General features: G+C 41.3%; 2 protein-coding genes across 2 annotated transcripts; one reads left to right on the top strand and one right to left on the bottom strand.

The window, feature by feature from the left end:
* Positions 1-5,829: 5,829 nt before the first annotated feature.
* LOC123773817 (cadherin-like and PC-esterase domain-containing protein 1) lies at positions 5,830-58,589 on the top strand. Its single transcript, XM_069318698.1, has 20 exons — positions 5,830-6,448; positions 9,315-9,445; positions 15,218-15,477; positions 27,894-28,068; positions 28,474-28,655; positions 32,000-32,241; positions 32,563-32,921; positions 33,881-33,954; positions 34,912-35,013; positions 37,255-37,334; positions 38,755-38,944; positions 39,794-39,971; positions 40,882-41,008; positions 45,460-45,596; positions 46,845-47,065; positions 47,913-48,014; positions 51,574-51,661; positions 54,145-54,291; positions 56,594-56,719; positions 57,670-58,589. The coding sequence occupies exons 1-19, from the start codon at positions 6,427-6,429 to the stop codon at positions 56,711-56,713; spliced, it is 2,937 nt and encodes a 978-aa protein (XP_069174799.1). The 5' UTR covers positions 5,830-6,426; the 3' UTR covers positions 56,714-56,719; positions 57,670-58,589.
* Positions 58,590-60,672: 2,083 nt separating this feature from the next.
* dUTPase (Deoxyuridine triphosphatase) lies at positions 60,673-65,150 on the bottom strand. The gene is made up of 4 exons (XM_045767990.2): positions 64,923-65,150; positions 63,133-63,269; positions 61,945-62,090; positions 60,673-61,135 (listed from the first exon to the last, which is right to left on the bottom strand). Exons 1-4 carry the CDS (start codon positions 65,024-65,026, stop codon positions 61,067-61,069), a joined length of 456 nt encoding a protein of 151 aa, XP_045623946.1. The 5' UTR covers positions 65,027-65,150; the 3' UTR covers positions 60,673-61,066.
* Between the last annotated feature and the right edge of the window lie 1,075 nt (positions 65,151-66,225).

Below are 66,225 nucleotides of genomic sequence, written 5' to 3'. Positions count from 1 at the left end.
ATATATATATATATATATATATATATATATATATATATATATATATATGCGAAAAAGTCAAATATCTTGGTGATAAATCTTGAGGATTTTATGCATAATTTACATGAAATCGCAGGGATTATTGGGAAAGAAAATGGGATTTTTGTACGTAAATCAACGGGGATTTTTATTTTTAATACAAAACTGGCAGTAAGGTTAATGGATGGGGGGGGGGGTAGAAGCAGCGCCTAGTCCATCTTCAGTCAATTCTCAACTTAAATGAGCTATTTAAAATAAATTAGTCTTAATTCCAAAGGATTTATTGTCAACTATTTTTTCATGGGTGGACTGATATATTTTGTAATGGGTCCTTTTATCTCTTTCCCCATTCCTTCCTCCTCTCTGATACTACTCACCCACACACTGCCCGCCCACAGCCGCCCACAAACTGCCCGCCCACAGCTAAAGCACATCATACACACACCAGTTGATTGACAGTTGAGAGGTGGGACCAAAGAGCCAGAGCTCAACCCCCGCAAGCACAACTAGGTGAACATACACACACACACACAGTGCCCACCCACTCTTACCTGCTCCCCGCCCACCGCCGCCCACAAGATGGAGTGAAGGATTTATGCAGGCGATGTCGGGTCAAGAATCCTTAGGAGTGGTGACCATCATCCATCACCCGGTGTGTGTGTGTGTGTGTGTGTGTGTGTGTGTGTGTGTGTGAGAGAGAGTGTGTGTGTCTGTGTGTGTGTGTGTGTGTGTGTACTCACGTAGTTGTACCCACCTAGTTGTGCTTGCGGGGGTTGAGCTCTGGCTCTTTGGTCCCGCCTCTCATCAGCTGTCAGTTACCTACTACACCTAGTGCGTTTTAGCACATGTTGGTCCCCCCTCCCCCCCCCCCCACCACCACCCTCTCGCAGCTCAGTAAGGCTGGCATCTGCTTCATATTTCTCCCCCCCCCCACCCTCTCCCCTAGCCACCCCCCCCCCACCCTCCCCCCCAGCCTCCCCCCCTCCCTCCCCCCCCAACCGACGGGACCACCGGGTGAACTCCAGTCATTTATTAGGATTTTCTGAGAGGATCGTCTATACATTTTTCATTTGATTCTCCCGCGGTGGGGAGAAAAAGGCAAGTACGGTGGAGGGAGATTTTTGGAGGTGTATGTGTGTGGGGGGGGGTCCGTGTGTGTGTGGGGGGGGGTCCGTGTGTGGGGCCGACTTCACTTTTGTGGAGGTGTGAGGAGAGTCGCTTTTGTGGTTTTATTTTGTGCGTGCGTGTGTGTGTGTGTGTGTGTGTGTGTGTGTGTGTGTGTGTGTGTGTGTGTGTGTGTGTGTGTGTGTGTGTGTTTATTGGGGTCCCCGTAGTGACGTGATGCTGTTTTATTTTGTGTACACACACACACCAACCTGTCCCCCCGAAGCACATATCAAGAGGATAACATCAGCGGCATATGCCAGGCTGGCCAACATACGAACGGCATTCAGAAACTTGTTTAAAGAATCATTCAGAACTTTGTATACCACATATGTCAGGCCAATCCTGGAATATGCAGCCCCAGCATGGAGTCCATATCTAGTCAAGGATAAGACTAAACTGGAAAAGGTTCAAAGGTTTGCCACCAGACTAGTACCCGAGCTGAGAGGTATGAGCTACGAGGAGAGACTACGGGAATTAAACCTCACGTCGCTTGAAGACAGAAGAGTTAGGGAGGATATGATCACCACGTACGAGATTCTCAGAGGAATTGATAGGGTAGATAAAGACAGTCTATTTAACACAAAGGGCACACGCACTAGGGGACACAGGTGGAAACTGAGTGCCCAAATGAGCCACAGAGATATTTGAAAGAACTTTTTTAGTGTCAGAGTGGTTGACAAATGGAATGCATTAGGCAGTGATGTGGTGGAGGCTGACTCCATACACAGTTTCAAGTGTAGATATGATAGAGCCCAATAGGCTCAGGAACCTGTACACCTGTTGATTGACAGTTGAGAGGCGGGACCAAAGAGCCAGAGCTCAACCCCCGCAAGCACTACTAGGTAAATACACACACACACGCCTCGTAGGTGAGTGGACAGCGCTCTGGGGTCGTAGTCCTAAGGCCCCGGGTTCGATTCCCGGCTGAGGAGGAAACAAATGGGCAAAGTTTTTCCACCCTGATGCACCTGTTCACCTAGCAGTAAATAGGTATCTGGGAGTTAGACAGCTGCTACGGGCTGCTTCCTGGGGATGCGAGTGTGCCTGTCTTAGAGAGATTAATATATGTAGTAGATATAACAGAGGAAAAATACATTGGTTAGAAAGGCGGGGTCCAAGAGCTAATAGCTCGATTCTGCAGATATTAAAGACACACACACTAGAATAAATGTTATATATCCGTGTTACGGCCATTTAGGGCCAGTAACCGGGTTCTTGCTGTTATGACCTATTTACATTAGTATGTCACATATGCACTTATTAAATAAGCCAATATTGACTGTAAGCAAGTGCGAGAACGGGTTGCTTACTATATACAACCCCAAGTCTGTAGTACGCTTTCAAGAACTGGCCGAGTCAAGCAGTAATGCATAAATGAGCGGGGTAGAATAAGCCATACACAATTCCCTTCAATATATTCACCTTCACCACTATTTATATTATATTACACTTATTATACGCACATACAAAGTGTCTTTCTCACAGGACACATAACATTTACACTGTTCATCAATTCGGGCGACTCCACTTGCCAGGTACGCGTCGTACACACCCATTGGCAAACACTGGCGAGTTCACCTTCCTCGTGGGCCAGTCCACAACACACACCGTATCTTCATACACTATGTGCCAATACCCAACTTCCGCTCTCCGGGTACACACACTGGCAGAGAGTTCAACAACACGCTGATGGGGGTGTTACGGACCCAAGTCCAGCGTCGGAGCACGGAGCGGTGACGACAACGCCATCTGTGAGTCCGCTCCCGAAACCCACTCCAAATGGACGACGCCATCTAGTGGTGACAGGATAGGCCAGCAATAAGTGTTTGATTCCTGTCTTAGTTGACTCGCGACATAGCCGCTGCTGACCTCTGGTGAGGTGGCGCTTGGACAGTGAACGCCATCTATGGAGCGAAGAGGTGGACGTTTCTGTCTAAGCTTGTAAGTGAGGTTCCCTAGAGCGTCCCAGTATTAATGACGTATCTGATTGCAGAGTCGACCTGGGACTGCTGTATTGGACGATGGACCAGTCTACCCAAGGCAGCCAAGGTCTCTTCACCAGTCTGCTTTGAGGAAGCTGTGAGTCACCCCCGGACGAACTCTGTTGAGAGTATTAGCCTGCCTGTGGCATGGCAGTGTTGGGAATCGCCTTATCCGGGGCTGGCTGGTGGAAGAGACTAGCCACTGTGGTGCTTAAGTGAGGAGAGCGATCAGCGGGATCACACGAGGCTCCTGCCTAGGGCTCGCAACCCTAGTATCGGTCGTGGAGTAGCCTACACAGCGGAGCTGATCGGTACCTGCCAGCTACAGGCTGGATTGTGGTTGAAGGCCTCCGCGACAAAGCACCCAGTGGGACTGTGATTTGGCTGGCCTGTGGCCAGGGTAGATTCGAGATAGTCATAGTGGATTCATCGTGGGCCACGGAAGAAGGAACCAGGGCTACCCAGAGTGAGCACTGTCGAGCATCCAGTGTCTTCGGAGGAAGACGAACCTGTACATAATTGTGTAGTTATAATCCCTGCGTGTGACTGGTATTTATTTATACATGGTGGTGGAGAAATATATATATATATAGATTGGAACTTTTGTATCCCTCCCCCTTTAATTTAACTTGCGTTACGGAACACACCCCTTGAAAGCCTCTACTAACTTGGGGCCGGATACCCAAACTCTAATACCATCAGAGAAGAACCCGGTTGTGTCCCAGTAGGGCTGTAACAGGGGGTCTCAAGCAATCATATACAGGGGTTGCTAACACCCTGGCAGAAGTCTCTAGTTTCTTGCTAGCAACACTTCGACAGATGCACCACTGTTATCGTATAACTCTTCCTGTCTAATCTGGGGTACGTCGGTTCAAATAACATTGCATACATCAGCAGCAAACACACTACTCTTGACTGACGGCAGCCACTGTTTCATTAGCAGTGACAAAGACTTAAATATCTAATGAAGATCTCGCCGACCTGACAAATTCAAAGACCTGAAAGTTGTAGCATTAAATATTATGATAGATATCGTGAGGAGACATTCACATATGGGACTAACAGAGCAAGAACTCGGCAATGTGATGTTATAGTGGCCAGAATACGCCTGGGATATAGACGTATCTGGCAGCTTTCTCAAAACCCAAATGTCGAGTACACAATGTGTCAACTTTGTGAAAGAGAAAACATGCACTCACTTGAATATTATATTGTAGAATGTCCCATATTGACTGACTTTCGCCCTCCTGGGCTAAGGTATGCTGAACTCTGTAACTACTATATGAGTACTGGAACACTTGATGATATATTGGACATGTACCCAAGATTGACCATGTGAAAGTTGAGTGAGACAAGCCCTTAGCGTCTGGTCTCCACCCTCTCACAGGTAAACAGACATTTTATTTTGTACAGATGGACAAATTTCTAGCACTAACAACCGTATTGGCACTCAAGGTGCCAGTTGGGGCTAGGCTCCTCCTCCTGCGTGGTGCCCGAGACTCCTCTACTGAGTGGTGTTGAAGGTATTGTTGGGTCTCTCTCTCTGCTGGGTAAATAACGAGTCTAATCCCTTGTTTACCTTGTGACTAATTATGTTTTTTTTTTACCTCACTTACCTCCTGGCTCCCTTCTTGCTCTACTTCCTCAGCCTCTACCCCCCCCCTATTCATTCCCCCGTCAACCTCTTCCCCTATTCTACCCCCCTGTCAATCACTACCCCCCCCCCCCCATTAACCACAACCCTCCCCTTTAACTATTATTCTCCCTCCCCCCCCCTCTGTGGTAGGACAGTGGGGGGGGGGGAATTGTCATTACTCCACTCCAGTTATTACTAACCATCCCCTTGACAACCAACCCCCGCCCCCCCCCCCTTCACCACACCCTCTCCCACCTCCCTCTCCTCCCTTCCTCCCTCCTCTCCATCATCTCCTTTCACTTCACTTATTGATTGTCGATACAGTGATCAAATGGTTGAGTGAGATGACGAGATGACGACACTAACTGGAGGCTGGAGTCGTCTCCTTGTCCCCCCCCCCCCCCAACCCCTTCCTCCCCCCCCCTTCCTTGGTGTGTCTCTCTCCCCCTCCCCCCCTCCATGGAGTCCCCTTCCCCCCTCCCCCCATACGGGTCTTTATGGCACCATGTAATGCCATTCTGCTCTTGAGGAACAATAGCGATCATTAAATGAAAGAAATAAGCCAAACTATTGACCATGGTGCTTAAGTCAAGATCTTCCGTGGCTTGGCACTATATGATTCTTCCCAGCTCTACAGCAGAGGGAGGGGGAGGGGAAGGGGGGGAAGTTACCTATCAGTACTTGCCTATACGTGACTACAGGGGGGCGTGAGGTGTAGCTCCCTGGCCCCCGTCTACTGGCCTGGTGTCGTGCCTGATGTGTGCAGCCTCCGGACTGGTGCCGTTTATTCCTCGGTCGGTTTGTGCTTTATGGTCACGTCACCATCACCACCCGTCGTCGTCACCACCACCATCACTCATCACTACCACACGTCTCAGCACCTCATCATCCATAGCCCCCTACCCTCCCTCCCCCCCCCCCCCCCCCTGAGAGGGTGCGCTCTTGACACCCGCCGCGGGCTAATAACGAGGGACGAAGAAGGACCGAGGACCCTAGAGCATTACAGGAAGACTTTAACACACGTCATGAATGGGCAGACAAGTGGCTGTTAGAGTTCAACCCCCAGCCACTTGCACTGGCCTATATTATATGATGCCCGCGGATCTCGCCGGGTCATCTTTGGTACAAGACGGAGGGTGTTGTGCCCTCAACGATTCACCGCTAGATATCACAGTCACTCCAAACACCCACCACTTACGGGGCTATTCATGCCCGTGCCATCTCTGGGGTGGCTTAATCTTCATCAATCAGTCACCCCGTACCTCGACCGCTCCTGTGCCAGGTAAGTCCACTACGGGCTCGCCATAGCCCGTGCTACTTGCCCCGCTCCTGTGCCAGGTAAGTCCACTACGGGCTCGCCATAGCCCGTGCTACTTGGAACTTGTTCCGAGTAGCTGAATCTATAACAACAACAACATCACCCTGAACGACCTGGCGGTCCGGTGGCTAGTTACTCCCGTGACGCCGTCTAGCTACGGCATCGCCGACCAATAGGAGGGCGGGACGAAGGTGACGTCACTAGTAAGAGGGATAAGGGATAAGGAGTACAGATGGTGGACGGTGGTTCTGGCGCCGTGTCCGCCAGCCGTCACAACACACCTCCTCCCCCCCGGTACCTTGTACATGTTCACGAGTCAGACGCCAGGTGAGGGGTCGTCTCTCGTCGTCTTTCATCATCCCTCGTCGTCTCTCATCATCCCTCGTCGTCTCTCGTCGTCCCTAATCGTCTCTCGTCGTCCCTAATCGTCTCTCGTCGTTTGAATTAAACTAGACTGACGGAGATGTAATTATAAACTTGTGGCAAGAAGTATTGTGACAATATACGTTTGTCATTTGTTTGTTAGAAGGCTTTGGGGCTTCACCTTGTGCGGCCGCTTAATATAAACAGGGAAGTGATTGAGGAACATTGTCTCCCCTACAGGGAATAGTGGGGGGTGTGGGGGGGGGGGGGGGGGTGGGAGGGGTGGTGATCACATACTCGGTACAGTATCTGTGACGGTCGTGGCAGCCCGTCCTCCAAACAAAGATCCAAAAGTGATTCCATGCACCCGCCAAACCCCCTGTTTATGAATGAAAAGCGGTTTACACACGACTCACAACTGCTGACGTTCGAACATATCCGGAACAAGTGCTTCACTGACGAATTTTGTTCGAACCACAACGCTGTAAATGCTTCACCCACGTACTACAAATACAAATAATCGCCAACAGAGCCTAAACACCTAACCTAACCTATGCCTATATATACACAATATGCTAATATATTATAATATTAATTTATACTTGAGAAAATTCCCGTTTTGAATTAACAGCATGTTAAAATATATGAATGCGTCTGTGGGGTTGACCGCTAAATGTAATGGACTTGAATCGAGGACGGGTTGGTCGTGGACGGGGTTGGAATCCTTAACGTAGACGGTACAACGGCTGGTAGAGCCACACTACTCCCGCCAACCATCCTTCCTCTTGACAAGAGCAACCGCCTGCCTCTTGCAGGGTTGGCGTTCGATTCCCGATGGACCAAGTGGATGCGGGCGCTGTTTCCGCCCCCTCCGTCCTCTTGTCTTAATCCCTATCCTGGCCTCGTGTCTCTCCCAAGTGCTCTACAGCCATGCTGCCTTAGAGCTCTTTTTTTTTTTTAGATATATACAAGAGTTGTTACATTCTTGTAGAGCCACCAGTACGCGTAGCGTTTCGGGCAAGTCCCTGGAATACGATCCCCGCCGCGAAGAATCGTTGTTACAACCAAGTACACATTTTACTGTTGAGTTAAACAGAGGCTACAGTTAAGGATTTGCGCCCAGTAAATCCTCCCCGGCCAGGATACGAACCCATGACAAAGCGCTCGCGAAACGCCAGGCGAGTATCTTGCAACTAACCCACGGGAGGGAGCTGCTATAATGGCTACTTCAAGACAGTCTACACATACCCTGTGTTGCCCCAACACCCAAATACGCAACACCAAATAGGACTCGGTCCTCCTTGTGAAATACCAAACCAAAATATCAATTGAAATTGAAATAAGTTTATTGAGGTAAAATCCACACAAAGGGATGAGGTAGCTCAAGCTATTCTCACCCCGTTCAGTACATCGTGTTAATACATACATATATACACATCACAAACAATAAACATATTACCGAACATTCTGAGAGATAAACATATACAATTCCTCCTTTACACAAGTAGTATGGTATCAGACGTACACAAATACTTTTATGACCTGATCAAAATATCAAAGTGCAGAGGTTTGCAACAAGATTATGGCAAGTATTGAGTGGCCTTAGATACACAAGACTGGTTAAGCTGGTCGGTGAAGTCTTGCTCGAAGCCGTAGAACAGAGAGGAAAAACAAAAGAGGATATTACTACATGCAAAGGGGCGCCTGACAGCTGAGTGGACAGCGCTTCGGATTCGTAGTCCTGAGGTTCCGGGTTCGATCCCCGGTGGAGGCGGAGACAAATGGGTAAAATGTTTCTTGCACCCTGATGCGCCTGTTACCTAGCAGTAAATAGGTACCTGGGAGTTAGACAACTGCTACGGGTTACTTCCTAGGGGTGGAGGCCTGGTCGAGGACCGGGTCGCGGGGACGCTAAGCCCCGAAATCATCTCAAGATAACCTCAAGAAGATACTTACTGGAATAGACGAGAGGACATAAGTGGAAGCTGAAAACTTAAACGAGCTGAACCAGTAGAAATGCACCAAAAGAAGTCGCGGAAGCCACCTCCACCTACAACTCTTTAACCCCCAGATACAACAATGAATTAAGTCGTCAGGAAAATCAGAATATAAACGCATCAGGTACAAGAAGAGCTGGATCTTCCTCACCCCTCCGGAGGTGATTCTCATGCACGCACTGTTAGGTAAGCACCAGCAGGTGTGGGCGTCAGTGGACTCGTGTCAGGGTATTGGCAGAAGAATCAATGTGGTGAGGTCAGGTCGCCTCTTGATTAGTAACTTGTGTGTTGTTGAAGAGGAAGGGCGCGCTCTCTCTCTCTACCTGCTCGAGAGGTAAGTGAAAGAGAGGGGGGGGGGGAGAGGGGAGAATAGATTTGTGGGAAAATGGAGGGTGTTTAATCTGCTGAACAATAGTCTCCCCCCCCCCCCCTGTAGCAGGCACAGCTCACTGTTCCACTAGTGTATCCATCCCCCCCTTTCCATCCCCCCCCCCCTTTCCATCCCCCCCCCCTTTCCATCCCCCCCCCCCTTTCCATCCCCCCCCCTTTCCCGGAGCAGGCAGAGAACCCTCCCTCTTTCACAAGTGTATATCTTCCCCTCCTTTGTTTGTAATTTCTGTAATTTCATTTCATGTTCTGCAAGTCGTATTTACAAAAAAAATACCGGTTCCTGCTTCTGCTTGATCATCTTGTAGGGGGTCACCCAGTGACGGGTGATAAGTGTAGCTGATTCTTGTTAGCGTGTGACCAGCCGCCGGCTGCTTGCTTGCTGTTTACTGTTCATTTTACACCTCTTGGCCAGTTACCACCCGTCATACTGTTTCATGTTACAGAGGAGGCAGTAGCAGGGGGCCAGGTTGGGGCCCACGACTGGCGCCTCTTGGTCTGTCTTGCCTACACTGACGGCGACACCTCCGCCTGCCTCCCCAGGAAGCTCCTCCCAGCTCTCTCTCCCCACCAGAAGGTAAGTAAGTACTCCTACTTCCCCACCTCCGCTTGCCTCCTCAGGAGGAGGTATACCTGGAGCTTATACACTTACACTTACACTGGATACCTATACACTTAAAACCCATTATGTAATTAGTGGTTTTTATCCTCTCCCTATTTATGGTTAGGTTAAAGTTAGGTTTGGTTACGTTAATTCAGTGTATTATTCTCGGATATGTTAAATTCGAAAATTGAGTATCCCTTAGAGTTAGTTACAGAAAACGCTCCAGGCCGTTTCAAAGAAAACGAGGTAAGCATAGCCTATATTTTAAACCTTAGATTTAAAATACAATGAAGTTATACCTTGAGACTTTTCTCTGTTTAGGACAAAGGTTCATTTGCCAGTTTACAAGTAGATTATTATTGGGATCGTAATATGCTTTCAGACCTTCACAAATACCCATAATCCCGGTGTTTAACCAGGGCGGCTGACCGCTCAATGGAATCACTTTAGCCTGAGAACGGCCTGCAAGACTTTTCATCCCCTCCTCCTCTCCGCCAAAATGTAAACTCTACCCGCTATCCACCTGCCTCCCGGGGCTCTGGCCACTTTAGTACCGACAAAAACAACAGCTCAAGACACACATGGTGAAGTATACGTCAGTATACAACCTGCTATAAAGAGAACAGAGTAAACCCGAAGGATATCCACCATCTAAACTAATTTATGGTTGCATAGAAAACGTGGATATTTGAGCCGATACTCCTTAGTAATTTGTACCTTGGAGACCTTAGCGTACAGGACACATTCGAGAGGCCGCGTTGTGGACCAAGCGGTCAGGCAGGGGAGACTGTGTCAATTTATATTTTGCTAGTATTTATTTAGCAAGTTGGGTTCTGATAGTGATTTTGTTTTTCCTTTTATTCTGGTCGAGGGTGTTGTAGTCAAAATATTGACTACTCTTCACCCTCGTTAGAAGCTGAACTAACAACAAGGTCTTCTACGACAGAGGTTTTGCGCTATACCCTTCAGTACCTGACAGTGTGCACGGCTTAAACCTTTAGGAACTTGGGGGTACTATCGTGTTCGAAGATAAGGATGCCTTTCATACCCATAACGCCAGCACCTCTTACGGGCTCGCCATAGCCCGTGCTGCGTGGAAATTTTGTTTTGAGTAACTGGGGCCAGATTCACAAAGCAGTTACGCAAGTACTTACGAACTTGTACATCTTTTCTCAATCTTTGGCGGCTTTGTTTACAATTAATAAACAGTTACTGAGCTCCGAAGCACCAGGAGGCTGTTTATTACAATAATAACAGTTGATTGGGAAGTTTTCATGCTTGTAAACTGTTTAATAAATGTAACCAAAGCCGTCAAAGAGTGAGGAAAGATGTACACGTTCGTAAGTGCTTGCGTAACTGCTTCGTGAGTCTGGCCCTGAATCTTACAACAGCAGCAGCAGCAGCAGCCAGCACCGCTTGCCTCTCGTGCCGGGACACGAGTAATGCCTCGGCAATCTTATAGATAATGTACTTTACATCAAAGAAAACAACATTAAAAAACTGTGTAGGAAATTTGCAGCCTTCAAACACTGCAGCAAACAGAATCATGGGAAACTGACCAGACCACACACTACTTGTGGACATACATACCCAACTTTCCTCTTATGTCAGACCAATCCTGGAGTATGCAGCTCCAGCCTGGAGTCCATACCTAGTTAAACACAAGACAAAGTTAGAGAAGATTCAGCGGTATGCCACCAGGCTCGTCCCGGAACTGAGAGGATTGAGCTACGAGGAAAGGCTAAAGGAACTGAACCTCACATCCCTGGAAAAGAGAAGAGTAAGGGGAGACATGATAACCACCTACAAAATTCTCGGGAATTGACAGGGTGGACAAAGACAAACTCTTCAGCACGGGTGGGACACGAACAAGGGGACACAGGTGGAAACTTAGTACCCAGATGAGCCACAGAGACGTTAGAAAGAATTTTTTCAGTGTCAGAGTAGTTAATAAATGGAATGCACTAGGAAGTGATGTGGTGGAGGCTGACTCCATACACAGTTTCAAATGTAGATATGATAGAGCCCAGTAGGCTCAGAAATCTGTACACCAGTTGATTGACAGTTGAGAGGCGGGACCAAAGAGCCAGAGCTCAACCCCCCGCAAGCACAATTAGGTGAGTACTAGAAGGTGAAGGGACGACGACGTTTCGGTCGGTCCGTCCCTTCACCTTCTAGTGTGTGGTCTGGTCAACATACTTTAGCCACATTATTGTGACTCATCGTCTGCATCATGGGAAATTCTTCATTAAAACCCAACTTTCTTAATACTTAAACATATAAACCATAACGGGCACAATCCCTCGCGCCTGAGGCTTCACTGTGACCGTCTAACTACTCGTTTCCTTTCATTAGTGTTTGAATTAATTTCAAAACCTTTACAAGTCAGACTTTAAAAAAAAAACAAAAAGTCAACTCTTAACTTGGTGCTTTTCTACATAACAAATGGAATGAATGCTTGAAGCTTGCATCCACTCTACCTTCAACCATCTATCCTACTCTGATTATATCTAAGGAGGATAAAGTCTGTCTCTACATATTACTACAACAACGTTCACCAAAACAAGAGAGAACTGGACGAACTTGAGCTGGACGGTAGAGCGACCGTCTCGCGTCATGCAGGTCGGCGTTCAATCCCCGACCGTCCAAGTGGTTGGGGCACCATTCCTTCCCCTCGTCCCATCCCAAATCCTTATCCTGACCCCTTCCCAGTGCTATATAGTCGTAATGACTTGGTGCTTTCCCCCTGATAGTTCCCTTCCCTTCACGGTCTCGTTCCATATGTTTGTGTCACTGGGAGCTTCTGTGATCACTACGAGCGGTAGTGAGGGAGAATGAACACTTGGGTAGGATGGAGGAAGGTGCTGTGAAGGAGGGAGAGAGGGAGGGAAGAGATGTCACGTCAGCAGTGATGGGTCCATAATTGGGCTGCAGCCGAGCCATCAAACGCCTCCCTCTTGCTATCTTCATGATCGATGATTTATGAGGGGGGGGAGGGGAGGGAGGATGAAGCAGATTGCTGAAACGTGATTCTGTTAAGCCTATGAAGATCCAGGTATACTGAGCGTCGCAGGGTAGGCAGTGTCACGAGCCTATAGCAGCCATCTGAGGGATATCTCGGCTCTTCTGAGACATCTTCAAGAGGAAACTAGATTGTTTCCTCCAAGGAGTGCCGGACCAACCGGGCTGTGGTGGGTATGTGGGCCTGCGGGCCGCTCCAAGCAACAGCCTGGTGGACCAAACTCTCACAAGTCGAGCCTGGCCTCGGGCCGGGCTTGGGGAGTAGAACAACTCCCAGAACCCCATCAACCAGGTAAGCTATACGTCGTCCCGTTTCCCCTTGTAACAGATCTCTTTACAATCTTATTTGGTTAGGAAACGATGTATTATGTGGTATAATATGTTTTAATTGTGAATGTGTTTTATATTAATGATAATAGCGACTCTGGAACCTTACCCGTCCTCATCACATGATGTTTCCAACCTGTCAAGGATGCGGGCGACACATGTTATCTGATTGGCTAGACTGTCAAGTATAAAATGTCAACAAATCGGGACATTGAAGACTCGTTTCCCGGGAGCGCTGGCATTGGTCGGGCGAGCTGGAGAACTCGCTGGCTTTAACACCACAAGAGTTTAATTTTGTTATTGTGCCCCGATGAGCGAGTTTATTGAACAGTCACTCGTCGTGTGAGTGAACACTCCGCCATAGCAGCATGCACGTGATAAATTAGCATGTACTCTAATTTACCCCAATATCTGTGTTCGCTCAGTAATTAGCGTTACCGCGTTCAGCAAGGGTGACGGTGTTGATCAGATTTCCAGGAAGGGATGAGAAAGAGGAGTCTAGTTAACCCTTAAGCTGCTACAGCCTTAATAAATATTTAACAGCCCGTTGGTAGCAGTCGAGAATCTTCCAGCATGCTGCTATGGCGGTATGTCCACTCACAGGATGAGTAGCGCTACCCAATACTGTCACTATGGCGGTATGTCCACTCACAGGATGAGTGGCGCTGCCCAATACTGTCACTATGGCGGTATGTCCACTCACAGGATGAGTGGCGCTGCCCAATAAACTCGCTCCTCGGGCAAAATTTTTAAAAATTAATCTTCCAGCATTGAGGAGCATCTCACACGAGCCTCTGCAGCAACACTTACACAAGACACAACACGGAGCACAAATTTGCACACGTGTTGAACACACCTCACTCACTCGAGACAGTACTACCTCACACTTCTGGAAGGTGGAACACCCTCGCAAGGACACTTCAAGCAACATTTCAACAGTCTGGAACACTGGACAAACGCCAGTGACCTTACTGTTACATACCTCTCTCTCTCTCTCTCTCTCTCTCTCTCTCTCTCTCTCTCTCTCTCTCTCTCTCTCTCTCTCTCTCTCTCTCTCTCTCTCTCTCTCTCTCTCTCATATGGAATGCATTAGGCAGTGATGTGGTGGAGGTTGACTCCATACACAGCTTCAAGTGTAGATGTGATAGAGCCCAGTAGGCTCAGGAACATTAGTTGATTGACAGTAGAGATACGGGACCAAAGAGCCAGAGCTCAACCCCCGCAAGCACAACTAGGTAAGTATACACACACACACACACACACACACACACACACACACACACACACACACACACACACACACACACACACACTTGGGCCTCGTAGCCTGGTGGATAGCGCACAGGATTCGTAATTCTGTGGCGCGGGTTCGATTCCCGCACGAGGCAGAAACAAATGGGCAAAGTTTCTTTCACCCTAAGTGCCCCTGTTACCTAGCAGTAAATAGGTACCTGGGAGTCAGTCAGCTGTCACGGGCTGCTTCCTGGGGTGTGTGTGTGTGTGTGGTGTGGGGGAAAAAAAAATAGTAGTAGTTAGTAAACAGTTGATTGACAGTTGAGAGGCGGGCCCAAAGAGCAAAGCTCAACCCCCGCAAAACACAACTAGTAAACACAACAACTAGTAAACACACACACACATATATATATATATATATATATATATATATATATATATATATATATATATATATATATATATATATATATATATATTCCCTTCCTCCTTTATATATATATATAATATGATAACGTTAATTGTCGTTTATGCATCATTTTAGGGGTAAAGGAAGGCGAGAGTGAGGAGAGGAGGCGTGGGTGATGGAGGAGGAGGAACGCGTTAATCAGTGGGTGTTCGTCAGCATCGATGACAACCGCTGTGGTTCAGATTAATATCGATGACATGGAGTTGGTAATGGTGGTGGAGGTATGGTGGTGATGGAGGTATGGTGGTGGTGGAGGTATGGTGGGGGTGGAGGTAGATCTGTGTTATGGAATGATGTAGTTCAGACCTGCGCCATGGCAGGTACTGGAACACCACCAGATTATAAGAAAAGAAGAGGAGACACCGAAAGCTGTACGCCATTGATCGATGTTTACACACTAAAAGTTTGTTGGTCCTGGACTGTGTTCAAGACCAAAGTACACGTACTGGCTGGTCAGTAAACTATTGCGTTAAGGCCTCGATAATCCTCCACGCAGTGGTTCACAGGTCTTATGCCCAACACCAAATTAATAAAAATGAACTAATCGTTTCCATTTTGGTGTTGTGTACTTGCCTATCCGTGTCTACGGAAATGTATGTATGTATGGGTGCCTCTGTTAGCGTGACCCAGCGAGCACCGAATGTTGTTTCCATACCTTTATCCCCACGAAGACCTCTGTTGTCCCCGTCCTGCAGGTGGGTCGTGTCCCAGGGCTGCGAGGAACGTTGTGGAGGCGGGAAGCCCTCTGCGAGCTTCTCCACGCCTCCCGCCTCGTCCCGCCCGTGCGCGGCCTCGTCCCCGTCTGCTACGCCCTTCCCGCCCACGCCGCTCACCTCACCGCCGCCGCCCACGCCCTCCCGGACACCGCCCAGTGGGTGGTGAAGGCCGCTCACTCCGGAAAGGGGGTCACCGTTATCGACAACCGGAAACTGCTCGAAGATCTCCGTGACAAAAGGTAAGGAGAGACGAACTGAGTAGTGAATAAGGAGACAGATTGAGGTAAAAAAATTTCAGACACGGTTGGGCACTTCCATGCCGACTTGACCCTGTTGGGCCAGATCGTCCATTCCTCTTATTTGGGTGGTTAGGTTAGGGCACAGTCAGCGCGCTCCTGGCTGGCTGGCGGTGGTCGGGTGGTGGTCCCCCCTGGGGTCCCGGGGGGACCACCACCCATGGTGTACCTGAGGAACTGGTGCCCTATCCTAACCTGTTTTTTTTTACTTTTTGTCGCCTTGCTTTAAGATGAGTCTAGGGCCTCAAGGAGGGGGTCTCTACTTATGAGAGGTACCGAGGATGAATGTTCAATAGTTGGAAACCAAAAAATACACTGGTGAAAGGCATATAAACGTTTTTGGAGTATTTTAATGGCATGAGCAAAAATGGACGATTTGTCCCGGGGGTGTTACGAGAGTACTACGGTATCAATTTGGGGGCCCTTACTTTTGAATGGATCAGAGGGTGAATGTTCAATAGATTCAAACCAAGAAACGCAGTTGAAAGCGAATATAGAAGTTTTTGGAGTACTTTAATGAGGCTATGACTGAATAGTATAGGGAGCCTTTGGGCACAGCTCCATTTTCTGTAATGGTCAGAGGTGGAAAACCCCAGTGGGGGTCAAGCATACAAGGGGGGGGGGGGTCAAGATTCCTTACAAAGACCAAGTTTGGATATATAGGTGTAGTAAGCCTTATCTTGAATTTGCATGATACTGTGGGGTACATTGACATGAAGGGCGAGTCATAGAACAGGATCTGCATGTGAGATGGGTCATATTGGGGTTTTAAAGAAGTTAAGATAGCTTTAAAGTCCTGTGTGCTTGATAGTGGGGAAATATTCAGTCAATAATTCTCGTGTTTTGAATCTGAATGAGGGGTCCTAGTTTGCGTTCTAGTCGTAAAATGAGTTCCTTAGTATATTTGCTATGGAAAATGAGCTTTCAGTACTCTATATAATTTGAAATGAGGTCAAGAAAGACATGTTTATGTGCGGGAAGAGTCAGGTTGGAAACTGTTTATTTCAGTCATCCCCCCTTGGCTTTGCTCCGTTTTCTGTAGCTAAAGTAAAGATTCCATTTTCTGTGGCATACAGTTGAATACTGGTGAAAAAGGCATACTTGCATTTGTATGGTTCTAACCTGTTTATAGATTTTATAGATATATTTTTCGGGCCTCAAATTAGATTTTAATATGAAAAATAGCAACAAATGTATGTCTATCTTTTGTAATAAACGTTACAAGCATTAACAATACCTGTGATATTTCATAGCATACGAAAAGAAGTTTAAATAGTGGGGCCTCAGCCATATTATGTTGGGTTTGACACTCCAAATATTAATTTGATACTCGTAAATATACTATAAAGGAAAGTAGTTGAGTAGTTTAAGCAATTTAATACATACTGGCAATCTGTTCGTATTCTGTATTAAATTTCATTTTTTAACATCATAATAGTTTTCAGCTATTGTGGTGGGGGCCCAATAACTTCATATAGCGCAACGACTGGCGCTATCTATACTTAGTCCCCCCTAAACTTAAAACAGTTGCACAATCTTACTTAAACACATTGCTAAACTCTTATACACAAACAAAAACTCAATTTTTAACTTACACAAATAAACCCAGGGCTTTCACATTCGCGCAAAATACTTAGTCCCCCCTAAACTTAAAACAGTTGCACAATCTTACTTAAACACATTGCTAAACTCTTATACACAAACAAAAACTCAATTTTTAACTTACACAAATAAACCCAGGGCTTTCACATTCGCACAAAATACTTAGTCCCCCCTAAACTTGAACACTCACAATCTTACGGTGCTTTAATTTCCAAAGCCTTCCAAACCTGCACTGGGTCCTACCCAGCTGACTGCGGCTGGATGGATTACAATTGAGCCAAAAACAGTTGGTCAGGGCGAGATACGGCCTCATTTTTAGAGACATTTACTATAGCAAAAGCTTGAACGTCGAGAACTGAATGCGGGCCTGCACGAGAGTTGTTCTTGGCACTCAAATGTTTAGAGATTAAAATACATAGAATCTGCAAGAGCCCACCCAAGTCGCTCACGCGGGCAATAGACATGTTTTTCGCCCAAGTGTATTTATTTATTTAAAATAAAAATACGTCAGATAGAAAGATTTTCGCATTGCTATTATATTTACCTTATAAAGCCTCTTTATTAAAATGATATGCCACTGCGTATTATGATTGTTTTATAATAAATATTGCATAAATACTTACACGATTTCATAAACAAAAAATTATTTTAATGAGCCATGTTAGGAAGGCATCATCATTACAAAAAAATGAAAACTTTCAAACTAACTAAAAAGGTATATCTCATAGAGGAAGATTTATTCTACAAGATATATGTTATTGTTTAAGAGTTTCATTCTGTATCAAAAAGTTGTCAATGTTTTCAAAACTCTGGCCTACAAATTTTTTTTTTTTAAGGTTTTCCGAGGGAGTAAATCTTGCTTCCTCTCTTTCTCCCACGTGTGTCCTCATTTGGACCGGATGCAGAGTAACCTTCAGTGCAAGTCCTGACTCAGTTCCCCAACGTCCAAACTATTGGACATTGCAAAATTTCACTAAATAATGGGGTATTTTAGTTGCCCCCTCTAATTATAGAGATTTTAATCTCTAAACATTTGAGTGTCAAGAACAACTCTCGTGTAGGCCCGCGTTCAGTCCCCGACGTTCAAGCTTTTTTCTATAGTAAATGTCTCTAAAATGAGGCCGTATCTCGCCCTGACCAACTGTTTTTGGCTCAATTGTAACCCATCCAGCAGCTGTCTGCTGGATAGAAGGGCAGTGGGCCTGATAAAAAAAAAAAAAAAATAAACATAAATTGTTAGACTAGCTCTTTACATATGCTAGTTGTTTAATTTATTAGATGATGATGCAAGAGGAGCCAGTACACATCTATGGATCAACCAATAAAAGCAGCAGACTTCTAGATGTTACTACTGCTCGGCTTAGCCCCCCCCCCCATAGCAAGATGGGAATAGGGGGGGGCGGGGCTGCATTAATAAAATGAATTAAAACTAACATTCAATTATATATTCTCAAACTTATGCAAAAAAAAAAAAAACTTACAATCACATTTGCAAAACTTGCACAAATTAATTTTGGCAATTTCGTTTACCCATTATTTGTTTGTTTTTCTTGCTTGAGCCAAAAATGAATTGTTGGGTTCATTACCAGAGTCCATTTCCCACCGTGGTAACCCTTCCCACTACCCGCCCCACATGATGGGATTCATAATAAATGAACTAAACTAAGATTCAATTATATTCTCAACAAACTTATGCAACCCCCATACAATTACATTAGCAAGCTAACACAAATTCATTGAGCAAGTTTAACTATTCGCATACTTTGCGTCATTATATAATGGAATACGAAAAGGAAATTCGCAGAATTCAGAGATAACACCATCAATGGAGTCCAAGAAATACGCTTGTACTTCATTCATAATGATGCGCTGCCAGGAATCTTAGCAAAGTAACCAAAATATTTGCTTACTGTATGTATGTGCAGGATGCACATGACTCTCCGGTTAGGCGGTTGTGGAGTGAGACCAGCAACTGCAGACTTCCCATAGTCGTAAAAATGCCTTGCATAGAGACCGTTGCAAGCCTCTTGTTGAATCACTTAGGGTGCATATGTGTGTGTGTGTGTGTGTGTGTGTGTGTGTGTGTGTGTGTGTGTGTGTGTGTGTGTGTGTGTGTGTAACGAGCTTTCAAGAGATTGTCACTTACATAGCTAAACAATATGTAGGGTTCAGTTTCCAAATCAATTATGCGGCTCTCGAACCCTTCTTCCCCGTTACATGCGGGAGATCCCTTTTATTTTCAGCTAAAATATGCATTATATTCAGGGGGGTTCGCCGTGTCATAGCACAACCAAAAGCCCAATATACTCCCCTAAACTTTCCCTATACGTCAACTTTTCCGTTGTACGTCAGGCTGCGAGCAGCCGCGTCCAACAGCCTGGTTGATCAGTCCGGCAACCAGGAGGCCTGGTCGACGACCGGGCCGCGGGGACGCTAAGCCCCGGAAGCACCTCAAGGTAACCTCAAGGTATCCCATCTAAATTTAAAAAAAATGCATTTCCAATACCCAATATATATATATATATATATATATATATATATATATATATATATATATATATATATATATATATATATATATATATATATATATATATATACTGTCCCTCCCCCTCCCCCACCCACTCAACCCCCCCCCCCCCCCAGGAATAGGCCTGATTTGTTCAAGCCAAAGCCCATTTCACCCGAGTTTTCTCTATCTCATCTAAAAATAACGTTCATTTCCAATGCCCATTATCCAGCCACCACATATTCCCCATTCCCAAGACCATTTCATAATGTTAGTGCTGTGGCCATCTACATAATTTCATCCCAATTAATGACAATTCCCCATTAAATATTGGCAAAAATATGCCAAATCATATCACAGCCAAAGCCCATTTCACCCAAGTTTTACCTATCCCATATAAATTTAATGTGCATTTTCAATATCTAATATCCAGGTGCCCTATGTCACGCCCTATTCCCAAGACCATTTCATAGCGCAGTGTCCATCCAGCTGTTTCCAAATATCCAGATGTGTTTATATATCTTCAATCCTACGAAACCAGACCTAACCTAACACACAGCTAAGGCCAAATTTATCCCAATTTAATCCAATTTCCACCTAATTTGATCCAATTTATTCAAATTTAATCCAATTCCCGCCAAATTTACCCGAGTTTGCCATTTCATAGCACAACCAAAGCCCCAATTTGACCAAGTTTCACCTATCCCAATTAAATTTAATGTGAATCTTCAATATCAGGTCGCCCCCTCCAATGTCACAGCCTATTCCCAAAGACCATTTCATAGTAATAGTGCAGTGTTCATCCAGCCATTTCCATGTTCCAGATGTGTTTATATATCATCAAACCTACCAAAAGCAGACCTAACCCAATACGGCTAAAGCCAAATTTAACCAAATTTTCCCCAATTTAAGATAATTTCCACCTAATTTGCCACAATTTTATCCAATTTCCACCAAATTTTACCATAGTTCACCTTATCATAGCACAGCCAAAGCCCCAGTTTGTCCAAGTTTCACCCATTCCATATAACTTTTATATGTATTTCCAGTATCCAATATCCAGTGGTCGATGTCATACTTCATTCCCAGAGACCATTTCATAGTGATAGTGTAGGGTCCGACGAGCCATTTCCAATATACAGATGCGTTTATATACATCAATCCTACCTAAAAACCAGACCCAACCCTAACATGGCTAAGACCAAATTTAACCAAATGTATCACAATTTAAGACAATTTCTACCTAATTTGCCCCAATTTATCCAAATTTAAGACATTTTCTACCAAATTTGCCCGATTTTACGTATTATAGCAAGGTCAATGCCCAATTTTCCCCCCAAGTTTCGCTTATTCCATACACTGCAAATTTAAGGCGCATTTTCAATATGCAGTCCAATAATCTCGACTGTTTTCTTTTTTTATTTGTTAGTTATGGATCTTTGTTAAATATTGTATTTTATATTCTTAGAAAAGTATTTGTTTGGATATTAACCCAACCACCCGGTACCCTAACCTGCGTGGATCTTTGCCGAATATTCCTGTCAATGTTGTTTATGGACTCAACAACCCTGAAGCTAACCTGCCTTGACCTGACGTTAATTGTTGCACCTTCTTTTTTTGGGGGGAAAGTGATGTTTTTGCATCAACCCAACCGCCCTTGCCCATACCTCTGATACCAAAAATCTTGGTTCCATATATGGTATCATATTCTTGGGACACAGCCAATCCATCCCAACCTAACCTCTATTAACTATGGGTTTAATGACCATTTTTCTCTACATCAGTTCAAACACAACCCAACCTCATATAAATGGAACTGAACTCCATTTGTACACATGTTCTTAGGAAACATGATAAGATTCGCCATATCTCTATCATTAAATAATAAAAATTTTCCTTAACCGGGCCTATAATCCCCCCCCCCCCCAATTGGGACAAATTTGTGTTAGATTTGGGTTATATTAAGCTAATGTGAAAATATATTCCTACTTTAATTCTTTAATATCCATAATTTGCCAGAATTTCGAGGGGGGGGGGGGGATTATAGGCCCGGTTAAGGAAAATTTTTATTATTTAATGATAGAGATATGGCGAATCTTATCATATTTCCTAAGAACATGTGTACAAATGGAGTTCAGTTCCATTTATATGAGGTTGGGTTGTGTTTGAACTGATGTAGAGAAAAATGGTCATTAAACCCATAGTTAATAGAGGTTAGGTTGGGATGGATTGGCTGTGTCCCAAGAATATGATACCATATATGGAACCAAGATTTTTGGTATCAGAGGTATGGGCAAGGGCGGTTGGGTTGATGCAAAAACATCACTTTCCCCCCAAAAAAAGAAGGTGCAACAATTAACGTCAAGGTCAAGGCAGGTTAGCTTCAGGGTTGTTGAGTCCATAAACAACATTGACAGGAATATTCGGCAAAGATCCACGCAGGTTAGGGTACCGGGTGGTTGGGTTAATATCCAAACAAATACTTTTCTAAGAATATAAAATACAATATTTAACAAAGATCCATAACTAACAAATAAAAAAAGAAAACAGTCGAGATTATTGGACTGCATATTGAAAATGCGCCTTAAATTTGCAGTGTATGGAATAAGCGAAACTTGGGGGGAAAATTGGGCATTGACCTTGCTATAATACGTAAAATCGGGTAAATTTGGTAGAAAATGTCTTAAATTTGGATAAATTGGGGCAAATTAGGTAGAAATTGTCTTAAATTGTGATACATTTGGTTAAATTTGGTCTTAGCCATGTTAGGGTTGGGTCTGGTTTTTAGGTAGGATTGATGTATATAAACGCATCTGTATATTGGAAATGGCTCGTCGGACCCTACACTATCACTATGAAATGGTCTCTGGGAATGAAGTATGACATCGACCACTGGATATTGGATACTGGAAATACATATAAAAGTTATATGGAATGGGTGAAACTTGGACAAACTGGGGCTTTGGCTGTGCTATGATAAGGTGAACTATGGTAAAATTTGGTGGAAATTGGATAAAATTGTGGCAAATTAGGTGGAAATTATCTTAAATTGGGGAAAATTTGGTTAAATTTGGCCTTAGCCGTATTGGGTTAGGTCTGCTTTTGGTAGGTTTGATGATATATAAACACATCTGGAACATGGAAATGGCTGGATGAACACTGCACTATTACTATGAAATGGTCTTTGGGAATAGGCTGTGACATTGGAGGGGGCGACCTGATATTGAAGATTCACATTAAATTTAATTGGGATAGGTGAAACTTGGTCAAATTGGGGCTTTGGTTGTGCTATGAAATGGCAAACTCGGGTAAATTTGGCGGGAATTGGATTAAATTTGAATAAATTTGATCAAATTAGGTGGAAATTGGATTAAATTGGGATAAATTTGGCCTTAGCTGTGTGTTAGGTTAGGTCTGGTTTCGTAGGATTGAAGATATATAAACACATCTGGATATTTGGAAACAGCTGGATGGACACTGCGCTATGAAATGGTCTTGGGAATAGGGCGTGACATAGGGCACCTGGATATTAGATATTGAAAATGCACATTAAATTTATATGGGATAGGTAAAACTTGGGTGAAATGGGCTTTGGCTGTGATATGATTTGGCATATTTTTGCCAATATTTAATGGGGAATTGTCATTAATTGGGATGAAATTATGTAGATGGCCACAGCACTAACATTATGAAATGGTCTTGGGAATGGGGAATATGTGGTGGCTGGATAATGGGCATTGGAAATGAACGTTATTTTTAGATGAGATAGAGAAAACTCGGGTGAAATGGGCTTTGGCTTGAACAAATCAGGCCTATTCCTGGGGGGGGGGGGGGGTTGAGTGGGTGGGGGAGGGGGAGGGACAGTATATATATATATATATATATATATATATATATATATATATATATATATATATATATATATATATATATATATATATATATATATATATATTGGGTATTGGAAATGCATTTTTTTTAAATTTAGATGGGATACCTTGAGGTTACCTTGAGGTGCTTCCGGGGCTTAGCGTCCCCGCGGCCCGGTCGTCGACCAGGCCTCCTGGTTGCCGGACTGATCAACCAGGCTGTTGGACGCGGCTGCTCGCAGCCTGACGTACAACGGAAAAGTTGACGTATAGGGAAAGTTTAGGGGAGTATATTGGGCTTTTGGTTGTGCTATGACACGGCGAACCCCCCTGAATATAATGCATATTTTAGCTGAAAATAAAAGGGATCTCCCGCATGTAACGGGGAAGAAGGGTTCGAGAGCCGCATAATTGATTTGGAAACTGAACCCTACATATTGTTTAGCTATGTAAGTGACAATCTCTTGAAAGCTCGTTACACACACACACACACACACACACACACACACACACACACACACACACACACACACACACACACACACACACACACACACATATGCACCCTAAGTGATTCAACAAGAGGCTTGCAACGGTCTCTATGCAAGGCATTTTTACGACTATGGGAAGTCTGCAGTTGCTGGTCTCACTCCACAACCGCCTAACCGGAGAGTCATGTGCATCCTGCACATACATACAGTAAGCAAATATTTTGGTTACTTTGCTAAGATTCCTGGCAGCGCATCATTATGAATGAAGTACAAGCGTATTTCTTGGACTCCATTGATGGTGTTATCTCTGAATTCTGCGAATTTCCTTTTCGTATTCCATTATATAATGACGCAAAGTATGCGAATAGTTAAACTTGCTCAATGAATTTGTGTTAGCTTGCTAATGTAATTGTATGGGGGTTGCATAAGTTTGTTGAGAATATAATTGAATCTTAGTTTAGTTCATTTATTATGAATCCCATCATGTGGGGCGGGTAGTGGGAAGGGTTACCACGGTGGGAAATGGACTCTGGTAATGAACCCAACAATTCATTTTTGGCTCAAGCAAGAAAAACAAACAAATAATGGGTAAACGAAATTGCCAAAATTAATTTGTGCAAGTTTTGCAAATGTGATTGTAAGTTTTTTTTTTTTTTTGCATAAGTTTGAGAATATATAATTGAATGTTAGTTTTAATTCATTTTATTAATGCAGCCCCGCCCCCCCCTATTCCCATCTTGCTATGGGGGGGGGGGCTAAGCCGAGCAGTAGTAACATCTAGAAGTCTGCTGCTTTTATTGGTTGATCCATAGATGTGTACTGGCTCCTCTTGCATCATCATCTAATAAATTAAACAACTAGCATATGTAAAGAGCTAGTCTAACAATTTATGTTTATTTTTTTTTTTTTTTTTATCAGGCCCACTGCCCTTCTATCCAGCAGACAGCTGCTGGATGGGTTACAATTGAGCCAAAAACAGTTGGTCAGGGCGAGATACGGCCTCATTTTAGAGACATTTACTATAGAAAAAAGCTTGAACGTCGGGGACTGAACGCGGGCCTACACGAGAGTTGTTCTTGACACTCAAATGTTTAGAGATTAAAATCTCTATAATTAGAGGGGGCAACTAAAATACCCCATTATTTAGTGAAATTTTGCAATGTCCAATAGTTTGGACGTTGGGGAACTGAGTCAGGACTTGCACTGAAGGTTACTCTGCATCCGGTCCAAATGAGGACACACGTGGGAGAAAGAGAGGAAGCAAGATTTACTCCCTCGGAAAACCTTAAAAAAAAAAAATTTGTAGGCCAGAGTTTTGAAAACATTGACAACTTTTTGATACAGAATGAAACTCTTAAACAATAACATATATCTTGTAGAATAAATCTTCCTCTATGAGATATACCTTTTTAGTTAGTTTGAAAGTTTTCATTTTTTTGTAATGATGATGCCTTCCTAACATGGCTCATTAAAATAATTTTTTGTTTATGAAATCGTGTAAGTATTTATGCAATATTTATTATAAAACAATCATAATACGCAGTGGCATATCATTTTAATAAAGAGGCTTTATAAGGTAAATATAATAGCAATGCGAAAATCTTTCTATCTGACGTATTTTTATTTTAAATAAATAAATACACTTGGGCGAAAAACATGTCTATTGCCCGCGTGAGCGACTTGGGTGGGCTCTTGCAGATTCTATGTATTTTAATCTCTAAACATTTGAGTGCCAAGAACAACTCTCGTGCAGGCCCGCATTCAGTTCTCGACGTTCAAGCTTTTGCTATAGTAAATGTCTCTAAAAATGAGGCCGTATCTCGCCCTGACCAACTGTTTTTGGCTCAATTGTAATCCATCCAGCCGCAGTCAGCTGGGTAGGACCCAGTGCAGGTTTGGAAGGCTTTGGAAATTAAAGCACCGTAAGATTGTGAGTGTTCAAGTTTAGGGGGGACTAAGTATTTTGTGCGAATGTGAAAGCCCTGGGTTTATTTGTGTAAGTTAAAAATTGAGTTTTTGTTTGTGTATAAGAGTTTAGCAATGTGTTTAAGTAAGATTGTGCAACTGTTTTAAGTTTAGGGGGGACTAAGTATTTTGCGCGAATGTGAAAGCCCTGGGTTTATTTGTGTAAGTTAAAAATTGAGTTTTTGTTTGTGTATAAGAGTTTAGCAATGTGTTTAAGTAAGATTGTGCAACTGTTTTAAGTTTAGGGGGGACTAAGTATAGATAGCGCCAGTCGTTGCGCTATATGAAGTTATTGGGCCCCCACCACAATAGCTGAAAACTATTATGATGTTAAAAAATGAAATTTAATACAGAATACGAACAGATTGCCAGTATGTATTAAATTGCTTAAACTACTCAACTACTTTCCTTTATAGTATATTTACGAGTATCAAATTAATATTTGGAGTGTCAAACCCAACATAATATGGCTGAGGCCCCACTATTTAAACTTCTTTTCGTATGCTATGAAATATCACAGGTATTGTTAATGCTTGTAACGTTTATTACAAAAGATAGACATACATTTGTTGCTATTTTTCATATTAAAATCTAATTTGAGGCCCGAAAAATATATCTATAAAATCTATAAACAGGTTAGAACCATACAAATGCAAGTATGCCTTTTTCACCAGTATTCAACTGTATGCCACAGAAAATGGAATCTTTACTTTAGCTACAGAAAACGGAGCAAAGCCAAGGGGGGATGACTGAAATAAACAGTTTCCAACCTGACTCTTCCCGCACATAAACATGTCTTTCTTGACCTCATTTCAAATTATATAGAGTACTGAAAGCTCATTTTCCATAGCAAATATACTAAGGAACTCATTTTACGACTAGAACGCAAACTAGGACCCCTCATTCAGATTCAAAACACGAGAATTATTGACTGAATATTTCCCCACTATCAAGCACACAGGACTTTAAAGCTATCTTAACTTCTTTAAAACCCCAATATGACCCATCTCACATGCAGATCCTGTTCTATGACTCGCCCTTCATGTCAATGTACCCCACAGTATCATGCAAATTCAAGATAAGGCTTACTACACCTATATATCCAAACTTGGTCTTTGTAAGGAATCTTGACCCCCCCCCCCCCTTGTATGCTTGACCCCCACTGGGGTTTTCCACCTCTGACCATTACAGAAAATGGAGCTGTGCCCAAAGGCTCCCTATACTATTCAGTCATAGCCTCATTAAAGTACTCCAAAAACTTCTATATTCGCTTTCAACTGCGTTTCTTGGTTTGAATCTATTGAACATTCACCCTCTGATCCATTCAAAAGTAAGGGCCCCCAAATTGATACCGTAGTACTCTCGTAACACCCCCGGGACAAATCGTCCATTTTTGCTCATGCCATTAAAATACTCCAAAAACGTTTATATGCCTTTCACCAGTGTATTTTTTGGTTTCCAACTATTGAACATTCATCCTCGGTACCTCTCATAAGTAGAGACCCCCTCCTTGAGGCCCTAGACTCATCTTAAAGCAAGGCAACAAAAAGTAAAAAAAAACAGGTTAGGATAGGGCACCAGTTCCTCAGGTACACCATGGGTGGTGGTCCCCCCGGGACCCCAGGGGGGACCACCACCCGACCACCGCCAGCCAGCCAGGAGCGCGCTGACTGTGCCCTAACCTAACCACCCAAATAAGAGGAATGGACGATCTGGCCCAACAGGGTCAAGTCGGCATGGAAGTGCCCAACCGTGTCTGAAATTTTTTTACCTCAATCTGTCTCCTTATTCACTACTGAACTGCGTGTTGAAGCTTGGATTTTGGAATTGTTGTGTGGTTCCAGGCAATGAAGCAAGACTGATGTAATATACCTGTAACACCAGGTGTAATGTACTGACTCTCCCATCCCCCAAATGTTCCAGGTTGGGGTCAGGGCAGGTGGTACAGGCCCACTGGGGTCCACCCTTGCAGGTGTTGGGTGCCTACGTCTCCGTCCGCCTCTACCTCCTGATCACCTCTCTCCAGCCCCTCCGCGCCCACGCCCACACCCACGGCGAGGTGGTCTTCCGCCACCCACCTGCCAGGGGCTACGCTAAGGTTGGTCGCTTTCCCTTCCCGCCTGTTTTTTCCCCTGCTTTATCCCCTTCCCCATTCTTTCCCCTCTCTCGTGCCCAAAGCCCGCTCCTAACTGGTGACCCCCGGCCGTTCTGTGTATATCTTGGCCTCTGTGTTATCTCTCGCAGTACCTTCACCTTCAGCCTCAATGTTATCTTGATCTACAGTCACATCCATCATCAGCATTATATATTTGTATAAGTTCGTACATATGTGTGTGTAGACACAATAGTCTTATCTTGAGGATAATCGTTAGCATCACCCCTATCATTATTGCAATCACCACCACCACAATCAACACGATAAGCACGATCACCATCACCAGCACCACCATAATCATTATCCTCGCCGTCATCACCATCCTTACCGCGCCGCCTGCCGCCCCAGATGCAGGGCCGCGTGTGGACCTGGACGGAACTGGTGTCATGGGTGGGCCGCACCTCTGGGGAGGAGGCCACGCGGGCCATGGTGGGCCACACCGAGCTGGTCCTGGCCACGCTGGCCCTGGCAGCTGATATCCTCCTGCCGCCCAAGCTCCACAACCTCAGGAGGGCATCACGGCGATACAGGTAGGGGGCGCTGACGGCTACCCTGCCGCGGGAACTTCGAAGTGGGGGTGAGGTTGTATATAGAGGTGGTGACGAGGAGGGGGAAACAGGCAGGTGGTTACTGAGGAGAGAGCGGTGAAGTGGGGTCCTGGGCATGCCGAAGGCTGTTCAGAGATGCTGAAGACAGACAAATAACCTGTAAATGTGTCCCCTCACACGTGCTAGTTTTATTCACTCCAACTTCAACGTTTTATGCAGACAGGAAGTCACAGGAGTTGGTAATGGGTCCAGAACGGACCCAGACCTTCATACTGCTTTATTTTCAGATGAGTGGGCTGGGTGGCTTCTACGATGTATGTGAACTATATTTCCTAGCTTACAAACTCCTGTGATATTCAGTGACAATTTCAGAGTTTTAACTACTTTTTGATATGAGAGAGAGCACCCACTTACAGCTTCTTTTGTAATGAAGTGTTCCTATGTGTACTCTGACTCACTTGTGTCCATTTCCATTATATTCCCTCGTTCTATTGTTCTTTTTTGAATATTGCTTCTGTCTGACGCTTGGTCAATTCCTTTTTTTTTAAATCTTGCATGTCTTCATCATGTCTGCTCTATTCCATCTTTCTTCCAGGGATCAGGTCTAGTTCCCTCTGTCTCTCTTCAGAGCTCCTCATCGAGCCTTGTTGCATATCTTTAGACTTTAGTAAATTTGTTTTCCATTAGATAGCGGGTTCCTGGCCGGATCAGCGTACTCAACCTTGGGGTATCCCATAGGTTGTATATAACATTAAGAAGTCCTCTTTGTCTAAGTTAGTGAAGGTGACGTTCTCATTCATTCTGTAGTTTTCAGTCTTCTCAGTCTGTTCGATCTTCATGAGTTTGCACCTGTTTTGTTAAAGTCCATAAGGCAGCACTCGGGGCTGCCTAACGGAGCTCTGGAAACTCCCAAAATTAGTTATTTTACAATATATTGTGATAGTCCTGTTCTGATCCTTATTAAATTATTATTAGTATTGTATTATTTATTAGATTAGCATCAACTAAAATCTACATGAATTAAACTATTTCCTCTGTTAGGTTGCTTACCTATATTAGAAACAGGACATGCCCAACTTTCTACCCCTGTGGCACCCCACTCATTACTTCTCTCAATTCTGATATCTCCCCTCTCGCTGTTACTCTCTGCTTCCCTTCCTAAAATATACTCTTCCATCCAACTTAGCACTCTTCCTGATACTCCAGCTTGCTTCTCTAGCATACATAGTCTCTTGTGAGGAACAGTACGTGTAAAAAGCTTTCCCACAACCCAGGTGCTCATCACTTTCTCTCTCTCTTTATTGTTATCTTGGCTCCGAACTCTAAATAAGTTAAGCAAGCAAACTTTTCCTTCTCTCAATCTGTTGATGTTTTGGATACAAAGTTGTCTTCCTCCTCTCTTCTATATTGACACCACAATAGTTGTTTTCCAAACCTTGTGTAACTGCTCCATTCTTGTTGAAAAGCTGGAAACTATGGAAGGGGGGTCTAGACAATGAACAAATTCACAAGGGCCGTGACGAGGATTCGAACCTACGTCCGAGAGCATCCCAGACGCTGGCTTAATCGACTGAGGTACGACATGATCAATGCTTGAACTGTCTTCTGTAGAATAAATGAGTCTGATCTTGTCTGGGTCTTTATCACCTGACCCTCGTCTGGTTGTTTCATTACCTTTTTCCGGTGTCATTTTTATTTCAGTTTTTTTTTTCTATTAGTTTCTTCCTTTAGAAATCACAAATCTGGGAGGAGGGGGGAAAGAATAGGCAGCTGTGGTTCCAATTAGCAAAGTTCCTGAAAACTTGTATTTTGAATTTGACACACCTTTTATTACAATACAATACAATACAATACAATTTTATTTAGGTAAGGTACATACATACAATAAATATTTACAAGGATTGTTTGACTTATAGGTAGAGCTAGTACATACAATGCCTAAAGCCACTATTACGCAAAGCGTTTCGGGCATCGTGTGTATTCGTGTGTATTCGTGTGTATTCAATATTCGTGTGCAGCCTAAGCGCCTTATCATTCACCTGCATTTTTCTTTTAATGTTCATTTGTATTAGTTTAGGGAGCCGGTCGGCCGAGCGGACAGCACGCTGGACTTGTGATCCTGTGGTCCCGGGTTCGATCCCGGGCGCCGGCGAGAAACAATGGGCAGAGTTTCTTTCATCCTATGCCCCTGTTACCTAGCTGTAAAATAGGTACCTGGGTGTTAGTCAGCTGTCACGGGCTGCTTCCTGAGGGGTGAAGGCCTGGTCGAGGACCGGGCCGCGGGGACACTAAAGCCCCGAAATCATCTCAAGATAACCTCAAGATAACCTCAAGATAACCTCAAGATAACCTCAAGATAGGGCCATCCTTTGTTTCAGATGCCGTCACTCGTTGCGGTTCTCTGCTCTACTCTCAATTCCTGTTTATTCATTCTTCTGAAATGTATTTGTGTTGTAGTTACAAATATAAGTTAATATGTAGTTACAAATATAGTTACAAATATATGTAGTTACAAATATAGTTACAATGTAGTTACTCGGGATCGTAGTTAACATCTGTTTTGTGCTGTCTAAAATTTCTTATTTGCTCCATTTTTTCTTTTTTTCCTCCAAGCATTGCCATCTAACCATGTGCATTGTTTTCTCTCTTGAGGCCTTTATCTCTTAAGGCCTTTATCTCTTGAGGCCTTTATCTCTTAAGGGCGTTATAAATCTTCATTCAGCTTATTGCCATTTATATAGTCCATTATTTCTTTTGTTCTTTCATAGTTCGAATTTGCATTGTATTCTTCCTTGATTCAAATTAAAAAATTCAAATGTTTATTCGGGTAAAAGTACATACATAGAATATGTATGTGTATGTATGTATTTATGTATCAATATTATTTACTTTATTCAGGTAAAAGTACATACTTAGAAGATGAGTTACAAACATAATTTTGGATTTATAGATAGAGCTAGTACATACAATACCTAAAGCCACTAATACGCACAGCGTTTTGGGCAAATATATTTACTTTTCAGCACTGTATAGTCAGTGTCAGGTGTAACTCAATACCAATGTTTTCACTGTCATGACAGGCCATGTCATGACAGTGAAAATGTCATGACAGTCTCTGTACCCATGTAGCCAATGTGAGGAGTGTTTCAATACCCATATTTGCCACTGTCGGATATGACTTGTTACCAATATTATCGCTGTCAGTTTTCTCGATACCCATGTTGCCACTGTGATGTCTCATTACCCCATGCTGTCACTGTCGGAGATGTATTGTATCCATATTGCCACTGTCGAGTGCATCTCGGTGCCCATCTTGCCACTGCCAGGTGCGAGGGTTGCTACCAGTTGCTCGGGATCGATCTTGTCTACAACTCCAGTTTCTACCCTGCCCTCCTGGGGGTCAGTGGCCAACCAGACCTCTCCTTCACGGAGTCCCATCTCGCTGCCCACAACCCCCACGCCCTCGGTAGGATCCAAGTGGCTGGAGATGTATTGACGCTTCTGACCAGGGAGGCTCAGGTGGTGCCACAGGTGAATGAGGCGCTAGTCGAGGCCTCTGATAACTTAGGTAAGTGACTAGATTCTTGTCAAATTCGTTAATAACCATATGTTCGACTATCATATGTTCTGGGATGCTCCCGGACGCAGGTTCGAATCCTCGCCACGGCCCTTGTGGATTTGTCCATCATATGTTCTGTTTTCCAAAGGCATAATTGTAAAAAGTCCATAAAAATTGGAAATAGTCCATATGATTCTTAATGGACGATGAATAACATGCAGAATTTACTCAATGTATTAGTGTAATGTGTAAGGGGGGGGGGGGGAGTCCATACTAAACTTAAAAACTCCCAAAATTTTCTATTGACATTTTGGTATTGTGTTGTGACAGGGGTGGTAGGAGTGGACTGCCTCATCTCCCACGAGCTCTGCCTCACCCAGCCAGACCTTCAGTACCTCCTTGACACAAGGAGAGAGAGTGGGGCCTTTACCAAACCCACAGAGAACGGGTTATTGGACAGGGACACTTCACTAGGCCTGCAGGAGCTCCAGGAAGGTGGAGGAACGGGGTGGCTATTTTACAACGATTCGTACACGGCGGGACAAGGCAAGATGGCACCTTCGAGAAATGCGAGGATAACTGACGATCAGTTTGTTCAAATGTCCGATACCAGACAGACAGCAAAGAAGAAAAAGAAGTCTGGGTTTACCATGATTTACCCGTCTCCTGTTGGCCGCTTTTATGATCAGGCAAATATTTCATCTACACTATATATTTGTTATTTATACACGTGTGTGTGTGTGTGTGTGTGTGTGTGTGTGTGTGTGTGTGTGTGTGTGTGTGTGTGTGTGTGTGTGTGTGTGTGTGTGTGTGTGTGTGTACTCGCCTAGTTGTGCGCGCGGGGGTTGAGCTTCGACTCTTTTGTCCCGCCTCTCAACTGTCAGTCAACCGGTGTACAGATTCCTGAGCCTACTGAGCTCTATCATATCTACATTTGAAACTGTGTATGGAGTTTGCCTCCACCACATCAAAGTCTAATGCATTCTATTCAATTCCGTGTGTGTGTGCGTGCGTGCGCACGCCTGGGTAGAGGTAACAGGAGTGTAGGCTTTTTATATAGGGTGAGGACAGCACAGCCAGAAACCATAAACAAAAATGGAAATATCCGGGAAGGGACAGGGATGATTGTTCAATAATAAGGTAGATTCCAGGGCCCTCATTAAGTGGAAACACAGGTTTTTCCTGCAAGAAAACGTTATGCAAGAGCAGCTGCTGGCTTGGGAAGAGGGGCCACGCAGTCTCCGTCCAGGTTTATATAACCTCGGCTCGTTGCGCGCGCAGCTTGGGGCGGTTAAAGTCAGCTTCCAGACATACGTTCTCTTCCACTCAGAAAACCCACCGTTTTTGGGAAAAACAGTGTTCTTATCCATGTAGTGAGATAAGGAATGACATAAGTTCAATTCAAATGTTTATTTAGGTACAAAGGGATAGAGTAGCTTAGGCTATTTCTACCCCCCCCCCCCTACATACATACAAGGGGTGATACAGATATTAATGAATTTATAGATAGTGCTAGTGCATACAATGCGTAAGTGTATAAACCTATAGAATACAGATTGGATAAAACACGATATACCTAGAAAATACATGTACTGTGTATATAGTCTTGACACGGTTTCTATTCACCCTCCACACCCCCGGCCTCCAGGTGATCACAGACCTGTACCACGCTGTTTCCTTCAACACCAGCACAGCCTTCGCCACCGCTGCCTACCTCCTCACGTGAGTTTATTATATATTTTATGTTTATCTTAATTTAATCACCTTTTTTGTCCTAGATATGTTATTTGTTTTGTTTTTAACAATTTATTTTTATTTTTGACATGGTGTACCAGATACATTTTCCTTTTTTTTTTAGTGAATCATTATTATTATTCCACAAAGATGTCACAGTGGCCTGATATATCAATGATTTGATATATCAATCATATCTCTAAAGGCTACCATCTCTAGTGGCTTTGACAGAGACATGGAGCTGTGGCTTTTTAAAGGCCGCTACCCCTATTGTTCCTGAGGATTTTTCAACTAGATTTTGAACTTCATGTGATGGCATTTACGGCTTCAGCAGGTAGGCAGTTCCAGTGGTACATAACACAGATAAAAAAAAAAATCTTTTCTGCCCTACATTGTGGTTTGTTGAACTTACATTCCTGTTGCCCCTTATGTTTGATCTTTTAAAGAAGTGGTCTAGATTAATATCCTCAAACTTGGTCAGTATTTTGTCTCGAGATCAGCCGTGTAAATATTGCTAGTCTTATAGTCCTCAGTGATTCGATTCGGTATGAGAGTCAACTTACTTCTGGGATAATTTTTGTCCTGTGTTAAAATTTCTCCAAAGCAGATGTAATTTTAATGACAGGGTTGGACAATATGGTAATTAGATGTTTGATGTAATGCATCAGTGGTGGTTAATTCGTAGTACGACAGTGTCGCGCCAATATATAATGAGTGTAGATGATGCAACTTAATTCTGCTTAAGATAAAATCACTTGTGGATGAGAAGCGCCTAATCCCATAGTAACATATACATTTTAACTTGTTTCTTTGTTAACGTGTGACTCTAGGGAGAATCCTAGAGCTGCAGGGAGGGGCAGGAGGGGTAGACATAGCCTAAGCTACTCTATCCCTTTGAGATGTATTTTTTCTTGTCTCAATAAACATACTTGAACTTGACCCTAGGGAGAGCTGGCGGCATGTGACCCGGGATCTGCATAGTCTGGTGACATCACTGGAGGCCCACTACCGCTCGCTTCCTCCAGGCGTCACACCCATGCTTGCCAGGTAACCTTGTTCACGTGCGGTTTCACTGTATCTTAAGGTATTTAAGTTTCATTTATAAACAATTAAGAGTAGCTGATGGGATTTTATAAGGACCTGTTTATAAAGTCATTTGCCACGTTCCTTTTATTTGCTGCGGTTTATAAGCAAATGAATGATGTGTAGCCGACTTCCCAAGACTTGGAGGTGGCACGCTGCTTCCCTTCTATACCATACTATAATGTTCATCTTTTGTGTACGTCTGATACCATACCACTTGTGAAGGAGGAAATGTACATGTTTATCTCTCAGAATGTTTGGTAACAGGTTTATTGTTTGTGATGTGTGTCTATGTATGTACTAACACGTTGTACTGAACGGGGTGAGAATAGCTTGAGCTACCTCATCCCTTTGTGTGTATTTTACCTCAATAAACTTATTTCAATTTCAATTTCAATGTTCATCTTGATTATGTAAATCTTACATATTTATTATACATATTTATCATTCAAATTGTATTTTTAATAGGTGGTGATCTTTGGAAAACACCATCGTGAATCTGTTCAAAACTTTCAAGACATATGTGGTGATGCAAAGATGATTTGATTGTTATTGATAAATTTTAGAATAGTTTTTAAAATCATTGATGGGGAGAGGGGGGGTCCCTAAATGATACCTAATGAATAATGGTCAGGGCAAATAGGGCGACCTTCGAGAAGCCGCCAGCTTCCTGTCTTCATCGAGGCCACTAGAGTTAGTGGCCCTCGGGTAAAAGAATAAGCACAACTGCTTCAAAATTTCTGTACTTTTCCTAATGGAATAATTCCTGTAGATGGTACTCTTAAAAAGTTTTATAATACAGGCAATTGTTTCCCCTTTTTATTTCAAGTACTATAGTAATAGTAGGCATCCACCAGTCTCAGGAGACTGGAGTTGCGCTCGGGTTGTCGGTCTGGAATAGCCTCTCCAGGGCGCAAAGCCAGGATAGGTTGATACGGAGCTGTTACCCAAGCAGCAGGCGCCCCCCCCCTCTCCACGGCGCCGAAAGTCTCCAATGGAAAGGCAAAGGCCAATAAAATTGGTTCCAGCGCCGTCGTAGGAACTGTGAGTTCTGGAGTTGATCTCGAAGTTGGTGAAAGAAGGCTCAGAGACTCCAAACCTGGAGACCGCCGTGGTCGGGGCCAGAAAAGAACCACCCCATCAAGGACAAGAACTCCCCCAGCCTCCTGAAGCAGAGCCTGGGCCGCACGAGCCCCAGGAGGTGGACATTCCAGTCCTGCATCTACGGGTTCCAGACAGATTGCCCTCTTTCACCCGAGGCCGTCTCCTTCCAGACCAAACAGAAGGAAGAGTGATAATTATTAAACAACTATATTATCATAATAATTTCAAGTAGTAACTATCAATTAATGATATTTATATTTGAATGCGTGTCATTGAAACACTGTACCTTAATCAGTTTTTAAATTGCAAAGTCTTCATACCCGAATTTACCTGAGAGCCACTAACACCAGTGGCCTCAACAAGGGGACAGGAAGCATACTTGACGTATTTTGCTGTGATCTCGTCCCCTGATCATTATTTCAATCTTCAGATAAGAATTGCTTCAAAATTTGTGTAAGCTTTACTGTATAATATAAAAAATCATATTTTAAACTGTGATATTTTTCAGAGTCAGAATATAAATACCAGGCATCCTTCCTACCCAAATGAAGCTTTGGCCACCATGTTAACACATATCTAATAGGCATGCCTATCTTTTTCCCTTCCCCACAACTACAAATACCACCATCAAAGTACACAGCTGCCACTGTTATTACAACCCAAAATACCACTTTCATGACCACAACTATCACATTACCACCATTTCTACCCTGACTTGCACTATCACCTCTTCCATCACAAATTACCACCACCATTACCACTTCAAAACCAACACATGCTGCAGCTTCCAAAAAATACATATTAGGCATTAAAGTACCAACCTTAAATAAAACTTAAATACCAAACTTAACAATTAAAAAGTCATCAACCTTATATGCACCATCACGTAAGCAATATCTTAAGAGAGACCCGATTCATTAGCATCAGCCTTAACCTTGATGACCCATACCATACTCCTCAACATAGTAACATACTAATGACTATTAGTAGTACTGTAGTAGTAGTAGTAGTTTGGATCTAGTAGTAGAATCAATAGGAATTATAGTAGCAGTAGTTATAGCTAACACAATTTGTTACAAATCAAACCATGTTTACTTCCAGCCTGGACCTTAATGAAAATGAAGACATTGAGGAGAAGTGGCTGAAGCATCAGGAGCAGGGTCACAGCCGCTGTATGCAAGGTCAGAACCCACTCACTATTTTCCAAAACTTTTGTAGTGTGTGGAAGCGGCATAAATATTGAATAGCATCACACACTTTCCTTCTAAAGAACTTCATATTCCAGTCGTTATTACATTCACCATCCCGTCAGTTATTCTTAGTTCTACTACATACAAAAATTGTACAAGAAAAATAAAGTGCGTTCTCCATCAGGACTACTGTATCCGAGCATGGAGACTTCACCTTCAAAAGGACATAAATGCTTTGGAAAGGGTTCAGTGCACAGCAACAAAAATCATCTCAGAACAAAGTAAACTCTCATATCAGAAAAGGTTGAGGACCACAGAACTAACAATACAGTACTACTGTACAAACCAAACATGACAGAACTGATCTCGTAGACTATTTAATTATACTGAACCAATTGAAAGACTTTAATCCAGACCACTTTCTTAAAAGCCCCAATATAACACACAAGGATCAATAATTTCAAGCTCAAGCCATAATTTAGGACAGACAAGAGATGCTTTTTCACACACACAGGGGAAATGACCCCATGAAATTGTCTACTCACTGCCATATCTGTCTATTGAGCACTCTACATTAAAATCTAACTCGATAGAACCTTCATGAACAATAAAGGAACCTTTTACAAACCATCAGCCTTGTTCCCATGAAAGCCACTAGAGATGGTGGCCATCAGGTAAATTCAGGCACCTTATTTTATTTTAGGGGTGGCGAGGGAGGAAAAAAAAGGGGACAAAAATCACATCATATGACAGTAATCATGGCTGCCACAGTTAGCATGCTGTTGAGAATTCAAATTTGGATTGTCATGCAACACAAGAAGCAAGTATAGCATCAAAAGAAGTCATTAGCAATTTCTTGACCATTTCTCCAACTGTGTACAGATATTAGACAGCAATTCTGAAATTTACCAGAGTAGCATAGGCCCTCCTGGATATACCCTTGATGTGGTTTCAGGTGAGAGCTTACTATCTAGTATCATCCCTATAACCTTTTCCCTGACAAATTTTGATCAAGCTTTTCACATACCCGGTAATTTGTAACTCAAGTGTCACCTGTTCTTAATCCTTGCACTGCAGTATTAATTTAAATACCAGTACTGTATAGTATTTCAGGAATGGAAAAAATAGTAAAAGAATTTTAATTGCTATAGTGTCGGTCTAATGTTAAAAAGTTACCCATACGAATCAGAGTGCATGTGTGTGTACAGAATGTGTTTACACACTTATTACTGTAAATCTTTGTTTTGACACCTCTGAACATGCATTTTTTTTTCTAAATACAGTATCGATAGAGTAAGATTAAAAATCATTAATGTAAATGTTAATCATTTATCTAGATTACAGTTCAGGTACTTATAATTTGAAAGCACTTTCTATGATCAAACCATTTCTTCTCTATCTTCATTAACAGATCTGGCTACAGCACCATACCTCCAGCGAATCATTCTGGTGCCAGACATTGCTCTTGTGCCAACTTTCACCCCGCTTGTGACCACCTACTGGGCCCAAGTGGAGTATGAGGTAATCATGGTCCAAGTGACTGGAGTAGCCCTTCACTGCCAAGCTGAAGCAAGGCTAGACGATAAATTTGGTCCATCTACGTAAGTGATTTTTAAATAAAAGTTTTCATATCTATTGTTGTAATCTAATTATAATTTACTGGTAGCTTACTGTAATGTTTACCATTCTTGGAGACTGTCAGACTGTTAGGGTTACAGTATTTAAGTCTCCTAGTCAAGAGTAAAGCTATCCATACAGTTATTCATCCAGTACTGGTCATGCCCAAAGGGTGTTACCCTGACCATGTGATACACACAATCAACTGTCACACCACTGGTTTATTTTGCACGAGTCATTATCTGAGAAAATGATGTGTAGTGACTTTCCAATCATTAGGAGCCAATCGTGCTCAATTTCTCCTGTGCCTCAACCTTTCTCTACCTGGCACTTGTCACCCTGTTGCCAAGCCAGAACTTTTTCATATCCTCCTTTTAAATATAAACTTTGCCATACTTGGTTTGATAGTTTCAAGACCTTGCCCATATCTTCCCCGTTGATATCTCTTGCCCATTTGAAGACCATAATCATGTCGCCCCTCTCCCTCCAAGCTTCCTGTTGCCTCTCCTCGTATGGAAAGGTTAAAGGTACCATGATTAGTCAGGTCATTCTACTTTGGATTTATTTTCTCAAGTGAATCCATGTCCACTCTGTAATATGGTGACCAGAATTATGCAGTCCATGTTCAAGGACTTACCAAGGCCAAATACTATATGTACTACAGAGGTAATATTTGTGAATTTATTGCTGATCTCATTATAAACCCAAGCATTCTATTTTTGTGGCATAGATACATTTTAGCCTAGGTCTTGTAACTCGAAATCATAATACTGTACTGTAATACAATTATAAAATACAGGAATATAGTAATTATGTACCAAATGTGTGTACAGGTTGGTGAACCATACGCTCGGACTGGGTGAGAACCGGGTTGTATTGGCCGTGGTGGATATCGGCCACTCTGAACCCTGGACCCTCAACACGTACACACTGCATCTCACCCGGCGGCCCCCGCCCATACCCTCTCCTGACATCACCATGAACACTCACCAGATCTGTGCTCTCAAGCAGGTGTGAAATGGCTGCTGACCTAGTTGTGCCTATGAGAAACAAAATCTCACTCTTGGATTCCCATCTGATAGTTTCTAAACCTGGTGCATCTATACCTTTAATATTTTAGTAAAATATTCTTGGGGAGTTGTGGTGTGTGTAGAGAAAGTGTATTAGAGGTAGAGGAATAATTTGAACTTTACTTTTAGGGGGGGTAAGATTATTGGAATCCTACTCTCTAAATGAACATTAAAGCCATGACAATGGGCTGATACACACTAAAGTGTTGATAAACATACTCTCATAATGATAATATTGGGTGGCACTACTTACCTTTATGAATGCCATTATTGCACTGCCATAGTGGCAATATTGACAAGTGCCATATCTTGAGGGAACATGCTGTTGTAAGACAATACTGGTTATGTGCCACCATATGTGAATGAATTTCTATAAATACAATACTGTAGTTGGTTCACCACTAGTAATGTACTATCAACTTTTTTTTTTTTTAAGTGGTGGTGGTTTAGTCTTTGACCAAACCTTATGGTTGGTGGTGTGGTTAACCAGGCTGTTAGATTCAGTCTGGTTAACCAGACCACTAACCACAAGACCTGGTCAGAGCATCCAATTGAGGCAGCATTAATTTACAAGCCACATTCCATAAAATCAAGGCTTATCCGATACCAAATACTTTCAGCCACATAGTTCTGCTAAATCGAGGGTCCATTAGAAGCGAGTTCTAACTCCTCATGAAGACGACTTTATCTTAGCCTCTTTTTACAATCTTGGTCATCCGTCATCTTGCCTTTAAGCATGTATGCAAGTGCTTGAGCATATTTCCCAGTTCCTGACAGGAGATGGGTAAGAAACCAGAAACTAGGAAATAAGTACACCTAAGCATAGATCTATTTATGGGTGTCACCTGCAGGAGTGTGAGCTGAGGATTGCCCCTTCGGAACCATGTGGCCTCGGCATGGAGTCTTCCTTTAATTCCTGGAGAGACTTCCTCGCCCACAGCCAGTCTCTCCCTGCATGCCCACAAGGAAACATCCATGGTATGTTAATACAGTACTTACGTGCATCTATATATGTATATAAACAAGTACAGTATACATAGTTACAAATATCATGTACATAAATACAAATGTACATAGTAGTATATTCAAATATACATACCTGTACGGTACAGTACTATACTGTACAAACATAAACAAAAAAACTCGGCACCTTAGGAACAACATTGGTTATTTAAAACTTCTTTATACAAATGCCAGAAGAAAATTGACATTAGCACATATATTTTGAGAGAGAGAGAGAGAGAGAGAGAGAGAATCCAGATATCATTGAAATCAATGATTAATGAAAATGAGAGAATATAATGGTAGAGGAATTTCATCTCCCAGGCTGCCAAAAAGGCAAAACAACAAGAGAAGATTTAATTTCGTACATACGAGCACCCTGGTGGAAGCAGCAATGAGGAATTGTGCAACTAGGGATGCTAAGAATCTGTCTGGTGCAGGATTTGATAAAGATGCTAAGCATACCATAATTTCTAAACAGTGATTTATGTCGACACTAACAATGTACAGTACAAGATATTGGTTTTGTCAGAGGACACAAAGCAATGCCACAGAAAATTGTTGAAGTATGTGCTTTTATTTTGAGAGGTTTGAAGTATGAGCCAAAAGACTGTAAATCTAACCTCATATATAAAGGTAAAGGCTTTGACCGCGTACAAGATTTCCTTCTTATACAGCATGTGACAGATCCCTGAGGTAAGAGAGCTCTTGCTTTTGTGTTGCCAACAGAAAAGTGCATGGATGACCCAATCCAGGTAGAGAAGAAACTGAACCCTACTTGTGATCACTATATCCTGATATCAACATGGAAATCCAAAGAAACGTAAAGATGAAGATTACTGTAGCTTCAAGGAGGCTACAACAGAATGATTTAGGGAACTGCAAAATAACACATTGAGGGAGCTATTATGAGGTAAAAACATTGAAGCATCATGGTATAATGACACTAGTCATTACACAACTTGCACAAAAATATATACCAAAAAGGGTAGAAAAACAAAAAAAACAGATGAAAGAAAAAATCTGCTAAAATGTTATTTCAACCAAGTTGAAGTTCAGTAAAGGAGTATCAAACCAACAATAATCACCGATTATGTGCCATACAAAAGAACATTGAATGTAGCCACCCAGGAAATCAAATCGGCCAATAAACTATGAAAGAAAAGGTGCAATGCATCAAGAAAAGATATGAAGACTTTTTACACATAAATAAGCAGTAAAACCAAAACAGAAATTAGAGTAGGACCCTTGAATGACAAGACCAACCAAATAGAAACATATGCAAAAAAGGAGCAGACACTGTACAGTATTTTACTAACATTACACACAACTTTTACCATATTAACAGAATGACCTTCCAGTAAATTTGAAAAGAAAAACTTTGAATGCTGATCTTAAAATCGGAGCTGCTGTTAAAATTTGGTAACTAAACACAATGAATGATGAAGTGAACCTTAGCCTTGAGAAAAAAAGAAATTGGTCATCTAATTGCAAAATTGCCTTGCGAGCCCCCCTCACCCTGACTACTGAATCCAAGGATGGAAACTTCACCTACAAAAAGACGAATATCATTGGAAAACGTTTGGCAAAGTTATGTTGACTGTCCCACCACTAACCTAACTGTCGTATAGCTGGAAAAGCCGAGGGTTTCAGGATTAACACTGCAAACAAGATAACAGAACTTTCACTACTTCCGACTTTCCATACAAAGAAGGAATAATTTAAACAGGGAGATTGAAGAAATTGAGCAGAGACTGAAGCATTCATATCAGATTGAAGAAAGGCAACTAGAACAGGAAGCAATTCAAGAAATAAAGAAAAACTAAAATATTTTTTCTCGCATGCAAAATCAAAAGCAAAAACCACTGCCATTATTGGACCTATTCGTATGAGTGAAGGTTCATACACTTAGGATGACAAAGAAATTAGTGAAATCCTGAAAAAGCAGTATGAGGATATGTTTAGCACTCCAATAAACAGCTTGAAAGTGGAAGATACGGACAACTTCTTTATGCGTGATATCCAAACCCCTGTAAATATAGCCGATATCAACACGAGCGTGACGGATTTTGAATGAGAGATTGACAACATGCCCATGCACTCAGCCCTGGGTCCAGACTCATGGAATTAATATTTATAAAGAAATGCAAAGTGCCAGTAGCACAGGCACTCAGTACAGTATAGTGTGGAGGAAGAGCTTGGACACGGGGGAGATACCAGATGCGCTTATATCAGTAGACATTGCTCCCTCCCTTGTGTAGAGGGGCTAAGAATTATAGACCAGTTGCACTAATGTCCGACATAATAAAATTTGAGCGAGTGATCAGGAGTCAGGTCACCAGTTTCATGGAGACCAATGACCTCCACAACCCAGGCCAACATGGATTTGGAGGGGGAAGATCGTGCCTCCACAGATACTTGACCACTATGACAAAATCACTGAGACATTAGAAGAAAAACAGAATGCAGATGTGGGATACACAGAATTTGGAAAAGAATTCGATAAATATGACCATGGAGTGATAGCACACCAAATGAGGGCAAAGGGAATAACTGGTAAAGTAGGACGCTGAATACTCAATTTTCTGTCGAACAAAACACAGAGTAACAGTCAACCATATAAAATAAGAGTCCAAGCACATTTAAAAACTGTACCTCAGGGTACAGTCCTTGTACCACTGCTTTTCCTTATTCTCATATCAGATATAGACAAAAATACAAGTCACAGCTTAATATCATTTTTTTTACATAAAAAAATCAGCATGAAAATTGCCTCTGCTAAAGACATTGAAAACTACAAGCAGATATTAATAACGTTTTCAACTGGATAGCAGAAAATAACATGATTTTAACAGTGATAAATTCCAGGTACATGCTTACAGTAAAAATGAGGACCTTAAACATAATACAGGGTACAAAACACAATCAAATCTGCCCATAGTCGAAAGCAGCATGTAAAGGATTTGGGAATATTGATGTCTGACAACCTAATGTTTAGGGAGCATAACCAAGCAAATATTGCGTGAGCCGGAAAAATGGTAGGGTGGATTTAAATAACTTTCAAATCCAGGGACCCCATCACAATGGTTGTACTATTCAAATCACTTTTGCTGTCCCATCTTGAGTACTGCTCAGCACTCACTCTCCCTTTCTCAGCAGGAGAGCTGCTGAAATAGAGGGAGTACAGAGAACATATACGGCATACATAGACGCGATAAGGCACCTAAATTATTGGGATCGTCTCAAAGCTTTCCAAATGTACTCGCAAGAAAGGAGATGAGAGAGATATCAGATAATATACATGTGGAAAATACTGGAGGGCCAGGTACCAAATCTACACAGTAAAATACAGTAATAACATACTGGAGTGAACAATATGGAAGAAAATGCAGAATAGAACCAGTGAAGAGCAGGGGTGCCATAAGCACAATTGGAGAACACTATATGAATGGTTGTTCAACACTCTCCCAGCGAGTGTAAGAAATATTGCCGGAACAACGATTGACATCTTAAAGAGAAAACTAGATAGTTTTCTTCAAGAAGAACCAGACCAACTGGGCTGTGGTGCATATGTGGGCCTGCTTGCTGCTCCAAGCAACAGCCTTTTGAACCAAGCTCTCGCAAGTCAAGCCTGGCCTCGGGCTGGGCTTGGGCAAGAGAAGAACTCCCAGAACCTCATCAACCAGGTATCAAGCAGGAACTGTCATTGAAAAGTTTTATAATACAGAACAAAATTACAAGCAGTTATTCTAGATCACTTCTTTAAAAGGTTCAATTAACATGACTCGCACAAAATGTAACAGCTTCAAGCTCAACAAACCACAATGTAGGACAGACAGCAGGAGATACTTTTTCACGTCTACAGCAATAAACCCATGGCATAATTTAGCTAACAAAGCCGTAGAACAAAGACAGTGTAACATATCAAAATACACCTGGAAAATTTATTGGATAACTGGCAGAATTCCCTCAGCTCGTCAGACCATTAGAGATGATGGCATTTTAGTAATTAAGGTAAATGCGTACAAATTTACATAGAAATGTGCTATTATTATTATTATGTTTACATTTGTATGTTAAAAATATAATATATAATAATAATATATTTTTAACACTTTGATTATTACCATTATAATGTAATTAGTAATGCTACTGATGATGACTATCAGTACTAATGTGTAATCAATAACAAACATAATCCACATCTTGTGCAGCTGAGCACACTAAAGCTATACCACTTGTTTAATCTTTTACAATATGTGTACATCTAAAGTCAATCATACAAAATTATAACCACAGATAATATAGCAAAATAATTTTGTATTAATCAGTGAACGGAATATATTTTTAAGAGAAATGCAGGACATGATCCTAGGTTTAGTGTACATCAAACAGGAGTGATGATCGAATGGATTTCTCCTCGTCAGGTCGGTGGATGGTACCATGCGAGTCGTGCGAGCGTCGGGCCTCTTGCGACTGGTCCCGGACGCTATGGCAGCCCTTCACCTGCACCCACCCTACTCTCTCCTTGCACCGTCTCCGCCACTGTCTGCACGGCAAGACGGTACAGGCAATCCTATTTTATGGTTTTAGTGGGATCAAGTCATTTCCTTGTGGTTTAACCCTTTTTGTTGCACTAGGGGTTACATTTCTACACCTGCTAAGGGTAAAAATAAAACCTAGAAAACAAAAACTTTAAATTCACTTTATTATAAAAAGTATCTAAAAAAAGTAAAATAAGAGGTCAAAGGACAATTCCCTGGGTTGTTCAGCTTGTGATTGTGCCTCGCTCAGTCTTCAACCTATCTACCTTTGTTCTGTTTTGTATCGGTTAACTATTTAACTGTATCAGTTAATGCTCTAATACAAAAGTTTGTCTTGGCTTTAGCAATCCACTATCTTATTTTTTTTTTTACTATGAATGTCTATATTTGAAAATTAATAAAGTTTTGCAAGACAAACCCCTTTTAGTGAACAGATTATTAATTTACGTTATCTTGTTATCACATTTAAAAGCAGAGTAACAATGTATTCACTCAGCCTCAAAACTGCACAAATGCTTGAGTGCCAGCAGTGTGACATCTTTAATAAAAAGGTCTGGCAGTTTTGGGCCAGCTTTTATACCCCCACTGAATAAATCTTCATTCTGTTCTGTACAAATTTGAAAGCTTTTTGACATGATAAACAGTTCAATATTAGGCTTTGCTTGCTTCATGCACTGTATCTGTCAAAATAGCTTCATTATTTACCAATCTACAGTAATACATTTTTAATTCAGCATTTCATGTTTCACATATTAAAGACGGCTTCCCCTCCTACTTTCCTGATGATTCTGTCACTACAGAGTTACTTATAATAGTTCTCTGATATATTACTAACCGTTAAATCCATAGCATCTACATTTATCCATGTTTAGTAATCACAATAAACCTAAATCTTCATGTGGGCTATATACAGTTGTCTGTACCATATGTCCTACTGGAAGTTCAGATGGATTTCCCTAGACAGCTATACATTGCCAATTCCTCTTCTAGGTATAATGCCACATACGACTACAGTTTGCCACACTCTTAAAAGTTCACTAATCATAACTACACAATCTGTCACTCTTATGTGGCTTGTAATTCAAACATTTACCCCACCAGTCTGTCATATGGAAAAAATAAAAATTAATATACTGCAGTGTGGAGATCCTCATCGGTATAAAGCTTATACCTACCTTGAGGTGCTTCTTCCTACCTACTTTACTCATCAATCTTGTGCATTTTCTGCTGTCATATGTAACATGTGGCTTGTGATGTGGGTGGCACAGCTGGTGTTTCTGGGAGACAGCACGAATAGAGGGATGCTGTATGCTCTGCTGGAGCGTCTCAATGGCACCCTCACCACCTGGGACAAGACTCATGATTTGAGGGTCATCCGAGGCGCCAACCAGGGACACACCACCTTCGCCTTTGCGTATTATCCAAAGTTCTGGCTCCCTTCCAACCAGAGGCCCGTCTTCGACCAAACCCTCTACCAGCTCCTGCTGAGGTAGTAGGTAGTGGGGGTAGCTACAAGGTGTACAAGTTACGAGAACTACTAGCTTCATATTCATATAACTTTAAATGCTCACTTAAAATATTAAACGTTAAAAAATTTGGCTACAATTTGTGCGATTGTTATTGCAACTTAACGGTAGTCATACATTGTCTTCAACATGTGCTCTAGAAGTTCAATATTGAATTACTGTATAGTTTCTGAGAAGTGCATTTTGATTTCCTACTTAGTTTTTATCATTTAATTCCCTATTAAGGATCAGAGATTAAATGTTATAACTTGTGTACCAACACTGTAGTATTGTTAATAGTTTTTTTAACCAATTAGTTAAGGTACTGTAATTGGTGATGGTTTTAAATTATTGTAACAATATTTGTATATTTGTTATATTTTGTCACTAGAATATATATTGTTTAAAAACTCGTCTTCTTCCCTGGATAATAATTCTAACACTCCCTCTCCCCAGCAATGATATACCATACCATTAGATCAACGGGTAAGTCCATAAAGGAGGATACAAGAACATAAGAACATTACTTGGGTCTATATAAGTGACTATGAGGAAATGGGGTGGTCAGGTGGGTTTATGTAGAGGAATATGACAGATTGGTCCAAGTTGGGAAGTATAATAATAATGTCAAGTGGATTCATGTATGAAGGAGAGGAGGGAGGGAATATGCAGCGTAATCATGAAAAGATTGATTCACTGCCACTGAAAAGAAGAGGTGACTAGTGTAATGAGGTTGTTAGGTTGGTCCATGTAGGGGACTATGAGAGTAAGGGTCTCTAAATAGACTGATAAAAAAAAAGCTGATACAAAACCTTGGTTATACTGTGGCAGGGCTGGACCACTACACAACAGTTCTGACACCGTGGTGGTGATAGGAGGAGTCCACTGGGTCGCTGCTCAACATTTACATATGGTCTCCTCGGCTCTCCGCAGGTACGTTCGCGCCCCCACACTTTGCCTCCCTCTTTTAGTTTGTCTGAAATTCATTATATCTCATGACACTGGAGAAATGCAAAACAAGGGGATATGATCATGGTATATAAAATATACAGCTATCAACAGGGTGAACAAGGAAAACTGATAGAAAACTGAAACAAAACTATGTTGATCCCAAGCAACATAGATGGAAATTGAACACCTGATTACAGTGTTTAGGCATTGAAGAAGAGAACAATCAGGCATAATGGAGATTGATTCATATGTGGATTCAAATGTAGGTATGAGAGATCATATATGCCAGTTAATTAATTGGTGTAACCAGAAAGTAATTACACCACTTGAGGAAATCAGGGTGGACAACAGACCAACAGTCAACAGGTGCACATACTGCATGGACAAAATAGCATAAGCAGACACACAATTCTGGTAAATATAAGGACAGTTGTAAGTAAACCAGAAGAATCATTGTAAATTGCAGTACATTCCATATGCAAAACCAGTACAGTACTATACTATACTATAGTATACAATACCAATATGGAAACCTACATCTTACCAAGCCCAAAAGAAGAACAAACATCCAGAGGTTCTCCACAAGGATAGTGCGGGGGCTTGAGAGTCGAGATATGAGGACAGACTAAGAGAACTAGACCTCGGTGCAGAAGAGAGCAAGATAACCCAAGACATAACAGCAGACATGAGGACTGAGTGAGCCATATGTTGAAATTGTAAAATTATATTATCCAGATTGACAAATTACATAATTGACTGGCCCTGGAATTATAAACACTTGAAATCAATAATAAAATGTAATAGATTAAAAAGAATGGTTAAAGCACAAAAAGCAAAAGGTCATCCTAAATGGGAAAACCACACACACACAAAAATTGTGAATGCAGTATCATAAGTTTGCATTTTATAGCCAACATTTTTTGTAATATACACCAATGCAAAGATGTCATCATCATGGATAAACAATCAAATCTGCAGATGATGCAAAGAACTACCATACGGGTATGTTAGAAGAAAAAATATTGAAGCCACTGCATCGTGGTGCACCTGACAAAAGGCAGTTAACAAATCAAATGGCAAAATTGCACAGTATCCTATAATCACAAATAGCGACTGGAAGAATGTATGGGTTAACAGTACAACCTACTAGCAGATGAACAAGAAATGAACCTCCTGAGTAGTGGTTCTACCAATCATTTAAAGCTGCTCAGCAAGTAGGCTGCAATTATAAAAGAAGAATCAAATACTAGGAAAAATAAAATGCACTTTCAACTAAGAAAAGGAAAGTGGTCATCCAACTGTACAAATCTTGTGTATTCTCCACCTAGATTATTGTATTGAAACATAGAGACCTCGCCTACAAGACATCATGTAACTCCAAGAGTGTTAAATGCAGAGCTACAAAAATCACGTATCTGGAAGGGCTCAGTCGTAAAACTAACAACTCTGCAGATGAGGCCCAACATGGCTGAAACCTTTACAAACACAAATCCAGACCATTTCCTTAAAAGGTCCAATATGCCACTGGCATATGAAATAAATGGAAAGATGGTAGAATGGATAGAACAATGATTGAAAGTTGACCAAACCACACACTTGACGATGAAAAGACATTCACATTTCGGTCCGTCTTGGACCATTATCAAGTCGATCATAAAATAGATCGACTGAAACACTAAAATGATTGAAACAAAGAAAGCAGAGTAGAGACATGCAAAGTTTCATTTAGGTCCAACCATTTTTTTAAGTTATAATTTTTATTTTTACAAAAATAATTTTTACTAATTTCAAAAACTTAATGTAAAGATAGTCAATTCTTAGTCTCTCTTAAACTGGATGTGAAAAATAGTTGATCTCATTAGAGGTCATTCCAGTTTATGACTCCTTGATTTGCAGAGCATTTCTACTTTGGTTAAGTCACTCTTCGAGTATCAAAAAGATATTTCTTGTGTAGTGCCCATGGGTTCTGATACATTCCTCCAGGAAGTGATCAAAGTCAGGATTAACACTGCAGTGCAGTTTCATAGATTAGAGCACACTTGAGAGAATGGACAGCGACTTGATATTTATCATATTCAAATATTTCGGTAAGGGCGCTGAAGTTCGTTATTGTTCTAATTACTGATTATGTTGAGTAATACTCTTACTGCTCCATGGTCTCCGATGGATAGTTACAGGGCAAAATAAAGTTCTTGGGTCATGGATTTCAGTCCCTGGTCGCCTACTACAGCACCTTCCAACTTGCTAATACATGTACTGTAATAATAATAGAGAGTAATCACACTAACGTGATGTGTCAATGAGACAATCTGGAGCCACGATGAGGGTTCAAACCTATGCAGTGGGTGTTCCCACACACGTCCTAGTCAACTAGACCAAGTTGTGGCATAGTTGACTAGGGCGTATGGATGGGAACACCCACCGCATAGGTTCGAACTCTCATCACAGCTCCTACGGATTTTCTCATTATTATTACTGAGAAAATCTGTAGGAGCTGTGATGAGCATAGGAGCTGTAGGAGCACTACACTACACTAATGAGGATTCGAACCTATGTGGTGGGTGTTCCCATCCACACACCCTAGTCAACTAGGCCACATGGTTTAGTTGACTAGGACATATGCTCTGGGTGTTCCTGCACATGTCCTAGTCAACTAGACCATGTTGTGGCCTAGTTGACTAAGGCGTGTGAATGGGAACACCCACTGCACAGGTGCGAACCCTCATCACGGCTCCTACAGATTTTCTCACTGACACATCACGTTAGTGTGATTACTAATTATTATTATTATATGTTGCTCCACATGAGCATGTGTTCCCTTATTCCATGTTTAATTTTTTTTTTGTGTACTTTCCTAACTAAGTTACAGAACCAAGCTTCAGCTTCAGCTTCTGGCGATCTTGTTCACTTGTCAGTCATCCAACTTATTAGACTTTGAACCCTTTCATTAAATGAATTATATCTACATTATTCTTGAAACTGTGTTAAGGGTTCCATCAAGTAGTTATATAACTAGTTTTAGTATCAAGTGTCAGCAGAAAGTAATTCAGCTGGCTGAGTAACTTAGTGGTAAGTTATCAATTGATCTAATAAGTCAGTCACCTGGCCATGTTTTAAACTACGAGTTCAATACTGTATTCTCAAAGCATTGACCAAATCCAGCAGCTGCTCCTTGTTCATGAATGAAGAAATCTTTACACATGGCAACCAGTTACATTCAGATTAGTCTTGAAAAAAAAATGTCCTTTGCTCACTTAAGATCAATTGCATCATCATACTGTAATTGGAAATAGTTTTGTCAGGGGACAGGCAGCCTTATAAACATCTTAGGAGTCGGCTACGGCTTGGACAAACATATCCAAAGGAAAGGTTGGCAAGTGCATGATATCCTGCCAATATGATCGGCTATTGTGTCAGCAAGTCTTTGCGAGACACGGGCATGGATCAGCAAGTCTTTGCAAGACACGGGCACGGATCACCGACTCTTTGCGAGACATGGGCATGGACCAGTCACTAATGATTGTGTTTGTCTGGCCTACAGGGAAGGTCTGGAAGGCGCCAAAGTCATTCTCAAGACACTAGGAGCTGGTTTCCACGTTGCTGCACCAGGAGTCCACACTGTGTCCCTGGTGAGTAAGCTTGTTCATGCCATGTCACTGGTGAGTAAAAGCATCCACATCATAACTGATGAGTAAAGAAATTCATATAATGTCCCCGTGAATGAGGTTACTCACATCCCTGGAAAGTGAAAGCAACCACACCAAGCCACTTTTGAATAGGAAGGTCCACTGGATGTATAGTAATTCAGGACATCCATCCTTGGGCAAGTGAAGATTTCCACAGTATCTCCTAGGCAACTAATGACATCCATATCACCAGTATGGGTAATAGTGACATCATCTATCTACTTAGAGTAGCCTACCTTGTGGTGGATCACTACCTGAATTGCTTTGGCAACAGGCTGGTTGATAAAAACCCTCCTTAAACTGTAGACGTCTATTGATAATTGTCTTTATATTTATAGTGTTGGAAAAACCTATGGCCTTTGATGTAGTCCCTGTGGCACAGTGGTAAGACACTCGCCTCACGCTTCGCAAGCGATTTGGCCTGGCCAGGAAGATTTGACTAGGCTCCAATCCTCCACTGTACACCTCTGTTCACAGAGCAGTGAATGGGTATCTGGTGTTAAATTATTTGTCAGGTCGTATTCCAAGGAAAATTAAGATACTGTAAAGGATCTGCCCGAAATGCTATGCATGCTAGTGGCTTTACAAGAATGTACTCTTACATATCAGTACTGCATTAATATTTTTGTATTATTTATATAGTATTACTACTTTTCAATGAGGCTATTTTGCACATTCAAACGTGTCCATTTGTCTTATTATTTCACATGTTTGGAACTAGTCCTAGTACTGTACTTTAGTCATTGCATAATAGCTTGGGTGGTGTTCAATTAGTTAATGTAGCATTCCTGTAATAAAAAACCCAGGTAGATTAAAGTTTAGGCACTTGGCCAATTGTTCTTAGATACAGAATACAGGATGGCCTATGTATCGGTATGCTCTTGTTGAGTAATGACATCCCCAATATTTCCAAGGTAGAAAATGCCATACACAGCATCACCTTCCAGGTTATCTTGAGATGATTTCGGGGCTTTTTAGTGTCTTCACAACAAAATTTACAGCAGTGTCTGGATCAAGCAGTGGTGTCTACAGCATCTCTCCATGAATAATGGTTTCCACATCATCCCCTATGAGTATTGGTTTCAGCCTGTAGAATATAAAAAGAGAACACATGTACACAGCATGAAACTGAACTCCATTCATTTTCTATGTATGGAGGCTTAGCCCCACACACAAAATGAGTTGCACTACAACTTATCACTAATTTGCTGACAGACACTAGAGTAATTTTCTGTGATTGTCAACTCTCCAAGCACTTGAAAACCCAACATGTAGAATAGATACTATGAATGTTGTAACATCCATTATAAACAACATAACACAGTGCGAGAGTTTGTCTCATTTGTAAGATACCATCCCCCACAGGTGTTGTCCAGCATCATGATACGGACAAGGCAGCTGAAACTCCATTCAAGCCAGAAATTGAGCTAGACCTAGGTATTCCAATCTCTGCTATGAAGACCGCACTAGTTCAGGAAGTTAGGGATAATAGACGAGCAGTTACCAACACTTGGAGGGCAGGAAGCACGAGTACAAAGTTATAATATGTTTAGAACTAAGAACCATACATATGGACATTACAAAATATTCACTAGACAGTGACATTTATAACTGTCAGAATTAAGCTGGGATATAGATATCTAAAGCAGGTGGTTATAGGTAACAAATCCCCCAAACCCCTAAATAGCGAGCATTCCAATTGTAAACTGATGGCAATAGCTAAGAGACACTCCAAAACTATATCTATGATTGCCTTGTTATCAATGGTTTCAGACCAAATGGTATGAGGTACTTTTGAGCTTTGTAACTATTTCATACACTCACAAGTATTGGAAGGTATTCTTGTGCTCTACCCAGATTTTGTTAGTGCAAGCTAACAGATCAGCCTCACATTTCTTGTTCTCCCGATTCCATATACAACTAACCATCCTGCGAGATGGGGATATAAGATGAACTCATAGCTAGCTTTTGATCTATACTCTGTAATCCTTCACATAGAATAAGGTAGCAGCACATTGCTGTATATGCCTAAGCTTGTTACTAATAATGATAAAAAATCAAGTCATGGCATCTAAAGTATCTCCAAGTTGAGTAATTGTGTTCAAAACATCTGGAGATTAATGTCTCCTAGGTTGGGTATAATTAGATTAAAATCAGACCCACAACTTTCTTAGTGTCCTTTTAGCTTTGATCAGTCCCAGAAATAACATAACTCAAAGACAATAATACTTGTGGTATTCCATGCATAATGGTATACCAGTAAAGGAAAATTTTGATGCCGTGTAATCCTGCCTCGACTAATGTTGTATTGTGTGATAATCCTTTTGTGGTCTTTCACCCTACTCACCACATTGCTTCATGATCTCTTCACCCATCCCCCTTTCCCTGGACTCTAATTCTGTAACCTCTCAATTCCTCCTCTGTAGCGTGACCACTCCCGCCTGCTGGAGCACTCCATGAACCTGGCATCGTACGCTCACCATCGTGGCTATCACGTTGTTGACACCTTCAACATGACTGCAGCACGCTATAGACACTTTCTTCAAGGAAAGTGTGCATGTCACTTTCATCAGGTGAGTGGTAGGCACTATTAGTACAGGAAATGGGTGGTAGCAATGGTGGGTACTACCAAGCTTTCAAATGCTGTTTGGAAATAAGTTGCTATTACAGAAGTACTTGTATGGATGTTTACAAAGTGTACAGATAAGATATAGCTCGGTAGCAAGTAGGTAGTCTAGTGATCAACAGCAGCAGACTGTGGTCTGTTGGTTGATAAATAGGTTAGTAAAAAGTAGTTTATGTTAGTAGCAGGTTGTCTTGGGCAGTAGTAAGCCAGTACTATAGCATCTAAGTCAGTAAAGACTTGATATTGACCTAGATTAGACTTACTGGTACCAAACCTACTTGCTACATGAATTCGGTAGTCTGGGCTAAAATTATAAATGTGAGCACATACTGTAGTCTCACACCTTTGTAATTTTAGATAATTATATACTGTAAATATTACAAAATTAAGAAGTGATATCCAGAGACAATTTTTTAAACAGAATTCTGAGTTCACCAGGTGATTCTACTCTTAAACAGAGGCTTATGGGAAATAGAGATCTATATAAATTTGTATGAAAGCATGCCACTAGATAACGTTTTAAGGGGCCCCAAAGAACAACAAATCGTTGGTAGTCAAGGAATTTGTTTTGGGCATGGTAGTGATTATTTGTTTCACACTGCAAATTCAAAGCAGGAAAACCATTTATTTTTTGTACAATTTCACCTGTTATTTTATACCATTTGATAAACTCACCTTCTTGATCTACACTATTTCATTAACTGTCAACCATGCTCTACTCATGAAATCCCAACATGAATGTACAGTATATATAAGATACAATGTAATTTACATATTGAAGGTCATGTACATTGATGCCCATCTCAGATGTTGGCTGGCTTATGGAGTGAACCCTAATTAGATCTCAGAAGTGAGAAATTGTATAGTACTGTACTTGAAATAAGTAAGGATGATGCCGTTCCCAATGAAGAGGTTGCTGTTGTCCACGAAAACTTCCCAAACTTTGTCAGCATATCGCCACTAATTGATAAGCACTGCTACTTACCACACTTATTGTTGCACCTGCACATAAATGGAAAACGCCACTTAGGTGTTCATGCAAGCTCAAGAGACCGACACAAATGTAGTGAGCAATGATTACAAAGTTCTCTTTACGTGAGGTTTACAAGTATTCATAGCCGCTCCAGATGGCTTGTACATCACATTCTACTTCACCCAGATGAGTTACTGTATATTGTATTAAAAACACAAGAACCATAAGTCAAGCATGTCGAGAGGATTAGTATCACACATGGTTATTATGGAAGTTCTGTTGATGCTGCATCAGTTATGGTGGCAATATTCACCCAATGTTAGCATTGTAGACTGGAAACTATATCGGAACTTTAAAGAAATTTACTGAGCACTGACTCAAGGCAAGCTGTTCTACGCAGAGTACCCCATTGTACCCAACATACCTGGTATCCTGGAGAAATTAAAACAAAAGATGTCTAACGGTTCCAGCATAACTTGGATTGTGAACAAACTCACCATGTATAATTATGGGCCATTGGAACCGATTGTTTTTGTATGCTAACTGTTGCTCAGTGCAGATTTGTGTTCATCACTGAATGCAAATGCTTGCCTCCAAGTTAATGTTCTCACCAGAACAGAACTGTAGTCCCTCCAGTATTATTTTTTTTTTTTTTTTTTTTTTTTTTACAAAATTTAAATGGTCCACTCAACACAAAGGCTGTTTTATCTCTGAAATGGCTTCAGACTAGTAGTATTTCAACTTATGTTTAAACAATATTCAGTCAACTCCAGAGCATGTTACCTGACAAGTTTTTGTAATTGTTATTTGTTGTCTCATTAAGACATCCAGGCTAGTGGCTTGCTGTCTTCACAAAATTCGTATGGAACAAATCTTGGGTGAATATGGTAAATAACATACAGCTGTGTAGGCTGTATCAGGCGACATCAATACCAATGGTAAAGCAATGTATTGGGTAATTGGATACCATTGTCAGGGACAGGAAGCTTAAGCATATGAATTTGCCCAGCCAAAGAAGAGACTATAGATGTGGTCACCCATCTAATACATGCCAGAACAAGATATTTAACCTGACCAACCTAAGTGTTACACACATTCACTGCACCATTGTAGGTTGTACCAAGTGACGAGGCTATATCAGCAGACTGTGGGTTATGCAAGATGACTAGAATACCATTATATGGCTGCAACTTCTTTTGAACTGTAACTTCTCTCAATATCATCATCTGTGATTTGGCGACTGTCAGCTATGCACTAAACCAGTTGGGTATTACAGGTGGTGGCAAGACGCAAGCCAGGAGGGGAAACGGTGTATCATGTAGAGGGGGAGATCAACGCCATCTACACCAACATACTTGCCAACGCCATATGCCCCCACCACCTACCTGCCAGATGATGATAGGTGAGATGATGATTTATTATAGGTAACTGCAATAAGGTGATGGATGGTAAGTGAAGATAAATGGGGTAGTTTAAATAGGGCAAGAATGGTATATGATTGCAATAGGTTACAGTTAAGGATATGAAAATGTGGTAAAAAATGTTATTTTGAGAACAATGGTACAAATGATGATGGGGAGGGGGGGGGGGGGTGCTGATACTAGGGAAGGCTGATGTAAATGACGAGAATGCTTACCTAGCTGCGTCTGCTTGGAACAAGATCTAACTCTTAGAACCACACTTCACAAGTTTATAGCTATTGTACCCAATACACTTTTACATCCTGATGTTTCAGTAGTGTCATACTTGCAGTTGAAGCTGTGAATGATGGTTGCATTCACCCCTCTAAGTGAAATTAGCTTCATCTGTTTACAGTTCATGGAAGCAATTCTTAACATTTCTCTAGCTCACATGTTTCCCATTTGCTTGAAAACGAAGGTAACTTGTATTTTTTACCAGCATTCATGTTGGTCCTCTGCCTCCTTACATACTTTTGAACAATGGGTTAAATCTTGATCTTATATTCCACTCATTTTGTAAGTGGCATGTACTATTCTGTGCATTTATAGGCTATGTACTACAAATTGATGATGGGCAAGGACGAGATATATACGAGACCACAATAAGCAGTAGTACATAGATAGGACCATGATGATTTACAGTGTAGTAATAAGAGTGAAGATTTATGACATAAATGGTAGGTAGGGGATAAAACAAAATTGAATAGGCCAGCAAATGAATGAAAACTTACTAGTTATAAAGGGTGGCGACAGATACAACCGAAGCAGGATAAATGAAGGGCATGTGTAGCACATGGATGTGATAAAACTAACAAAAGATAAGACATGATAAATTCATACATGTTAAATACAATGTTAATGCTTTCTATTTTTTAATTGTTCTCTCCTGCAGTTCATTATGGGGTCATAGTATCCATCAACCACTGAGAAAGGACTTCGATTGGCTTCCAGCTTCCTAGTGTTGTGTAACATATTGACATCAGAAAATGACATGTTTTTATTATTCATTAACTTCCCCATTTGGAATAGTATATCTCCATAGCCATTAGATACTGGTATTATAAATTTACACTGTGATGGTTAGAAATTGGCTTATTAAAGCAAATGCCTTGTAGTAATTACCTTTTTGCTTATGGTAGGGAATGTGACAAATTTTACTTTTCATTTAGTGGTTGGACACATTCAGCATTTCTCACCAAAAATATAAATTTATAAATTTTATTGTACTGTTAAAAATATAGCACTATATAAAATTATTCACTACTGTAGTAGCTGTCATATCAAAAAATTAATGTATTCACTGCTCCACAAAAAGGAATAGTTTATGCAATAAACATTTCATAAAAACTGCATTTATGTTGGTAGTATTCTAACTCTTAACTGTAATTGACAACTCAAATGCATGACATACTTCCTAACTACAGAAGTGAATACGTGTGCTTGTGTGTGTGTATAATTACCCAAGTGTAGTTACAGGACAAGAGCTATGCTCGTAGTGTCCCGTCTTCCCAGTAAAAATGGAAGATAGCTCTTAAGTGTGGGCTGGACCTGGTGACCGTCAGGACTCTGTTGGTCGTCCCCACAACCTGGCCATGACTTCCTAAAACTATTACGGGATAGAGAGACTGTTCTGCCAAGAACATTCATTTTATCAATGCCAGACTTACCCTAAAAAGTGTGTGTGTGTGTGTGTGTGTGGTGTCTAAAAATGTTGTGTACCTCCATGTGTGCATGTGCTGTAGATATTGTATATACTATTATAATATTTTTGTATGAAAATTAAAACCCAACAGCAATAAAATTATGCATACATATGTTGTCATTTACTCCTGTAATTTGCCATAAATTTTAATAAATATTAATTAAAATTTAAGCTAATTTTTACATGAAAGGGCAGATTGGCAGCATAATTTAAAATTACTTGGTAATCCAGTACAGTACTTCCATAGTGATATTGCAAAACAATGTTTAAAATAATTTAAATATTCATAGATTGCAAACCATTTGTTGCTCCATGATAGTTATATTAACAGAGTTGCAGAATAGTAATTAAAGTATAGCTAATAAAATAATAATAAATGTACTAATAAAAGTATAGAGCACTTTCGTGTTCAACTTAACCCGGAGACAACAAATACTAAAAGTTCAACATGTAAGCAGGACAAGGCTATCTACATGAAGTTAGAATCACCAGGTAGATATTAAGACAATTATTGTAGAAGAATAGGGAAAATTTGTTTTCTATTATCCTGAACATTAAAGTGATGAAAGTTATCAAAATATTGCAAGTTTTCCCAAGAAATCAAGAAGCATACAATGAACAGCAATACTCATCAACAGCCTTGTAGGACACGTTAAAGTGTACCCAAACACTACATGGTCTGCTAAGATCTCCCCCACTTGTGTGATATGTTGGTTGAACCATCAGATGAATGAAACAAAATGACAATGAATTTTCACAAGGCAATGATGACATTGCATCATTGAAGTATTAGTGTACTTTATACACATAGGTAACCAAATACCCATTGGTATACACTGTAAAGCATTAGTATATACCAATCTCAGGATTTTGTATCCCTAATTGTGGACAGTTCATTCAGGAGTCTACTAAACTGGTGGCTAGATTGTTCTATTGTACATTTTATATTTTGTCAAAAAAAAAAAACAAAAAACAATTTGCTGAAGTTGCTACTTGGTACATAGCTGCTTACAGAAGGGGGTATATAGCACTAAAGAGTTAATGCCATTACATGGGTGTATCAGTAAGGGGTTGTCTTAATTTATTTTCATCTACATCTGAAGGTGTGAAGTAGACCAGTTCACTTGTGAACGCTGCACGCCGACTTTTACGGTTTGAATCAAGCATGTGTTGTGTACATCACTATCAACAACTTACCTCCATGGGGCCTGAGAGTTAGGCATAAATTAAGACATACTGTACGAGTGAATTTGACGTACCTACCCTGTTGACGACTTCGCTTATCAGTAACCCCATGGCCCGGTTGCTGGTTTGATCAACCAGGCTGTTTGACGAGGCTGCTCGTAGGCTGGTTGATCAGGCATCCTTTTAAAATGCTTGTCAAGTTCTCTCTTGATCACCGAGATCGGTACCCAATAAATTTCTGAAATTCCAATTTCTAAGTACTAGGGAGTATGAAAGCAATGGAAAGTCTTAAGGTCATAGGACTGTGATGACGACATGTGGGTTGAATTTTTATAAGTCTTCAATCCACATGCCATCATTGCTGTCCTATGACCTAAGATTATTTAACGTGTTAATCACATTTCTACAATGGTCTCCTGCTGTTAGCTGGGGAGTGCATGAGCACAACCCCCCAATTTTATTTTCTAGTTACTATTCATAGGTGAATATGAATTAGTCCTCTGCCAGGAATAGCATTGTTACTCCCATTCCCTCAACAGCTTCTCGACCATCGCATCAAGACAGGAGTACTTTCTCGAGTAGATACTTTACAGTAAACCAACCTGGGGCAATCCTCAGCTCAGGAAGGTTATCTTGAGATGATTTCGGGGGTTAGCGTCCCGGTCCTCGACCAGGCCTCCTTTTTGTTACACACCCCCAGGAAGCAGACAATAGAAAACCAACTCCTTCCTGAAGAAATACAAGGTGTCCATACCTTCCTAAAAGGAAGAAACTGTTGCCAACACAAACTTCACATACACCCCAATGGGTTTTGTGCACCATTAGGTGTCCCTTTACCTTAAAGGAAAATTTGCTGTACCATACAGAATTTTTTAAATTTTGTAGTAAGAGTAGGTGATACAGCACAACTACCTGTTATTTATCAACAGCTGAATTACTAGTTAATCAAACCTCACAACCTGCCAACTGAACCACTATCATCCCTCAGTTTTTGGAATTAAGACCAAATTTATTATCTTATTTAAAATTTTATTATTTTTTTTTCCATGATTGTGGTATAAAAAAATATTGGTAAATTAATAATATTTGGCTTTCATGGGGGTATATAGAAGTCTTCTTCATTTGTTCTCATGTAAAGTCTCCCTTACACTTTGAGATAAAAACATAAAAAATTAAAATTAATAAACATTTCTATGGTAGCAATTCGAACCGAGATTATCAGGAACATCCCTTCCTTCTCTGATGTTTAAAATAAATTCATAAAACTGGTTCTCAAAATACTACCTAACAAAATGAATAAAATGAACATTCTGTAATTACTACTTTGGATGCTCAATTCCAGTAAAAACACAATCATGTTTTTTTTGTAATAGCAATTGTAAACCTATCACGAGTATACCAATTAATGTTCGCCGTCACCGACTCCAGTCGATCCAAAACCATTTTCACCTCGTTCCGTGTCATCAATTTCCTGAAAATAATAAAAAAAATCAGACTTTGAATAAAAGCTCCTTTAACCAGATCTACCCTGGTTTCAAAGGGATTGCATTATAAGGGTGATATACTGTACTATTGCCAGGGAGGCACAATTCAGCCCAAACTACAGTAAGTTTACCCAAAGGGCTTTCCAAGCTTTATAGGGCATTACAAGGAGCAGCTAGTAGAACTCCCACAAAGTGATGGTTTGCCCAAGGGAACACAATGTGCAGCTAAGTAGGGGTAACCAAGAAATAGATTTTTTTTATAGGAGAGGAGTGTTTAACATGAATGACAGACCAGTGAAAGTTGCTTTCCCAAGAAGTCATCCAGTGATGTATATACAGTACAGGTAGAGAAGATTAAGACATGGTGGAAGATACAGCCAGGTGTTCACTGACCAGGAAGACAAGAGAGAGGAAGTAAAGGAACAGGCAATGGAGCTGGGGAAGGGATGGGGGGTTAACCAGGAGACCAGGGTGGGAGGAGGATAATCATGCTCAGCAAGAGTGCATCTAATCACACTGGTGAGAGAGAGACCAAGGGGATGAGAGAGCATGACTTGACCAACACTCAAATGATACCTTCTGGAATGGGATTAGTCCAAAGGGAGAATCTACCCTTTCCAACATAGAAATTAAGTAGCCCAGCAGAAATGAGTAGTATAGAACTTGGGTTAACAAATCCAGACAGCATTACAATGCTAAAAATGTCAGCATACTCGGACCCATTAAAGTCAAAATACTGTATACAAAAGATAATTTTTGAACACAGAAATGTTTATCCTAAAAGAAATATACGTACCTCCACTTCCTTCAACTCGGGATAAAATATTCTTTCACATATCAGCTGTGCTATGCGATCACCTTTTTTCACGTGAAAATCAACCTTGGCATGGTTGAAGAGAACTACACCAACATTGCCCCTGTAGTCTCCGTCAATCACACCAGCTGGAAAGTTAAAGCAACAATTACACAACATTACTTTCAACTGCCATCAGTTGGAAGATTAAGTCAGTAATACAGCTGGGAATAAGTCGGAAGAATATCACTATCATTACAAAACTTTAATATCTTTTTACCTTCAATTAAAATTACATTGACTAGGTTGCACAATGTATCTAAATAATCCAAAACTCCATAAGAAAGGCAAAGGATAAAAATAAACGAACATAAAAATAAGGCAAATAGGACACTGGGAATTTATTAATCGAAGCAATAGTAACAAGACATCTGGTTGCGTTCTTCAGCTATATCTTGCTCTGGTTAGGCCATATTTAGATTATTCAGTCTAATTTTGGTCACCGTACTAAAGAATTGATATAAATTCACTTGAATGTGTCCAACGTAGGATGACAGTTAATTCCCCAAATTAGAAATCTTTCATATGAAGAAAGATTAATACAACTTAAATTGCATTCACTGGAAAGGCGAAGAGTTAGGGGTGACATGATAGAAGTTTACAATGACTGGACATAACAAAGGGGATATTAATAGGGTATTAAAAGTATCAACACAAGACAGAACACGAAACAATGGGTATAAATTGGGTAAATTTAGATTTAAGAAAGACTTGGGTAAATACTGGTTCAGTAACAGGGTTGTTGATTTGTGGAACCAATTACCGTGTAACATGGTGGAGAAGGGATCCCTCAATTGTTTCAAATGTGAGTTGGACATGTATACAAGTGGGATTGGATGGTTATAAATAGGAGCTGCCTCATACGAGCCAATAGGCCTTCTGCAGTTACCGTTCTTCTTATGTTCTTATGTAAACTGGGAAATAAAAAGGGAAAGAAAATAAAAAGGGGAACTGAAGCAAACCTAAAATCTCAGGCTGATGAAATGAACCCAAGAAATGCATCTAGTGTAAGTGAAGAGCAACACGCAAAACTAGTGTATGGATAAGTTGGACGACAAAAAACCTGAGGGAAGAGTCCCACTCTCAGTAGAAACCAAGTAACAGACAGATAAGGTAACAACAATTCCTAACCTCCAACATCAATGTGATTCTTCCAAGCAAGACCAGATCGTGGAGCTACTCGTCCATAGCAGTTCTCGGGTAATTCTACTTGAATATCTGTCTTTATTAAACATTTTCCCTGTGCTGGCACCGTAACATCGTAGGCACTGAAAAAGCAACAGTTGGTTACGGTACAGGTAATAAGTAATGGTAATGTTTACTCACACATAATAACATTGAATATACACCCACACTTGTGTATTTGAGATTTATGTAAAGAATTTACATCAAGTCTGTAAATTTACATCAAGTCTTGGACCTGCTTTGTCCAGGTCTGAATGTGGACGAGACTTGCATCTCAACATATAATCGAGAAGTCGAGATGCAAATCTCGTCCTAACCACATACTCTGACCTGGACAAAACACTCAGGAGTGCTAAAGACTAATTTCTTTACATAAATTTTTCACAAACGCACAAATGTGGGTTTTAGTCCAAAATACTGTACAGGAAATTATATTATCATATATTAAATGAATTATTAATATCAAACTGAAGTACCTTAAAAACGTGAGAAATTCATTTGAACTGGCAGAGGTTGAATGCATGGAAAAAGGCTTGGTACGCACAACCCAAACAAGCAGCCTAGATGGCCTAGACAATATCAGAGCACTATGTGCTCGCACTTCACTTGCAAATTAACCACAAAAATGGTGCGACACTCAATTTTAACATCCAAATTTCACGTTTAAACTGAAGTTTTTACAAGATTCAACTCAAAACAAGAGTTTATATAACTTATTACAAACTAAGCTTTCTACATAGGATACCATTATATAACTTTTTTATATGCCAGTTTCCATCCAAAAAAAACTATAAAACATTTCCTATTTTGTAAGTTTGAACATGTTATACAACATACACAAATTGTTATTATATATAAAGCTGCGTCAGATTAGGTCTTAAAAATCCTAAACATAAACCGTCAGATATATGGTGACGCACAACCTTCGACATGGAGTGCAGTCCTTAGGTAGAAAGGTTCTAAAAAACTGGTCATTTGTACAAATAGTATATTTCAAATTTTTATAGAATTTTCAACACCTACATCAGATGGGAGTATGGCTTGCTTATTATGTTGCAGTTTGTTAGGGCCTCGTAGGCTAGGGTGGGGCCCAGTAGGCTAGGGTGGGGCCCATAGGCCAGGGTGGTCCTGTACCCTAAGGTGGGGGCCCCATAGGCTAGAGTGGTCCTGTACCCTAGGGTGGGGTGGGATGTAGAACCGATTCAAAAATCCATTCTGGTTTGGAAATACTCTGTATCCGTATTATAAGTTTTTAAGAAATATACCCTTTCATTACTTATGGCGCGAAACCAGTGTAAACAAAGACAGGTCCCTCAATTATGGCGCGAAACCACTGTAAACAATGAAAGGTTCCTCAATTATGGCGCAAAACCACTGTAAACAATGAAAGGTCCTTCAATTATAGTGGCTTTAGTGGTATAGTGGCTTACAGGTATTGTATGTACTAGCTCTATCTTTAAATCCAATATTATGTTTGTAACTCATCATCTATGCATGTACTTTTCCTGAATAAAAATTTGATTTGATTTGAATTATGGCGCGAAACGAGTGTAAATAAAGAGAGGCTCCCCCCCCCCCTGTGGTCACGGTTTGTAACATGACGTGACGTAACAGCTTCCTCCGTCACACGGCTAACCGTTAGGGGGTCCTACCGTGACGTTGTCAGGGAGGAGGACTCCCACCGGGGACACCACCGCCGGAGGGACATGCCCGGACACACACACATACCACCATACCTGCACAAGTCATATCCAGCAGCCAACTTGGACCCTCTGCTGGGGGCGTAGGCGTTCTTCGTCAGCCTCTTGAACCTCAGCAGGCACTTGAGTTCCCCAGGCATGGTGGTGGTGGTGTTACAGGAGCGCGTGTAGGATCCTGGTACAAGGCGAGGGTGTCAGCCTGCAGGAGGAGGAGCAAGACGGTGTTCACTCGCTGGCGGCTCCGGCGCGTCTGAAGTTCAAATCTGGCGGGAAAACTGAGCACAGCTGCCCAGGCATTTCCTTTATCCTACAAATTCGTCGAAAACTCGAATTTATATTCTATTTTTCTGTTTTTTTAACTCAAGATATCTGTCAAATTTATTTTCTGTATTTCTGTCTTTTCATTTAAATAATTGTAGTCATTACAGGAAAATTCTATATACATACAAATGGATATTATCATGCTTTACGTTCATAACCGTCAAACTTAAACAAAAAATTATATTTTGAAATTTAATGAGCCATTATTAGTTATCTGTAGCTTTTACTTTTTTGTTTCAATAGATATTCAAAATCGTGAAGTTGTTGTTTCGTCAGAGTTTATTTGTTTTTTATATTGAGGCAGGAATTTTCTCCCCTGATTCCATGTATGACAAACCACCTTGTGAGATGGAAATATTAGATGAACTTAAAGCTAGTTTTTTATCTACACTGTGTAATCTTTCACATAGAATAGAGTAGCAGCACATATCTTTGTATACCTCAGCTTGTTAATAAAAAATTATATATACCTGTCAAACATTTATATTTTTGAATTCAAACGGACTGTTTCACCGATTTTTAAATTCTTTACAACTATTTAGGACCTTTTATTTATTATTATTATTAAGCTTAAGCATACACAGCAATGTGCTACAATCCTATTCTATATGAAAGATTATAGAATGTTGATCAAAAAGGTTCATCTAATAGGTTAGTGATTCAAGGAATCATTAGAACATGAATAGCGAGGTTGATTTACCACCAGACGTTATACAATATGCGCCGCACTGGCTTTTCAAGAACGTACCATTTAATAACCTTTATATATATGTATATATATATATATATATAATAATAATAATAATAATAATAATAATAATAATAATAATAATACACATGCTTCCTGTTCCCTGGATTTTTTTGTATATATTTATGGCAGGTAAGATTTAACTTCTCTCTCAATAGTTAGCACAACACTTGTATATTCTATTTTGCAAGTTAGGTTATTGAGAGCTGCAGGAGCTGGAGTTTTGTCACAGAGAACTACAAATCTTCCTGTATTTTTCAGCGTGTTGAT

Source organism: Procambarus clarkii, chromosome 91, assembly GCF_040958095.1.
Source record: "Procambarus clarkii isolate CNS0578487 chromosome 91, FALCON_Pclarkii_2.0, whole genome shotgun sequence".
NCBI classification, from domain to species: domain Eukaryota; kingdom Metazoa; phylum Arthropoda; class Malacostraca; order Decapoda; family Cambaridae; genus Procambarus; species Procambarus clarkii.
Note: the sequence above shows the minus strand (reverse complement) of the source record. Positions and strands in the feature narration are given on the sequence as shown.

What these genes read in the sequence shown, in the direction of transcription:
- LOC123773817 (XM_069318698.1), top strand. Translation starts at nt 6,427, where the DNA reads ATGTTCACGAGTCAGACGCCAG. An exon ending in GTCACACCCATGCTTGCCAG is followed by an intron (nt 35,014 to 37,254) that starts GTAACCTTGTTC and finishes GTTTACTTCCAG; the next exon opens with CCTGGACCTTAATGAAAATG. An exon ending in GATAAATTTGGTCCATCTAC is followed by an intron (nt 38,945 to 39,793) that starts GTAAGTGATTTT and finishes ATGTGTGTACAG; the next exon opens with GTTGGTGAACCATACGCTCG.
- dUTPase (XM_045767990.2), bottom strand. Translation starts at nt 65,026, where the DNA reads ATGCCTGGGGAACTCAAGTGCCTGCTGAGGTTCAAGAGGCTGACGAAG. An exon ending in GAATCACATTGATGTTGGAG is followed by an intron (nt 62,091 to 63,132) that starts GTTAGGAATTGT and finishes TTAACTTTCCAG; the next exon opens with CTGGTGTGATTGACGGAGAC. An exon ending in CCGAGTTGAAGGAAGTGGAG is followed by an intron (nt 61,136 to 61,944) that starts GTACGTATATTT and finishes TATTATTTTCAG; the next exon opens with GAAATTGATGACACGGAACG.